This window comes from Chiloscyllium plagiosum, unplaced genomic scaffold (assembly GCF_037043375.1).
Source record: "Chiloscyllium plagiosum isolate Xiang-an unplaced genomic scaffold, Cpla_swu_hap1 HiC_scaffold_50, whole genome shotgun sequence".
NCBI classification, from domain to species: Eukaryota; Metazoa; Chordata; class Chondrichthyes; order Orectolobiformes; family Hemiscylliidae; genus Chiloscyllium; species Chiloscyllium plagiosum.
This window is the reverse complement of record NW_028270188.1, coordinates 31702989-31775077: the sequence shown is the minus strand read 5'-3', so window position 1 is coordinate 31775077 and position 72089 is coordinate 31702989.

Sequence of the window (72089 nt, the reverse complement as noted above, 5' to 3'; positions counted from 1 at the left end):
CTCCATTGAATTCAAATTCCATCATCTGATGAGGCGGGTCCAAGTCCAGGTTTGAGTCGTTAGCTGGGCCCCTGGATTAATAGTCTGGAGATAATAGCCCTAGACCATCGCATTCCCAGTATCTACACTGGTAATGGTAGTGTTGCTGTTATTGTGACTGAGGTACAGAAAGTTTTTCAGTTACATTGTCAACTACTTCCATGGAGAACAGAACCAGTAGTATTTTAGCTCACGGGGACTGTGCAGAACTGCAATGGTTTTTCAGCCAGGAATAGAAACTGAGGAGAAAAAAATCATTTCTTAACTCTGAGTGGGTGTGACGTGTATACAGAGATTTGACTTGTACCCGTCACTGGAAAGTGAGAGGAGGTTCTCTGGATTGTTTTCTTGGGTTTGTGTCATCAACTAGTACAATGACTTAGGGAAATCTGAGGGTCTGGTGTCCCCACTCTGGACAAGGTTTTGGCACTGCAGTTTGGAGAGAGTCTGGGTCTACAGAGACTGCATAGGAAGGAGCAGGACACTACACTATCCTTTCTGAGATTTCCACAAATATTTCCCAATGTTGAATGGTTTTCATGTGCAAAGTGTGAATCCAGTTAATTTCAACAATGAGGAGGTCACAGAGCTGTGAAACCTCCTCCAGCATAACCTGTAGTCTCACACCAGGGAAAGGACTGTACTCAAAATGCACATCAACTGTTTTGATTCTGAAACCTTCCATGCAGGAGTGGGTGAAGCATCCATTTGGCCAGAGTGCGATTCTCTCATGTACTCACAAGGTGACAGAGGCCATCTCCGTCCGGTGAGGTGAATATGTTGGTTCTGTCTCCACAGAGGAAGGAAGAGAAAAGCTTCCCAAAATGCCTTATCCTTTCCAGTAAATGTACAAAGTTAGTCTTGTATAACTGAACAAATACTGGGGTAATAAAAATGCCTAAATATAAGAAACCCTCGAGGGACCACCGAAAGGGAAAATGGGATCCGTCCACTAAGTGGGGTATCATAGCAAGGCCACCCATTGGCATAGCCTCCGATTTTGAGAAATTAATTTTATAGCCTAAGAATGCATAAATGTATTAATAACTTGGATTAGGCAAGGTACGGGCATCAGAGGATTACTGAGGAATAGAAGAACATCATCTGCATAAAAAGTAATTTTATGTTTACCTGTACCAATCCTCGGGGCTGTTATATTAGGATCAGCCCATATAGCTTCTGCTAGTGGCTCAATTATTAGCGTAAATAACAATGGCGAGAGAGGACATCACTGACGGCAGCCCCTACCCACACTGAAGCTATCCGAACCTAGTGCATTAGTAACCACAACTGGTTTGGGATCACTATACAATGTTGTGACCCATTTGGTTATCACCTTTCCAACGCCAAACCTCTCCAATGTGTAAAACAAATATGACCATTCAACCCTAATGAATGCCTTTTCCGCGTCTAATGAGACTACTACTCCTGGTATCTTTCCCAAATGGCAGGCTTGAATCATATTCAAAGCCCTTCAAATATTATTAGATGGTCTACAGCTCTTAATAAATCCCGTCTGATCCTCCTTTATGATATGTGGTAATACCCTTTCTAACCTCAATGCTAACGTTTTAGAAAGGATTTCAATATCTACATTTAGCAAGGATATTGGTCTGTATGACGCGCAATCTTCTGGGTCCTTTCCTTCTTTATGGATAAGAGAGATATTTGCCTCTTTCAATGAAGGCGGGAGAAAGCGCTGACTGTATGCGTAGTTATACATGTCCATAAGTGGACCAGCCAATATTCCTGTAAATTCTTTATAGAATTCAGCTTGAAAGCCATCTGGGCCAGGTGCCTTACCGCTCTGAAGTTGCCTGATTGCGGCAAGTATTTCTTGGATTGTTAGGGGAGCGTTCAAGACCGATACCTGTTCTGGAGTTAGTTCCGGAGTTAGTTCCGGAATGGTCAAATTTAAAAAAAAATGATTGTATCCTCCTAGTCCTATCCTCACAATCCTGCGATTTATACAAATCAGAATAAAATTTTCTAAAGATTGCGTTCATCCTTTTAGGATCATGAGTCAAATTACCCGTACTTTCCTTAATAGACGTGATAGTTTGAGGGCCCTTTTTATTTGCAAGAAATGTTAAATATCTACCCGGTTTATCGCCAAATTCATATAACCTTTGTTTTGCAAATACGTTTTCCCTCTTAGCCGTTTGGATAAGCGTGGTGTTTAGAGCTGTCCTAAGGGCCGTAATGCTATGCAATTTGATAATAGATGGTTTATCAAGGTATGCTGTTTCAGCCACTTTTAAGCGAACTTCAAGCAGACGCTGTTGTTCTCGATTAATTTCTTCTGGGTCGCTGAGTATGAGATGATCAAACCTCGCACGTAAGCTTTGATGGTCTCTCACATCATTGGTGGGTTGCTAGCCGTACCCAAATTAATTTCTAAAAAAGTTTTAAATTCTTCAGAGAAGTACTTTACAAATTTACTATCTTTCATCCAGAAGTGTTCCACGCGCCAATACGGAGGGAATGTCTCATTGTTCCTCGCCATCAAGAGCCATCAATTTTGAGAAGGCTTCCGTTATAAATTTAAAAGGATGTGCTGGGGGGCAATACAAATTTAAAATCCCATATTCCTCACCATTTATAAGGGCTTTAATCAGAATATATCGTCCAGATTCGTCTTTTGTCTGATTTAGGAGTTTGAAAGGGAAATTCTTCCGAATAACAATAACAACTCCCCTACTTTTTGAGTTAAAGAAGAAAAAAAGGCCTGATCAAATCCAAAACTGTTGTTATTTCAGGTGTTCTTTACCCAGTAAGTGTGTCTCCTGTAGGAGAGCTATGTCAACCCTTTCTTTCTTGAGATTTGATAATATTTTCTTCCTTTTGACTGGCGAATTACACCCCTTGACATTCCAGGTGCACCACTTAACCGACTTCTCAACCATAATCGTTCGGGTAAATCCGAGACCCCTCGGGAGGGGAAACCCTATCCAGAACATCCCGAGCAGAGAGCATATAAAATTCACAAAAATAAAGGTTTTCTAATACACTCACAACAGTATAATAAAAAACTATTTCGAGATTAAAAAAATATAAAACGTATTTAAATGGAAATTCTCCCCCTTGTTCCCAGGGGTTATCACTTCCTTTCCAAAAGTCCATAGTATCCTCTCCCAACCAGTGCCCCACCATTGATCCAGATGCTCCTCAATAGGATGAAGAACAATGGAAATATACTACAAAGCTAGAGTTAACAGTGAGCACCCTACCCCCATGCCCCCACCCACACCAACACCTGGATATATTCAGTAATGTTCATTCTATATATATATATATATAGAATAATAATTTAAAAAACCCAAGGGGGGGGGAGAAAATCGTGAAGTAGAGAACAAATAAATAAATCCCTCTCCCCACCCCCCAAGATAATATTAAACAGTAAGGTAAACAAAGGGTATGAATATATTTAAAAAGGGGGATATAAACCGGAATGGGGCGAAGGGAAATCAACATCAATTATCTGTTACAATTTATCTAAGAGAGTCCAAAAATTCCTTGGCCTTTTCCGGCGATCCGAAGTTATACACCGATCCTTCATGGTTAAAGCGTAGCATCGCTGGGTAGCATAAGGATTACTGAATATTTAAGTTCCTTAAACACTTCTTCGCCTCATCGAATGCCTTCCTCTTTCGTACCAGAGCTGGGGAAACTCCTGGAATAACATGATCTTGGATCCTTTATAGATCATGGTTTGGGGATCTTTTCCATGATTTCTAGAGGCTTCTAGGAGTATCTATCCCTCCTTATAGCTCTGCAGCCGGAACAGGACCGGGCGGGGGTGCTGATTCGAGCCAGGCCCGCATATTGCGACCCGGTAGGACCATTCTATCCTTATCCAGCGTCCAGATTTAAAAGCTGTGGCAGCCACTGTTCGAGAAACACTGTAGGCTGGCCTTCCTCTTCCCGTTCGGGAAGGCCAAGCAAACGAATATTTTTTCGACGAACTCCATTCTGGACCTGATCCACGGCCGATTGCGCTGTAGTTTCGGAGGTCGCGGCCTTTCGCTCCGCCCCTCCGACTCGACGCTCGATTTCCTTAATGTCTGGGTCGTGCTTTTGCAGCGCGGCCGAGAATGAGTCCCATCGACTTCGGGATTCTTCAATAAAAGCGTCGATCTTCGCATCCAGTTTGAAGATGATTTCCACAAGGCTCGCCACCGTAGGTAAATCCCCCCGGGCGGCTTCGGATGCCTCTACCGCAGCTGGAGAGGGAGAGGGAGGGGTTCCTGCTTGCTGAGAACTGCGGGCTCCCTTCCGTCTAGTTATTTTTACTGAAGATTAAATTGTTTAAATTCAATACTAAACAACAAAATACATTAAGTAAAAGCAATTTTGAATAATTTGGTGAGTGTGGTGGGGGTGGGTGACCCACTTTGCCCAAGTCTTGGGAGGAGCACTGTAGACTCAGACTTGCTGGGTCGCCGCCATCTTGGATCCCCGGAAATCGTTTTTGATAAGCCACTTGGAGTTTGTGGAGAATGATGATTGTGACATCGACAAATGAGAACCAATGGGAACAGTGTATTTGTATTTTCAGGAGGCTTTTGACAGGTAAGTGAAGAACATTAAAGTCCTTGTGTAAGGGGTGAATATGCTACAGGGATTGAGAATTGGATAATGGGGAGAATACAGAGAGTAAGATTCTGCTCTGGACTAAAGGTCATTGCTCATTGGGTAGCCACAGCTGCGCACAAGGCAAATAAATGAATTGAACGTGAGCAACAAATACAGTCGGTTTCATTTTGAATTTATTAGAAAATGAGAGATTGGGAACTGCAGTTATCACTTACACAATTCACATGACCCAGCAAGGAATCAGGACAGTAAATGATATGTTGTCCTTCATTAAAAAATGATTCAAGTGTTGAAGTAAATTCATCTTCCTGCAGTTGTAGCGTGTTGCTTGGACAGTATTTAGGCCACTGAGTACAGATTCTCTCTCCTTTATAAGGAATGATTTCATTGCGACTGAGACAGTGAAAAATAGTTTCACCAGACTTATTCCTGTGATGATGGTACCGTGAGGAAAATGTGAGGAACATGAGTGATTAATCCGTGGCGCTGAGAGCGAATAACACACGTTTACATTTAAACTTGAAGATTAGACACTAACATTCATATTGTCAAGACAAAAACAGTGGTCAGGTGAAATATTACATTTTTCCATGATATTTGATTCCCAATAGTTCACATACCTGCCCGGAGCCCCCATGTTGGTTGAGAGGTAGCTCCAGGCTCTGAATGAACTCTCACTGTCTCAATATGCAGTTGGTGTATGAACCTGCACTGTTCACAAATCTGCCAGCAGCCACAATACCTTACTTCTGAAAGAGTAAGCCATTCCCACCAGTTTCTAATCTTCATCGAAACACCAGTCTGTCTTCTCAGAGACAGAAGCTATTTCATTGAGACATGGCACGAACCATCCACTTTCCCTTCTCACCTTCTGTAAACCAAGTTAAAGTAACACGTGTACCGCTCACAATGGATCCAGGAGGAACAACATAGAGTAGTTTATCTGTGTAGTCTCTGCTTCACTGTTTGTCATGTTGGGGCATCAATGACATCTTACTATTTCTACATAATTGACTTTACAGGCTGATGACCTCTTCCTGGTCACATGGAAGAGACTCAAAGACCTGACTTGGCAACTCCTGTCTCCTGTTTGACACCTCGATGTGCTGACTACACTCCTTCCCTCCTCGTGTAATAGGTAGGAGGGACTGAATGGGCTATCCCTATTCTTGACCAATAGTTTCACTGGGTTGAATATATTCCGTTGCAACCAGCTTGAGGTGCTGAATGAGCTCCTCTTACTTAACTGTGGGAAAGAGAAATCTCTAGTAGGACTGTTGCATGAATGTTACCTTCACTTTAACAGCACAGTTTAGATGCGAACCAGGTCTTGCTGCACATGGATGCGGACTGCTTCAGCAGTGGACAGGTGACAAATTATTTTTAACAGTCTTCAGTGAACATCTCCCACCTCTGACCGTATGATGTGGGAAAGACGTTGAAGCAGCTGAAGAAAGCTACCTTGAAGATGCGCCTTGAGATATCCTGTGACAGAGATGATTGATCCTCACCAACCACAAATATCTTCCCTTGTCCTCTGAATGCATCTAACCACTGGGGAGTTTACGACTCATTCCTATTGCATTCAATTCTGATTGGGTTCCTTGAAATCCTGCCTTGATATCGGGGCCAGTTACTCTTACTGTGTGTTCATATCTTTTATTCATGTGTCTTTGTGAGCAACGTTTCCTTCTCACAGAGGGTAGTGACTGTTGGGACTACTGTATTCCAGAGAGATAGGGGAGCTAGATCACTAAGATGTTTAGAAGGGGGTACAATGGATATATGAGGCATCAGGATGTTGAGGGCTGCAGGGATGGAGCTTAAAAGAAGAGTTGAGGCTTTTGCAGATTAGCTCTGATCATATTGAAGGGAAAGACAGGCCAGAAGGGCTGAATGACCTATTCGTGTATCTGACGTTCTCTCATTCTGTTATTGGTAAGTTATTTTCCTGGAAGTTCTGTTATTGGATGTTGCAGTCAGAGAGACCAGATGATTTTGTCGGCCATCTCTGGGTGAGGTATGGCCGCTGTATTTACAGTGAATCTGGATCGGCAACATGACCAACAAATGAAGACAGTTCTGCAAAGACAGAGGAGTGAGATGTTTCACACCGTTGCCTACCCTTTCTTTTCCCAAGAATATTTTACAACGCCATGTCAAAATGTGTGTGACAGTCTTCATCTGCTGAATGATTTTCGCTGTTACTGTGCACCAGGTTACTGGGGTAAATGACCTCCAACTGTTCCTGTCCAGCAGGTTTGAGAAGTTCATTCGAACATAGGAACATGGGACAGAGGAGAAGGGTTGATCATTAGACACTTGGAGCCTTCTCCACCAGGCATTAAGATTGTGGCTGATCAGATTGTGGCTTCTGCCTCAGTTTCATTTCTGTAGTTCATTGTCCTTTAGCATCCAATATCGAAGTAGCATGGCTTTCAATAAATGCAAACACACAAGCACCACAAACTTCTGGGGAAGACCATTCCCACTCAAATAGCCCTTTGATAATTTCTCCTCATTCCTGTTCAGACTGGGGCTGGAAAGGTCTCTGTTTCATTTTATAGTCCCCCTCCTCCATTGGTCATGACATTTTAAATATAGCTAGGTTAGTGTTATAATCAATGATGTAGGTCTCAGACGAGGTCAGGTTCTTTGTTCGGGACAAGTCAGGTAAATAGCTTAAATTTGGAAAAGTAATTTACCAGAGTAAACTTACTCAACCTAATGGAAAGATACATGACAAGCAGTGTGGGCAAATATGTACATTAATATTTATCTTTCAATGTATACTGAGACGCAGTTTGTGTATACAGAAACACACACATACACAGGCACATACACTGAGACACTCACAGTGTCACACACACAAGTGCACGCAGACACACACATACACATGCATAAAGACAAACAAAAAAAAAGTCTCTGCAAAATATCAACTTGAAAGAGAGTTTTGTAGCAAAAGTTAAATTCAAGACAAAAGGAAATATTAAATTTATTCTGCATCTGAGGTCATTCTGTTCACGCAAGCTGCTGTCAATCGGATTCCTTACTGGAACATTTGGATTTGGATGAATTCCCTTTGCTTCTGGCAGTGTGGAGATTCCAATGAATTCTCAACAAGAATCCTTCACGAGTGCTAAAGATGCCTGATGAGTTTTCACCACTCATACGTTACTGTGAGATGGAACAAGGAAACAAAGGAAACAATAAGCCGTGACTTCTCTAGTTGCATCTTCTCCAACTTTTAAATGAAATATACAATAATGTTATCTGACCACCTAATTGGACCAAGTGAAGCCTCCTTGAATATGCTCAGGATTGTATGACTCCGTCCGTGTTCCCTGATCCATGTAGGAGCAATTTATAAGCTATAATTTGAAGATGCGTTTGAATGTGTCCTCATAATTTTGTCCAATAAATCCATGTCTTTGGACTATGTGTCAAAATGAATACATTGTTCTCTTAAATTTGAACCCTTAGTTCTAGTTTCCCACACCAGAGGAAATGTCAATCAGCCAAGCACCTGATGCACTCTCCTCAAGATCTTATATGGTTCAGTATGAAAATATCTCATTCTCAAATCTGAAGTGCTCTGGCCTTGTAGAGGTTTATAAAATTATGAGGGGCATGGAAATCAATGAATACCCAAGGACATTGTCTGAGGTTGAGGGAGTCCAAAACTAGGGCACATAGATTGAAGGTGAGGGGGAAAGATTTAAAGGAAATAAAAGTGGTAAACTTTTCACGGAGTGTATGGAATGAACTGGCAAAGGAAGTGTTGGTGGCTGGGAAAATTACAACATGTAAAAGCCAGTTGAATGGCTACTTGAATAGGAAGGGTGATGGGCCAAGTGCTGGCAAATGGGACGAAATTAATTGAGGACATCAGGTCGTCATGGACAAGGTGAATCGAAAGGTCTGTTTCTGTGCTGTATGACAGAATAAGGCCTTCTTTCCAGGAACATGTACATCTTTACAAAGCTTCAAAATCAATTTAGTATATTTATTTTTCAGTTTAGAGAATCATCACTACATGCAATACATCAGATGTGGCCTCAGGCAGCCCCTGTACAGATGCAGTAAAAAAAGGCTATTCTGATAGCCTTTGCATGGAATAGAATAATTCTATATACTTTCCTAACCACTTACCAATTTGTATAATAACTTTGTGTGATGTATGTACAAGGATGCACAAATCCCGTTGTACCACTGAGTTGTGTGATCTCTCTCCTTTGAAGTTGTTTACTGTTGTTTTACCCTTTTGTCACAACATAACTTCATTAGCCCAGGTTATACTGTTTCTGCTAAAGGTGTACACAATAACCTCCCCTGTCTCTACCCCATTACAGACTCTCTACCTCCACTTGACATCTTATTGAATGAATATCTTGGTGGCTGAGCTAATTGAGCTCCAATCCAATCAGTCCCCGCATCCAAATCATTAACAGGTTCGAAATAGTTGTTGATCTTGCACTGATCTCTTAGGAACTCCACCACGTTAAAGATTTCCAAACTGAAAACAAACATCAATCCCTACTGTCGATTTCATGATAGTTACCAATGGTTCCCAGTTCCTGTGTAGCAGCTTAGAAAGGTTGGATGGCCTCCTCGTGTGCTGTGTAATGTACTCAAATGGCTGACTGACTTTATCATCTTCCTTTGTAAATCCTCAGAGGGCAAAAAGGTCTCCTTGTGTCTCATTGCTGACGGGCTGAATTGGACCTTCCTCTCCCTCTGTGACAGAATCGAGGGTTTGAGTGAGAGAACAAGACATGGGTTAGGAACAGCCTGCAGCTCCATTCAGAATGTGCATTGTTGATGTGATTGTAACTAAACTTCAATTTCCAGTCTGTTACCAATAGACATGGGTTCTTTTGTTCATCATCGATCTATGGAACTCAATTTTGAATGTTTTTAGTAACCCAGTCTTCACTGCTGCTTGGGCGTGGGAACACTACAGATCACACAACACGAAAGAGAAAGGAACATCCCTGTCTCAGTCAGAAATGGGAATGCCCTTATTCTTAAAATGTGTTCCCCTCAAGCCAATCACCATTCTTTTGACAAAGGGACACATCAATTAGAAACAGATATAGGCCATTCAAAACTCAAACCTATCCACATTTCCTTTAACAACCGACAATCAAATACTTACCAAATTTAGCCTCAACTGAGGTTAGGTGAACTCCAGATACCATAAGCTCACAAGAGTGTAGGAAATTGGAACATAGAACAGTGCAGCACAGCACAACCCTTCAGCCTTCGATGTTGTGCCAACCTTTTATCCTCGTCTAAGACTAAACTAAACTGCATACCCTTCATTTTTTTATCATCCATGTGTCTATCCAAGAGTTGCTTGAATGTTCCGAATGTATCTGATTCTACTACTACCGCTGGCTGTGCATGCCATGCACCTACCACTATCTGTAGAAAAAAAATACTGTCTCTGACATCTCCCCTCAGCCTTCCTCCAATCACTTTAAAATTATGCTCCCTGCGTGATAGCCATTTGCACCCCGGTAAAAAGTCTCCAGTTGTCTACTCTATCAATGCCTCATCATCTTGCACCTATGTTATGTATCCCTTATCCTTCTTCACTCCAATGAGAAAGGCCTAGCTCCCTTAGAAATTCTCCATAAGACATGCCCTCCTGCACAGGCAACATCCTGGTAAATCCTGTCTGCACCCTCTGGAAAGCTTCCAATTTCTTCCCATAATGGGGTGACCAGAACACAACACAATACTTCATGTGTGGTCTAACCAGAGCTTTACAGATCTACAGCATAATCTCGCAGCACTTAAACTCAATCTCCCTGTTAATGAAAACCAACTCACCATATTCTTCTTAACACCTCTATCAACTTGAATGGCAACTTGGAGGTACCTAAGGACGTGGAACCTAAGATCCGTCTGTTCCTCCACACGGCCAAGAATGCTACCTTTGACCCAGTAATCTGCATTTGAATTCGATCTTCCAAAATGAATCACTTCAGAAAATAGGAATTTGAAGCAGAATTAAGCCCTTTAGCCAATCGGATCTGCTGTGCCGTTTGATCACGGGTGAAATGTTTCTCAGCCGCATTCTTTTGCCTTCGTCAACTGATCAAATGGTTCCCTTATTAATGAAAAACGTATTTATCTCTATCTTAAATAAACTACTTTTTCTGTGGGCAGGAGTGTGCATGTGTTAGTGTGTAAGTGTTTATACCTGTATCTATATGTGTTGTGTGTTTAATGTGTCTATACATATTTGTGTGTATCCCTGTCTGCATCTCTGTTAAACGTGGTCTTTGTAGTTTTTGGGGTAAATCCACAGAAATTGACACCAATACCCTCCCCCTTCCTCCATCTCTACTGTCTGTCAATGTTAAGTGTAGAGCCATACAATGCCACTCTCTGCTGGCTCCCCCTGCACAAATGTCAGATGTTTTTCTCTCTTAGAGGACATCAAATTCTGTGAATCTCTCAGATTGCATGGCTGCTTGGGTTTTCAAATAAAGCCTTTTTAAGCACAGAGCAGTTTCGTCTGATACCTAATGATATTGTTCTTGACATATTACCAACATCACTGGGTCAGTTTCAGGACTTTTCAATCCTTTCTCACTTATAATTTGTAAAAGTGCATTACAAAAGATTTCAAGTTAAAGAACGAGCAATAAATGCATTACATCACTTTACAAATGTTTCAGTCGACCTTCATTGGATGCAGTTGCAATGGAAATACTCTTTATTGTGTACACTCTGTGCCACGAATAATCTTCAAAGACAAATCACTTCCAAGTTGTAGAAGGAGCGCAGACATTTCTCTACACGAGCATTCTCCACTCTTCGGGTCCTCAATACAATTACGATACTCCCTATATCTGCCTATATGTGTGTGTGCGTGTGTGTGTGGTGACGGTGCTGTCAGTTTGGATGGTGCCGTGAGCTGGCTCGCTCCCAGACTGAAACTCTGATGTGAGAAAGTGAGCTCTGCAGATGCTGGAGATCAGAGTCCAGAGTGTGGTGCTGGAAAAACACAGCAGGTCAGGCAGTTTCCGAGGAATAGGAAAATTAACGTTTTGGGCCGGAGCACTTCACCAGGAATGCTGTCGATGTAGTAGAGTGTGAAGGGCAACCGAGGGGACATTGCTTCACTTTAAACCCCACAGAGGCTGACATATCCGCTATGCACATGGATACACACAGAGACACGCAGGTACACACAGAGACGAATATAGACACGCAAAGACACACATTATTGATTATAGATACACACACAGAAACTGATGCAGTAACACAGATACTAATACAGACATACAGAGACTCATACCGATACACTGATGCACATGCACACATAGATACACTGTCATCAGTACAGACATACTATACACACACTGACACGCTGATGTTTATACAGACATCGAGAATCTGCCAGTATTTACTTTTTCGCGTGGTGACATTCCCAATATTTCACTTGCTCTGTGTGGTGTGTGTCAATTTTTCCGTTGCACTGCAGGAAATTCTCTGCACCCTCTCTATAGCTTCCACATTTTTCTACGACAAGGCGACAAAAACAGAACACAAGGTGTAGTGTTACATCACGACGATGAACCCTTCCACTAATTAAACCAAACAGCCAGAAAAGCTCAACTCGCAACGTAAGCTGTTAAAGTACGAGTGACAAATCTCAAAATTCTCTCTTTAAGTATAAATAATATCAATTTATTCCTTAACTCTAAAAGTGAACATTGAACAACAACTATTCACAACTCGAAGCTCCTTTTTGTCTGAAATGGTTGGTAATTGCCTCCAAATTTATAACAACATCATGTTCCAATAAGAAAAGCCCATATTAAAATTGCATCAACTTAATTTCAAAACCACACAGCATCTGTCATCTCCAGTGTCATCTTTCTTTCAGATGACGATCTTCCTGGGTTGTCTTCTGAATTTTTGTGCAAGCATGATTCATACAAAAACGGTATCTTTGTCAAAGGGAGTTTTGCATGGCAGTTTCTCGCTAGATGGCAGTTACTCGCAGCCTAACTCGCGAACTGCCTGCTTCTTTTATGCCACTCAATATTTGATCATATCATTGGTTGGATGTTGGCAAAACAATAAATTAAAAATCGATTGACTTTTGTATCCCGGGGCCTAATTTAAACTGAATGGTTAAATTTGAATTGTTGTCAAACAGCAACCAAAACTCAAGGTATCTGTTTCACAGCCAAACGTTGCATGCTTTATATTTTCCAGTATACTTTGGGGTCTGCTAGTTAGTCATATGACAGGTGCTTGCAAGCTCTCAGTGCAGAACAACATTCACTCTCTCTTAAAAGATACTATACACACCTTCAACTTTATAACAGTGGTTTATTCTGAGCTTTATAGAGCTGTAGCATAATCTCACAACTCTGAAACTCACTTCCATAGCTTGTGAAAGCCAGCACAACATACATTTTCTTAACAGCCACTCAACTTGGGTCATGATTAGGGTGGTGTTGGAAAAGCACAGCAGGTCAGGCAGCATCCGAAGAGAGGGGAAATTGATGTTTCGGGCAGAATCCCTTCATCAGATGATGAAGAGCCCCTGCTTGAAACGTTGTTTTTTCTGCTCCTCAGATGCTGCGTGACCTGCTATGCTTTCCAGCACCATTCTAATCTTGACTCTGATCTCCAGCATCTGCAGTCCTCGCTTTTGCCGATTTGACATCAACCTGGGGTGGCAACTGTGAGGGATCTCTGAACATGGACCCCAAGATCCCTCTGTTCCTCCGCACTGCCAAGAATAATGCCTTTAGCCCAATATTCTACATTCAAATTCGATCTTCCAAAGTGACTGACTTCACACTTTTCCAGGTTTCACTTGATCTGCTTCTCATCATCTCAGTTCTAAATCTTGTCAATGTTCCATTGCAACCTACAACATACCTCAACGTTATCCAGAACTCCACCAACATTTGTGTTTTTGGCAAACGTACTAATCCACACTTCCACTTCCTCATCCAAGCCATGAATAAAAATCGCAAAGAGCAGAAGTCCTAAAACTGATTCTGCGGGACTGAATGCTTCCCATCGACTACCAACCTCTATCTTCCATGGGCCAGGAATTGTGTATCCAGACAACCAGATTTCCCTGCATCCCCTGCCTCCTTACATTCTGAATGAGCCTACTGTGGGTAACTTTATCAAACGTCTTGCTAAAATATACACCACATCCATTGATTTACCTTCATAAATGTGTGCTGTCACATCCTCAAATGATTTAAAAATATTCTTGAGGCATGACCTGCTCCTCACAAAGGCATACTGACTATCACTATCAAACGATGGTTTTTCATGTAATCATAAATCATGTCTCTCAGAATCCTCTCCAATACTTTGCCCACCACTGTCATAAGACTGATTAGTCTATAATTCCCAAGATTATCCCTATTCCATTGCTTGAACAAGGGAATAACATTTGACAACCTCTTTTCATCTGGCCTGTTTGCAGTGGGCAGTAAGGGTGCAAAGATCATTGCCAAACGCGCAGCAATCGCTTCTTTCATTTACAGTAGAATACTTGCTTATATTCTGTTTGGCCAAGGAGAATTATTTATCCTGGAGTTTCTCAAATTTTTCGTCACACCCTCTAGCATATCAGCCTGTTCCACGCTCTCCACATAATCGTCAATGCCCCTCTCAGTAGTGAATACTGAAGCAAAGCATTCATTAAGGACCTCCCCTACCTCTTCCAACTCATGACACAAATTCCCTCCACAATCTGTGATGAGCCCTACCCTCACTCTGGCCGTCCTCTTGTTCCTGACATACGTGCAGAACATCTTCGCTTTTACCCACCAAGACTTTTTCATGCTCACTTGTTGCTCTCCTGAGTTCATTCTTCAGTCCCTTCCGGGCTAACTTGTAACCCTCTAGAGCCCTGTCTGATCCTTGCCTCCTCAACCTTAAGTAAACTTCATCCTTCCTTTTGACTAGATGTGCTACATCCCTTGGCACAATGGAAGTATGACGCTGTAAATGGAGGGGAGCTGCATATCATGTCACTTCCAGCATGGGCTGCAAGTTTACCCACATTGGGCAGTGATCTAACACAATGTTACTGAACAATGTACTAGGGTGATGCACACAGCTCTACATGCTGGGAGGGTAACTGCTCCTGGTTTACAGATCATTGCACTGGGGTGGTGCACACAGTCCTGCATGCGAGGAGGGTAACTGCTCCTGATTTACAGTTCAATGCACTGGGATGGAATACACAGTTCTGCATGCTGGGAGGGTAACTGCTCCTGGTTTACAGATCAATGCACTGGGTTAGTGTACACAGCACTACATGCTGGGAGGGTAACTGCTCCTGGTTTACAGATCAATGCACTGGGTTTGTGTACACAGCACTACATGCTGGGAGGGTTACTGCTCCTGGTTTACAGATCAATGCACTGGGTTGGTGTACACAGCACTACATGCTGGGAAGGTAACAGCTCCGACTTTACAGAGCAATTCACTGTTATACACTGCACAGCTCCCCACGGACTGGTGAGGTCCGCACTGTCGGTACAGTGTACTGGGTTGTATTGAGCAGTACACTAACCTGGTCTGCACTGTGCTCCATGCTAAATGGATATCTGGATTATGATGTCTGATTCTGTGTGGCGGATTGGGCATCTGATGTAATTGACCATTTGAGCTCATGTCTCAGCATATTTATTTTATGTTCTTATTCTTGTTATTGGACGCCGCCCCCAAAGTCTGATATCTCCAGCTAGTCCTATTTGTCGGAGAAGAGCCATATTTATTCAATTTGTCAGTCAAGTAATCATCCAATTATAGCATGAATATCCGTCCTTCTGTACCTTAACCTAGCAGTTGGTGCTCATATCCCTGGATTCCCAAGGACATCATTATCAAGCTCAGAAACAATGTGCAAGATGTATGGCTTGAGCCCTCCTGTATGTTCCAGTTGTGGGTACCAATTGGCTCCTTAGTGTATCGACAGCTGGAACTGTGAAGCCGTGTTTGATCAGAATTCTTCCTCCTATGGGGCATCTGGCACACCAGACACAATGCTTATGGTTGCACAAAGGCCCTGACCAAAATAGCCAAAATGTCCGCGCCTACATGTTTCAAAAAGGGCCGCCACGTCCTATCAAAAAGTTCTATTTTCTGGTGCACGATAATTGTAAGGAAGTCCAGGGGGATGTGCTCCATAACTAACCTACACAACCCCGAGAATCCTGGGGGATTTACCGACAGCCACTTCATCAGAATGTTCTTTCTCTCACAAAATGTAAGTATATAAACAATTTCTTCCCAAAGATGGGTGATTTGGCAAACCCAAGAGGCCGGACAATCGATCTACCTTGACCTCAGTTCCCAAGACCCCTTCCAAAACACTCGCTACAGGGCCCCAATGACTACGAAGTTTGTGGCATGACCATAAGCAATGAGAATGCGTACCAACATCTGTTTTACATTTGGGCACATTGGGAACGCTCCGTTCTCAAATTTGGCACGCCACTCTGACGCCAAATAAACCCTGTGGAGTACCTTCAGTTGTATAGCTTGCGTCCGATTGCAAATCGAAATCTTCCAGACATTCTTCCAAATATCTGCCGACTCCTCTGTTGAACACCTCCACCCCCAATTGCTGAAACCAAACTCCAAACAGCTGCTCGATGTCCTTTGAGACACTACCTCCTATTAAATGTTAGAGAGTGCTGACCGAGAGAGTGCACGTGGACTGAAGCACTCTCACCTCCATATTCGACTTATGGCGACTAACCATTAATGTAGTTCTTTTTCTGTATAAAATCCCAAATCTCCGAGATAGCTCATATGTCTGTGTCAGTTGCTCGAAAGACGTCACGCCCACCCTGTTAATTAAGTCTCCCAAACAGGAAACTCCTCTGGACTCCCAGAGCCAAAAGCCAGAATCCATCAATCCTACAATGGGAGTAAAAGGGGAAGTGTTTTTTTTTGTAAATTGCCCTCACAATAATGCACCATTCTCCATGCTTTAACAGTGTTAAGGACAATTGGATTTCTGCAATGGTCCATAACAGTCCGTATCTTGTCCATGAACAACAGATTAATGAGGCGACATTTTGTCTGGGAGACATCGATGTCCAACCACATTGACCGCAGGTCTTAGCAAATCAAATCAACCAAATTGGCTAGGAGGGAACTCAATTGGTATTTGTTAAAGTATGTAAAATCCACATCACTCAACTGCAATTGGGTGAGCTCCATAAGAGGCCGCCTGTGATGTTAAATAAAACATCCAAACCGACTGTAAAGCTCCGTATAGGCTGACTGGGCAGTATCAAAAGGTGCATTTGCCTGGGATATAATAAACGGAGGAACACATTCATTTTGACCGGAGATATTCTACCCAACCAGGATATAGAAGGTGCTGAAGGTCCTGCCTTATGTTCTCGAGCAACTGCAGGAAGATAGCTTTATCTAATTGATTGAAGGCTGGGGTGATATAAATGCCTAAATACAAGAAACCTCCCTCTGACCATCTGAAAGGGAATCGGATTCCACCTCCAAGATCAGGTACTCTAATAATACCCAGACAGGCATGGTCTCCGACTTCATAAAGTTGGTTTTATACCCCAAGAAAGATCCAAATACATTAATCACTTGGGGCACAGATATCATCGAGTTAGTTAGAAAGAGAAGAACGCCATCTGCATAAAGTGTGAACTTTTGCCTTCTTGATCCTATTTCCAGGGCAGTAATATCGTGGTCCCTCCGGATGGGTTCTGCCAACGGCTCAATCACCAATGTAAATAGTAACGGTGAAAGAGAACACCCTTGACGGCTGACTCTGCCATTGCTAAAATTTTCAGACCTTATACCATGAGTGACTAGATAATACTGTCACCCACCTGGCAAAAGCCTTTCCAAGGTCAAACTATTCCAGGACATAATAGAGGTACGGCCACTCCACGCGGTCAAATATTTTCTCTGCATCCACTACCAAGCCTGGAATTGACCCTTGCTGGCACACGTGAACCATATTAGCACTCTCCTATTATTATTAGATGACCTGTGACTCCTAATAAAACCTGTCTGGTCCTATTTCACAATGAAGGGCAATAACTTCTCCAGCTTCAACGCCAGCATTTTCACCAAAATATGAAAGTCCACATTTAATAAGGATAAAGGCCTTTATGAAGTGCAATCTTCGGGAGAATAAGTCAAATATTTCCTTCTCTCGGAGAGGATGGGAGGCAGGCCTGACTGTATGAAGAATTGTACATATCCAACATTGGCGCAGTCAGCATGTCTACGAACTCCTTTTAAATCTCACTCTAAAATCCATCTAGGCCCGGTGCTTTACCACTCTCGAGCTGCCTCACCGCCTCCTGTATCTTTTGGCTTGTCAGAGGGGAATTCGAAAGAGACGCCTGCTCTGAATTTACATCTGGGAGGTCCATGGTACTAAAAAAGGGCTTCATTGTCGCCATTCTGTCCTTACAGCCCTCTGACTGGAAGAGCCCAGAAAAGAACTTCATGAATGCTGGATTAATCTTTCTGGGATCGCAGATGATTTTAACAGCACACGCGCTAATGGATGTGAGAGACTGGGGGCACTCTTCTTTCTGGCCAAGTATGCCAGATATCTACCCGGGTTATCACAATACTCGAATACCCTCTGTTTCGGAAATGAGGTCGCTCTTTTTACTGTCTGGGTGACTGAAGCGTTCAGCGCAGCCCGGAGCATTGTAATCTGCTGCAACTTAGTTACAGACGGTCTGACAAAATGCGCTCTGTCAACTGCTGCTCTCCATTCTACCGCTTCCGAGTCACCGAGTAAGAAATAATCAAACCCCTTGCATCGGCCTTGGCAGTATCCCAAAGCACCGTCGGATTACTGGCCGTCCAAATTGATGTACAAAATTTTTTAAATCCCATGAAAAATATTCAATAAGAAAGCAAATCTTCGCAGGACTTATACACTTAATGGTAAGGTGCAAGGGAGTGTTGCTGGACAAAGAGACCTCGGAGTGCAGGTTCATAGCTCCTAGAAAGTGGAGTCGCAGGTAGATACGATAGTGAGAAAGGCGCTTGGTATGCTTTCCTTTATTGGTCAGAGTATTGAGTACAGTAGTTGGGAGGTCATGTTGCGGCTGTACAGGACATTGGTTAGGCCACTGTTGGCATATTACGTGCAATTCTGGTCTCCTTCCTATCGGAAAGATGTTGTGAAACTTGAAAGGGTTCAGAAAAGATTTACAAGGATCTTTCCAAGGTTGGAGGATTTCAGCTACAGGGAGAGACTGAACAGGCTGGGGCTGTTTTCCCTGTAGCCTGAGGGTGACCTTATAGACCTTTACAAAATTATGGGGGGCATGGATAGGAGAAATAGATTAAGTCTTTTCCCTGGGGTCGGGGAGTCCAGCACTAGAGAGCATAGGTTTATGGTGAGAGTGGAAAGATATAAATGAAACCCAAGGATCAACTGTTTCACACAGAGGGTGGTACGTATATGGAATGATCTGCCAGAGGATGTGGTGGAGGCTGGTACAATTACAACATTTAAGAGGCATTTGGATGGATATATGAATAGGAAGCGTTTGGAGAGATATGTGCTGGATGCTGGGAGGTGGGACTAGATTGGGTTGGGATATCTGCTCGGCATTTATGGGTTTGACTGAAGGGTCTGTTTCCATGCTATACATCTCTACAACTCTATGACTAGCTATCCTTTAGGAGGAAGGTATCCATGCACTACTACTGCGAGCCTGTCCCATTGCCACCATCCTAAACCTCCATGTACACTGTGGCATGATCAGAAATGGCTATGTTTCTAATTCTACAGGACAGCACAGAATTCAAAAAGGCCATTGGGGCAAAAACATAGTTTGGCACTTATGTGGGTTAGGTAAAAAGGTGAAGTCCCTACCAGAAGGGTGAACAATCTCCACACATCCACCAAGCCCAGATCCCTGTTTAGATCCACCAGCTGCCTGGATTGCAGGGAAATACCGTCGAGAACCCGTAAGACACTATCCACCTTGGGATCCATATATCGGTTAAAGTCTCCCCCTAAAATTGTATGACACCCCCCAAGGGCCATCAACCTGGAGAGTGCATCCGTTAGCTTGAAGGGTGTACCAAGGGCAAGATGGAGGACGGGACAATTTTCTGGCTGTAAGAGCTGCTCCTTCTTTGAGGTATTTTAGATGCTGGAGGGGATTTCCTCGAATTCCAGGAGCAGCAATTACTGTTTTATATGCTGTTGTATTGTTTTGGAACTTTGGGGGGAAAAAACAATGTCAAAGCAACAGCAGTTTCAAAAGCGGGAAGAACAGACAGAAGAAGCACATGGTGAGGACAGTGCTGGGGGGGACGGGAGAGAGAGAGAGAGAGAGAGAGAGAGAACCTGCACAATTACTGCCTTTGCAGTTTTCGAATTAATGTATCGCTGGACATCGGAGTGCGTCTGCAAAAACTAACAAACAGTGAATTTCACAACTAATCTTGGAGAAACATGTTTGTGCGAAGTTCACAACACAGAATCAGATCAATTAATCGTTGTTTTTATTCTGTCCAATAGAAAGGCTGCAGTAGTGAGTATAGTGGATTCTTTCTGGATTATATGTTTTTGGAGATACGTCTCTTGATTAAACTTAAAATAAAAGCCATAGCTATTAATTTAACCTGGTGCAGTGTTTTGTAGAGGAATAAGACGATGTTATTTTCTGGGTCTGTAAATTGTGAAGGAGCAAAAATGGCCTTTGCAGTGATATGTACTTCTTGTCAGGTGTGGGAGTTTAAAGAGAGTTTAAGGGTTATTGCGGATTATATCTGCCATAAATGCTGTTGGATGCGAACATTATCAGATTAAATGGATCGGTTGGATAGACAATTAGAAGCGATGAAGAATTTGCAACAGCAACAGTACGTGATGGATGGCAATTACAGGAAGGGGGAAAGTCTCAGATACAGTCACATAGATGAGTTAGCTCCAAGAAGGGTAAGAGAGGTAGGCACCTAGAGCAGGAGTCTTTTGTGGATGTACCCATTTCAAACAGGTATGCTATTTTGGAAAATGTAGGGGTCATGGATTCTCAGGGGAACGTAGAACGAACAGCCAAGTTTATGGTATTGAGACTGGCTCTAATGCAATGAGGGGTACATCGGCTTCCAAGAGATCAATTGTGTGAGGGGATTCTGTAGTCCGAGGTACAGACAGACATTTCTGTGGCAAGCAGAGGTAAAACAGAATGGAGTGTTGTTTCCCTGGTGCCAGAATCAAGGATGTCTCAGAGAGGGTGCAGAATGTTCTCACCGGGGAGAGGGTTCAGCAAGAGGTCATTGTCCGCATTGGAACCAACGATATAGGAAGGGAAAAGGTTGAGATTCTGAGGGGGGATTACAGAGAGTTGGGCATAAATTTAAAAAGAAGTCCTCAAGGGTAGTAATATCTGGATTACTCCCAGTGCTACAAGCTATTGAGGGTAGGAACAGAAGGGTAGAGAAGATGAATGCATGGCTGAGGAGCTGGTGCATGGGAGAAGGACTCACATTTTTGGATCATTGGACTGTCCTTTGGGGTAGATGTGACCTTTACAAGAAGGACGGATAGCACTTAAATTGGAAGGGGTATAATTTTTCGACAGGGAAATTTGCTCGAACTGCTCGGGAGGATTTAAACTAGTAAGTTGGGGATGGGGTACCCACGGAGATAGTGAGGAAAGAGATAAATCTGATACTGGTACAGTTGAGATCAGAAGTCAGTCAAGCAGTCAAGGCAGGCAGGGACAAGATAGGACTGATAAATTAAACTGCATGTATTCAATGCAAGGAGCCTAACAGGGAAGGCAGATGAACTCAGGGCATGGTTAGGAACATGGGACTGGGATATCATAGCAATTCCAGAAACATGGCTCAGGGATGGGCAGGACTGGCAGATTGATGTTCCAGGAAGGATAGAAAGAGAGGCAAGAGAGAAGGGGGAGTGGCATTTTTGACAAGGGATAGCATTATAGCTGTGCCAAGGGACGGTATTCCTGGAAATACATCCAGGGACATTATTTGGGTGGAACTGAGAAATAAGAAAGAGATTATCAGCTTATTGGGATTGTATTATAGACCCCCCCCCCCCCCCCCCACCACCACCACCAATAGTCGGAGGGAAATTGAGAAACAAATTTGTAAGGAGATCTCAGCTATCTGTAAGAATAATAGGGGGGTATGGTATGGGATTTTTAACTTACCAAACATAGACTGGGACTTCCAATGTGTTAAAGGTTTAGATGGAGAGGAATTTCTTAAGTGCGTACGAGACAATTTTCCGATTCAATATGTGGATGTACCTACTAGATAAGGTGCAAAACTTCACCTACTCTTTGGAAATAAGGCAGAGCAGGTGACTGAGGTGTCAGTGGGAGAGAACTTTGGGGCCAGCGACCATAATTCTATTCGTTTTAAAATAGTGATGGAAAAGGATAGACCAGATCTACAAATTGAAGTTCTAAATTGGAGAAAGGCTAATTTTGACGGTATTAAGCAAGAACTTTCGAAAGCTGATTACAGGCAGATTTTCGCAGGTAAAGGGATGGCTGGAAAATGGGAAGCCTTCAGAAATGAGACAACAAGGATCCAGAGAAAGTATATTCCTGTCAAGGTGAAAGGAATGGCTGGTAGATATAGGGAATGCTGGATAACTAAAGAAATTGATGGTTTGGTTAAAACGAAGGAAGCATATGTCAGGTGTAGACAGGATAGATCGAGTGAATCCTTAGAACAGTATAAAGGGAGTAGGAGCATAATTAAGAGGGAAATCAGGAGGGCAAAAAGAGGACATGAGATAGCTTTTGCAAATATAATTAAGGAGAATGCAAAGGGGTTTTACAAATATATTGAGGACAAAAGGATAACTAGGGAGAGAATAGGGCCCCTCAAAGATCAGCAAGCGGCCTTTGTGTGGAGCTGAAGAAATTGGGGGAGATACTAAATGCATCAGTATTGACTGTGGAAAAGGATATGGAAGATATAGACTGTAGGGAAATAGATGGTGATATCTTGCAAAATGTCCAGATTACAGAGGAGGAAGTGCTGGACGTCTTGAAACGGGTAAAGTTGGAGAAATCCCCAGGACCTGATTAGGTGTACCCGAGAACTCTTTGGGAAGCTCGAGAAGTGATTGCTGGGCCTCTTGCTGAGATATATGTATCATCAATAGTCGCACGTGAGGTGCCGAAAGACTGGAGGTTGGCAAGCGTGGTGCCACTGTGTAAAAAGGGCGGTAAACACAAACCAGGGAACTATGCACTGGTGAGCCTGACCTCGGCGGTGGGAATCCTGAGGGACAGGATGTACATGTATTTGGAAAGGCAAGGACTGATTCGGGATAGTCAACATGGTTTTGTGCGTGGGAAAACATGCCTCACAAACTTGATTGAGTTTTTAGAAGAAGTAACAAAGAAGATAGATGAGGGCAGAGCAGTAGATGTGATCGATATGGACTTCATTAAGGCGCTCGACAAGGTTTCCCATGCGAGACTGATTAGCAAGGTTAGATGTCATGGAATACAGGGGGAACTAGCCATTTGGATACAGAACTGGCTCAAAGGCAGAAGAGAGAGTGTGGTGGGGGAGGGTTGTTTTTCAGAATGGAGGCCTCTGACCAGTGGAGTGCCACAAAGATCAATGCTGGGCTTTCTACTTTTTGGCATTTTCATAAATGATTTGGATGCGAGCATAAAATTAACATTTAGTAAGTTTGCAGATGACACCAAAATTGGAGGTGTAGTGGACAGCAAAGAGGGTTTCCTCAGTTTCCAACAGGATCTGGACAAATTGGGCCAATGGGCTGAGAAGTGGCAGATGGAGTTTAATTCTGATATATGCGAGGTGCTGCATTTTGGGAAAGCAAATCTTAGCAGCACGAGTACACTTAATTGTAAGGTCCTAGGAAGTGTTGCTGAACAAAGATACCTTGGACTGCAGGTTCATAGCTCCTTGAAAGTGGAGTCGCAGGTAGATAAGATAGTGAATAAGGCGTTTGGTATGCTTTTCTTTATTGGTCAGAGTACCGAGTACAGGAGTTGGGAGGTCATGTTGCGGCTGTACAGGCCAATGGTTGCGTCACTCTTGGAATATTGCGTGTAATTCTGGTCTCCTTCCTATCGAAAAGATGTTGTGAAACCTGAAAGGGTTCAGAAAATATTTACAAGGATGTTGCCAGGGTTGGAGGGTTTCAGCTATAGGGAGAGTCTGAACAGGCCGGGGCTGTTTTCTCTGGAGCATCGAAGGCTGCAAGGAGACCTTAGAGAGTTACACAAAATTATGAGGGTCATGGATAGGGTAAACAGGCAAAGTCTTTTCCCTGGGATCGGGGAGTCCAGAACTAGAGGGCATAGGTTTAGTGTGAGAGGGGAAAGATATAAAAGAGACCTGTGAGGCAACTTTTCACGGGTGGTACGTGTATGGAATGAGCTACCAAACGAAGTGATGGAGGCTGGTACAATTGCAAAATTTAAGAGACATTTGGATGGGAATATGAAAAGGAAGAGTTTGCAGGGATATGGGCTGGGTGCTGGCAGGTGGGACTAGATTGGGTTGGGATATTTGGTCGGCATGGATGGGTTGGACCGAAGAGTCTGTTTCCATGCTGAACATCTCTATGACTCTATGACTCTCTCCCATATTCCTGTCTGTATTAAAGCTTTATGGATCAGGAACAGGTGACATTCGTCATTAATTTGGCCAAAAAACTGATCTAGAAGGTTCTTCTGAATGAGAAAAGTTACTCCTCTACATTTTGAATTAAAGGATGAAAATAACACCCAGTCAAACACTCTCTTCTGTAACTTTAAATGTTCCTTATCGGTTAGGTGTCTTTTTTTTCTGGCACCAAGGCTACATCGACCCTTCCCTTTCTAAGGCCTGAAAGCCATCAATTGGTGAATGACTCCCATTTAATGTTCCAGGTACACTATTTAAACGAGCGGTGAGCCATAGCCATCCGAAACAGCCCGTGATCCCCCTGTGAGGAAGGACCCCTTTTATTGCGCACTCCGATAAAGTGGTAAACAGTTCGTATAAACTTGAAAATACAACTGCAAAAACTACCAACTCAAAACTCCTGACAACTCCTTGTACAATGAACCAACATATAACACAAATAAGAGGTGATACTCCCTCCTTCCCCACAGGGAGTGCTCATACTACCCACTAAACCCCCTTGGCTCCTACTAGCTGAAGCTGCTCGCCAACCCAGGCAAAACAAACTTTAAAAAGTTACATGTGTCTTACAACAAGAAAATTAAAAGTGGGCACTCAACCCGTCCCATCCATATCCAAGGCAGTCCTGATGAAAAAAAATGTAACCCTCCCCAACCTCCCCACCCCCTGAACACTACCCCTATTCCGTACTAAGAGAGAGAAATGAAAAGGAAATTGTAGAAAAAAAGGTTAATGGGAGGGAAGGAAGAAAGGAGAAAAGAGAGAAAAAGAAATGAATGGGACCCCCACAAATAAAAAAAAACAAAAATACGTAAACGAGGGAAACCACAGAGGAAACAAAGAGAACATGATTGTTCATATTATTTGAGCCAGCCAATCTATCTTAAAGTGTACAGGAAATCCTTTGCATTTTCTCGTGAGTCAAAATTAAACATGGACCCTCCGTAGTTGAAACGTAATACTGTTGGGTATCTTACAGTATACTGAATATTCAATTCCTTCAGCCTCCTTTTTACCTTATTAAATGCCTGCCTCTTGTGGATCATGGCCGTAGAAAGGTCCTGGAAAAACATAATGCGTGATCATTTGGATATTAAAGCCTATGGATCCTTCCCCAGTGCTGGAGAACCATTTGTTTCTCTCCATAATGCTGGAGTTGCACAAGGGCTGGGCGGGGGTGCTGGTCTCACCCGGGCTTGTGCACTGCGATCTGGTGGGCCTGCTCGACCTGCACCCGGCCCGCCTCGAATTCCAGCTTCAAAAACTACCGAAGCCATTACTCCAGAAACTGACGGGCTGCCTTCTTCTTCCCGTCCCGCCAGCCCGACAAGGCAGATATTCTTATGATGGCCTCGATTTTCAAAGTTGATCTGCTCCTCCACGCCCGGTACCCGCCATCCCAAGGCCTGGACCCGATCTGCTGAAGATTCCACTGCAGTTTCAGAGGACACAGTCCACTGCTCCACCTCCATGACATGTGTCTGAGACGCTGGATCTCCTAGTCATGCTTCTGCAGCATGGCCGAGATCGGTTCCAGCATGGTCTGGGTGTCCTCCATCTCTGAATCAACCTTATCTCGGAGGTTTACTTACTCCATGACCAAGGTCTGCTCTCATTGTAAGTCCCCTGGTGGGCTCGCAGAGGCCGACGCCATGGCCGCAGGCGTATCCGTTGCTGCAGGGCAGTGCCTGCTAGTTGCGATCCACGTGGTCCTTTACCCTTAGTCATTTTCCTTACTCACTTCAACTGACATACAGCAATACAGGGGATCAGTATTTTTACCACAATGGGTAAGAAAGAGAAGGTGAATGCACCACTTTGTCTGGGTTCTGCCGTAAAGATGAGCAGGGCAAACCTACTGGGTCGCTAATATCTTGGATCTCCCCCGAAAAGAAATCATCTTTAATGACTTTATTTTAAATGGTTTGAAGCTGATTTTTGTAGACAGAGACAATGGAAAACCAGTAGGTGTGATATAGTTAGATATTCAGGTTTAAGAGCTCAGACAGTGAGTAGTAAATAATATTAAACCAAAGCCGTTCTGGATGGACATTTGGAAATGGAAAGGTAAATGTGAAGTTGGCCTTCATTTAAAGGGAATGGGAACATAGAAGTAAAGGCGTTCTGCACAGGCTGCATGGAGTGAGGATGAGATGATACCTGTGTTCTGTACTGTTTCAAAGAATGAGAGGTGATCTCAGGGAAACTTAGAAAATTCACACACAGGAGACTTAATAATACAGGTGCTTGAAGAAGTGCAGCAGGCAAGGTTAAAGAGAATTCCAATACACTCTACAAAAAAACAGCAAGTAGAACAGAATAAGCAGGGAACAGTTAGAGCCAATTAGAATCAAAGGTGCAATCAGTATGTGAGCTGGGGAACATTGATGGATTATTACATGAGTGCTTCCTATCTGTTTTACCTGGGAGATGGAGGATACAGGTATAGAATTCGAGAAGATGCATTGAGAGCCCTCAACTAAGATGCAAATTGGGATGATGTAAATCCACATAAGTTGCATCACTGGATAATGTTTCAGAAAAGATAGGAAATGACCTGACCAAATGTTTAAGTCAAATCTGACCACAATAAATGTTGTAGATGTGACTGTGGAGGGGTCGTGTGAGGGGAGAATTGAGGCGTGTGATAGGTAAGTTTGTGTTTGACACAACTATTAGCCAGGTGGTGACAGTTTGGAGGAAGGCCTTATTTTACAGGAAGATACAAATGGAATGGTCAGATGGGCAGATCAATGGCAGATGGAATATAGCCCTGATAAATATGAGATGATGCACTTTGGAAGAAGGAGCCATACAGGGGAATATTCAATGAATGGCAGCACACTAGGAAGCTCAGAGGGTACTTCTCCACACATCTCTGACTGTGATTGGACAGGATAATAAGCTAGTTAAGAAAGCACATGGGACTGTAGGCATTTTGTTTATTCATCATGGCGTACATAATATGGTCTAAACACGCCATTGGTTAGGCCATAGATAGAATGCTGCGTGGAGTTCTGGGAGCTACATTACAGTAAGAATGTGATTGCTCTGGAGGGGGTAAAGAGGAGATTCGCCAAGACGTTTCATGGGATGGAGCTTATCAGGGATGAAGAGAGATTGGATAAGCTCGGGTTGTTTACTTTGGAATAGATAGGGCTGAAGGGGACGTGATTCAGAAGGATAAGATTACAAGAGACATGGACAAGGTGGACAGACAACAGCTGTTCCTTTTAGTCAAAAGGCCAAGAACAAGGGATAAGATGTTTAAAGTGAAGGCTTTGTGGTTTAGAGAGAATTTGAAAATTGTTTTTTTCACTCAGAGAGTGTTGTGGTCTGCAATGCACTCCCAGAGAGGGGTGTTGTCGTGGGTCACCTCACAAACGTTAAGAAGTACATGGGCCAGCATCAGAGTCTAATAATATTCCCCCTACAGGCTGCATGTAGGAATGTGGGAATAATGTATATCGTGCTGTATTTCTGATGGTGCAGAATATCTTCTTCTCTGATTGTATGATTGTGGAAGGGTAGTCATTGAGCAGCCTAAGGCAAAAATTGCTGGGTTCTGAAAACACGTATTAATAAAGGTTATACAACTCAATTGCAATAGCTTCCAAAAGTATGTTATTGTGAAAGTAATCGAAAAATAGCAGCTTATTGCAATTTGAAACCAGAGAATGGAGAATGGAAAACGGTGAAATGGTGGAACTGTGAAGCAAGTACTTCAATTCTGTCTTCACAGAAAAAAAAAACAACAAAACAATAAAAAACTCCCAGCACGGCTAGGAAACCCAAGTCAGGTGAAAAAAAAGAATAAAATTAGTAAATATATGGTTTTGTAGAAAATATTGGGATTGAAAGTAATGAACATAGACAATGTCAGCATAAATTTATGAAATGGGAATCATATTTGAGATACTGGCTGGTTCGTTAATTATGGTGAAGCAATGGATGTAATGTATTTGAAGTTTTGGAAAGTTTTTCAGTAAAGTTCCAAAACTAGTGTGCACATCACATCTTATGGAACTGGTGCTAATGTATGGACATGGCCTTAGCACGGCATAGCTGGCAGGAAACAAAGAGTGGAATATTTTGATATCGATTTTGAGTTTTCTCTCAGGTGTATTTTACAGGGTAAATACAAGACATTTCTGCATCAAACTGGCACCATTATAAATAATTTTAATACTGAAAAAAAGAAAGGTATAGCTAGAAGAAAATCCATGGGTCCTGAGTCGGCTCCTTACTATCGGTGACACCTGCATCCCCCATCACCGGACACCAGCTTCATTACCATCTACACCAGAGACCACCAACATCGAAATTGCTGATCCTCGGGTGCCATCTTTGCCGCTGGGCCAATACTCTTCCATCACTGCCTCGTTGCTCCCAGCTGGAACCGATCTCGGCCATCCCAGCATCGAGGTGAGCCTCCCGAATGTCTTATCCATGACTATCATTAATAACGACACAGACCATGTCACTCAGCTTTCACAGAATCATTTTAGGTAGAGCTTACAAATAGCAAGGAAAAACAAACATTGGTGTTTTATATATCGAAACCAAAACAGTAGCAGAAAATCTGATCATCATGTGCTCTGGAAATTACACATGCAAGTATTGTGAATGCTGCAGTCTTATTGGATGGTCTCAAGCTGTTTCTAAACTGCTTAACTAAGTGACTGCACATGCTGTGAAAAATAAATTCCGTAAGTGTATATGAGGGGGGTTGAAGTGTATGTTGTGAACCAAACTAGAGAGCAGGTTATTTTGGAGTTGGTGTTGTGTGGTAAGAAAGACTAATTACACCCTTACTCTGAAGCAGCTTTTGAGGAATAGTGACGTTAATAAGGTGCATTTTACATGGCGTCCGCATGCAATATCAAATGTGTGAACATTCTGGCCAAGCATCATGGAAGCCTGGAGGGTAGAGGATCAAGCTCGCTCCAGTAAATTGGGAAAGTACAACATAACATTCAGTGGGAGACAAGCAATGGTTATTCGACTCATAGATTCCTAGAGCACGGACACAGGTCCTTCAGCTCAAAGTGGTCCATTCTGAACAAAATGTCCATTCACACAAACCCATTTCCCTGCCATTTCCCTGTATCCTTCTAATCCTTTCCTATCCGTGTATTTGTCCAAATGCCTTTTAAATGTTGTTAATGTATCCACCTCAACCACTTCCCCTAGCAGCTCATTCCATATGCATACCAAGATGTGTGTAAAAATCATTGCTCGTCAGTTTCCATTTTATTCTTACCCCCGACCATAAAATGATGCCCTCTATTCCGTCATTGCTGTCCAATCCTGGGAAGAAAAGACTGGGTGCATTCACTCTATCCATGCCTCCTGTGACCTTTTAAGCGTCTATAAGATCTCTATCAGTCTCATATACTCTAAAGTAAAAAGTCCTATCTTGTCCAAACTCTCCCTAAAACTTAGACCATTAAGACCTTAGCAACGTCCTTGTAAATTTCTTCTGCACTCTTTCCAGTTTAATAACATCCTTCCTATAGCAAACTGAACAAAACTGACAATGACGCTTCAAATAATGCCTCACCAGCGTCCTGTATAACTGCGATGTAACTCCTCAACTTCGATACTCAGTGCTCTGACTGATGAAGGCCAGTGTGCCAAAAGCCTTCTTCACTGCCCTGCCTACCTGTGAATCAGCTTTCAGAGCACCGTGCATCTGATCTCCAAGGTCCCTCTGCTCCACTTAAGGCCCAATCATTCACCATGAAACTCCAACCTTGACTCAACTTTCTAAAATGCAAGAACTTACACTGATCTGTATTAAACTGAATTTTCCATTTCTCAGTCCACTTCTCCAGCTGATCAAGGTACTGCTGAAGTTTCTGAAATTCCTAATAACCTTCCTCACTCTTCATGATGCTGCCTATTTTAGTGTTGTCGTATATATATAACATATTACATGCATCTATGATGTGGATGAGAGTGTACACACACACACACACACACTCACACACACATATATATATAAATATATATATATATACACACACATACATATATATATATATATATACTCACACATACATATATATATATACACACACACATACATATTTCCAGTGCGAGCAGCAGCGAAGGTAAGACCGTTTGGTTTTAAAAGTGCTTACCGGTAGCGGGCAGCGGTGTTTTTTTTTCTCTCTCTTCACAGAAAGAGCGGGAGCACCAGGGGGAAGTGACGACGACCAGAGGGGCAGCCGGGAAGGAAAGCGGTGAGTATTTATACTCACCCTTCGAAGCCGTCGGTCATTTCCAGTGCGAGCAGCAGCGAAGGTAAGACCGTTTGGTTTTAAAAGTGCTTACCGGTAGCGGGCAGCGGTGTTTTTTTTCTCTCTCTTCACAGAAAGAGCGGGAGCACCAGGGGGAAGTGACGACGACCAGAGGGGCAGCCGAGACCCGGAAGAAGTTAGTGTAAGCTTACCTGGGTAGGTTTTTTCCCCCTTTAAAAGCGCGAAGGAGAGGAACCCGAGGCACTACACGGGTAGTGCCTCCCACCCGCCCTCCTCCTCTAACCTAATAATAACACCTATTGTGGTAAGTAGGTAAGTGCTGAATTTTGCTTGTTGTATTCTTTAGACCCAGTTTTTTTTTAAATAAATGTTAGCTTTAGAGGGATGGCAGTGAAGGCAGTGCAATGTTCCTCCTGCAACATGTATGAGGTGAGGGATGCCATCGACGTCCCTGCCGATTACACTTGCAGGAAGTGCACCCATCTCCAGCTCCTCCAAGACCGTGTTAGGGAACTGGAGCTGGAGTTGGATGAACTTCGGATCATTCGGGAGGCAGAGGGGGTCATAGATCAGAGTTATAGGGAAGTAGTAACTCCAAAGATGGCAGATAGATGGGTGACAGTGAGGGGGACTGGGAGGAAGCAGCCAGTGCAGGGACCCCCTGCGGCCATTCCCCTCAAGAACAAGTATACCGTTTTGGATACTTGTGGGGGGGATGACTTACCAGGGGTAAGTAACGGGGCTCAGGTCTCTGGCACGGAGCCTGTCCCCGTTACTCAGAAGGGAAGGGTGAAGAAGAGCAGAGCAGTAGTAATTGGGGACTCGATAGTTAGGGGCACAGATAGGCGGTTTTGTGGGAACGAGAGAGACTCACGATTGGTATGTTGCCTCCCAGGTGCAAGGGTACGTGATGTCTCTGATCGTGTTTTCCGGGTCCTGGAGGGGGAGGGGGAGCAGCCCGAAGTCGTGGTCCATATTGGCACCAACGACATAGGTAGGAGGAGTGCCAAGGATGTTAGACAGGCTTTCAGGGAGCTAGGTTGGAAGCTCAGAGTTAGAACGAACAGAGTTGTTGTCTCTGGTTTGTTACCCGTGCCACGTGATAGAGATTCGAGGAATAGGGAAAGAGAACACTTAAATGCGTGGCTACAGGGATGGTGCAGGAGGGAGGGATTCCGGTTTTTGGATAACTGGGGTTCTTTCTGGGGACGGTGGGACCTCTATAAACAGGATGGTCTACACCTGAACCTGAGGGGCACCAGTATCCTTGGGGGGAGGTTTGCTAGTGCTCTTGGGGGGGGTTTAAACTAACTCTGCAGGGGCATGGGAACCCAGATTGTAGCTTCAGGGTGCAGGGCCAGGAGTGTAGGGAGGTTAGGAACATGGCATCAATTTCCAAGGAGGGTGTCTGTAAACAGGAAAGTGGCTTGAAGTGTGTATACTTCAATCCAAGAAGTATACGAAATAAGGTAGGTGAACTTGCAGCGTGGGTTGGTACCTGGGACTTCGATGTTGTGGCTATTACGGAGACATGGCGAGAACAGGGACAGGATTGGCTGTTGCAGGTTCCAGGATTTAAATGTTTTAGTCGGGTCAGAGGTGGGGGTAAAAGAGGGGGAGGTGTGGCATTGCTTGTCAAAGATAGTATTACAGTGGTGGAAAGGACGATGGATGAGGACTTGCCATCTGAGGTAGTTTGGGCTGAGGTTCGGAATAGGAAAGGTGAGGTCACCCTGTTAGGAGTCTTTTACAGGCCTCCCAATCGTCCTAGAAACGTAGAAGAAAGGATAGGGAAGGTGATTCAGGAGATGAGTGACAGTAATAGGGTCGTGGTTATGGGGGACTTTAACTTTCCTGATATTGATTGGGAAAGCTATAGCTCAAGTTCGTTAGATGGGTCGGTGTTTGTTCAATGTGTGCAGGAGAGTTTCCTGACACAATATGTAGACAGGCCAACAAGAGGTGAGGCCATACTGGATTTGGTTCTGGGTAACGAACCAGGCCAGGTGTTAGAATTAGAGGTAGGTGAGCACTTTGGGGATAGTGACCATAATTCGGTGATTTTTACTCTCGTGATGGAGAGGGATAAGTATGTACTACAGGGCAAGAGTTATAGCTGGGGTCAGGGAAATTATGATGCGGTGAGGCATGACTTAGCATGTGTGGCCTGGAAAAGTAGACTCCAAGGCAAGAGTGTAAATGATATGTGGAGCTTGTTCAAGGAGCAACTATTGAGTGTCCTTGATAATTATGTACCTGTCAGGTAGGGAGGAAAGGGTCGTGCGAGGGAGCCGTGGTTTAATAAGGAATTGGAATCCCTTGTTAAATGGAAGAGGGCGGCCTATCTCAAGATGAGACGTGAAGGTTCAATTGGGGCGATTGAGAGTTATAGGGTAGCCAGGAAGGACCTGAAGAGAGAGTTAAGAGCAGCAAGGAGGGGACATGAAAGGTCACTAGTCGGTAGGATTAGGGAAAACCCTAAGGCTTTCTATAGGTATGTTCGGAATAAAAGAATGACTAGGGTAGGAATAGGTCCAGTCAAGGATAGTAGTGGGAAGTTGCGTGTGGAGGCGGAAGAGATTGGGGAGACACTGAATGAATACTTTTCTTCAGTATTTACTCAGGAACAGGGCATTGTCGTCGATGTGAATACTGAGTCACAAATAAGTAGAATGGATGGCTTTGAGGTATGTAGAGAAGAGGTGTTGGAAATCCTGGAAAAGGTGAAAATAGATAAGTCCCCTGGGCCTGATGGCATTTATCCTAGGATTCTCTGGGAAGCAAGGGAGGAGATTGCAGAGCCATTGGCCTTGATTTTTATGTCCTCTTTGTCTACAGGAGTAGTGCCAGAAGACTGGAGGACAGCAAATGTGGTTCCCTTGTTCAAAAAGGGGAGTAGGGATAACCCTAGTAACTATAGGCCGGTGAGTCTCACTTCTGTTGTGGGCAAAGTCTTAGAGAGAATTGTAAGGGATAGGATTTATGCACATCTGGATAGGAATAATGTGATCAAGGATAGTCAGCATGGTTTTGTGAAGGGCAGGTCGTGCCTCACAAACCTTATTGAATTCTTTGAAAAGGTGACGAAGGAGGTTGATGAGGGGAAAGCGGTAGATGTGGTATATATGGATTTTAGTAAGGCGTTTGATAAGGTTCCCCATGGTAGGCTACTGCAGAAAATACGGAGATATGGTATTGAGTGTGAGTTGGAGATTTGGATTAGGAATTGGCTGGATGGAAGAAGACAGAGGGTAGTAGTTGATGGCAAAGTTTCTTCATGGAGTGCCGTCACTAGCGGTGTTCCGCAAGGATCTGTTTTGGGACCATTGCTGTTTGTCATTTTTATAAATGACCTGGAAGAGGGGTTAGAAGGTTGGGTGAGCAAGTTTGCGGATGATACGAAAGTCGGAGGAGTTGTTGACAGTGAGGAAGGATGTGGCAGGTTACAGCAGGATTTAGAGAAGCTGCAGAGCTGGGCAGAAAGGTGGCAAATGGAATTCAATGTAGCTAAATGTGAGGTGATTCACTTTGGGAAGAATAACAAAAAGATGGGGTACTGGGCTAATGGTCGGATACTTGGTAGTGTGGATGAGCAGAGGGATCTTGGTGTCCATGTACACAGATCTCTGAAAGTTGCCACCCAGGTTAATAGTGCGGTGAGGAAGGCATATGGCGTACTGGCTTTTATTGGTAGAGGAATTGAGTTCCGGAGTCCTGAGGTCATGATGCAGTTGTATAAAACTCTGGTGCGACCGCATCTGGAATATTGTGTGCAGTTTTGGTCGCCATACTATAGGAAGGATGTGGAGGCACTGGAACGGGTGCAGAGGAGGTTTACCAGGATGTTGCCTGGTATGGAAGGAAGATCGTATGAGGATAGACTGAGACACTTGGGACTGTTTTCATTAGAGAAAAGAAGGTTTAGGGGTGACTTGTTTGAGGTGTACAAGATGATTAGGGGGTTAGATAGGGTTGACAGTGTGAACCTTTTCCCGCGTATGGAGTCGGGTATTACAAGGGGGCATAGCTTTAAATTAAGGGGGGGTAGATGTAGGACTGAAGTTAGGGTTAGGTTCTTCACTCAGCGAGTCGTAAGTTCATGGAATGCCCTGCCAGCAGCAGTGGTGGACTCTCCCTCTTTATGGGCATTTAAGCGGGCATTGGATAGGTATATGGAGGATAGTGGGTTAGTATAGGTTAGGTGGGCTTGGATCGGCGCAACATCGAGGGCCAAATGCCTGTACTGCGCTGTATTCTTCTATGTTCTATGTTCTATATATATACACACACACATACATACATACATATACACACACACATACATACATACATATATATATATATATATATAAGAAACAATGTTCCCAGCACCAACCCCTGAGGTACTTCACTATTCACAGGTCTCCAGTCTGACAAGCATTCTTCCTACATTACCCTCTGCTTCCTACCACCAAGCCAATTGTGTATCTAATTTACCAGCTCCCCCTGCATTCCAGGCGACCAAACATTCCAGAGTAGCTGATCTTCTGTAACCTTATCAAAGGCCTTACTGAAATCCATATCGGCTATGTTTACCATTCTGCCCTCATCACTGTTCCTCGTTACTTCATCAAAGTACTGTAACAAGGTTGAGAGCCATGATCTCTCTTGCACAAAATCATGATGACTGCTGCTAATCAAACCCTGTCTTTCAAGTGCATGTGCAGAGGAACCACGATTATCCAAATATCAATTATCCGAAATTTGGATTATCCGAAGGGGACCTCAAGGTCCCGATAGAAACATTATGCCTTTCAACCCTAATTGCGTCTTTTGTTTGTAGGTACAATGATTAAAAAAAAACTTGTCTTACTAAAATGCTGTCAAGAACCGTCCAGGCACCGTCTCCAAAAGACTGAGCTCCCGCCTTCTCTCTCTCTCACCCCACACTTTCCCTGGAGTTCTACACAGGGGTTTACCCTAAACCCCTCTCCCCAGATAATTGCGCCGACATTGTCCTGCACACAGCAAACGTGGAACTTGTCAAAACGTGTGTGTGTATGTGTGTGTGTATGTGTGTGTGTATGTGTGTGTGTATGTGTGTGTATGTGTGTGTGTGTGTGTATGTGTGTGTGTGTGTGTGTGTGTATATGTGTGTATGTGTGTATGTGTGTATGTGTGTATGTGTGTATGTGTGTATGTGTGCTTTTTGAAGACTTACCCCACAAAGACAGCAGCAGCTGTCCTGTTGGTGTACAGTCTGGCTGGCCCAGGGAAGCTGGTTGGGGATACCGGTTTGGGGGTACAGGGCTAGGGGCGGATGGTGGCAAGGACGGGAGTCCGAAGATGGGTGGGGATGGTTGGGGATGCGGGGTTGGGGGCGCAGGGTTAGAGGCGTGCGGGTGTGTGGATGGGATTTGGACGATGGGTGGGGATGGTTGGGCGTGCAGGGTTAGGGGACCGAAGTTCGTGTTGCAGGGTTAAGAACGGGCAGAGGCAGACGGGTGTGGCATTGAACAGGGTTGTGGGCTGGTGTGGACGGGGTTCGGGTGGGAGCGGAAAGGGGTGGGGCGGGCGGTGGCAGGCAGTGGCACGGGGTGGGAGCGGATGAGGATTTGGGCGGGCGGCTAGGGACGTGGGAGCAGGCGGTTTGGGGTTGCGTGGGGGCAGACAGGGACGTAGGGTGGGAGTGGATGGGGTTGTGGGCGGGTTGGGGGCGGGGTGGGAGTGGACTGGGATCGGGTTGGGCGGAGCATAGATGGGGCGGGGTGCGAGCGGACGCGGGTTGGGGTCTCGCACGCAGTGGACTTTTGCCTTGTTTCCTGAATGGAGAGCAGCCTTCACATAAAAATACAAGCCCCAGAGTAGATCAATTAACTGAATAATCAATTATCTGAATGAATTAGTGTTCCGTCCATCTCAATCAGATAATCGAGTTTCCTCTGCATATCTTATCTCTCAGAATCTTCTTAAGTAACTATCTGTACAGATGTTAGTTCTACTCGTCTATAGCTCCCAGGTTTAACTTTGTAGCCCTCCTTGAATAAAGGCACAGTATTCATTATCCTCCAGTCCTCCTGGACCTCACCCGTTGGCTACTGATGATACAAAAGTACCAACCAGGGCTCCCATAATTTCTTCTCTAGCCACCTGCAGAGTTCCTGAATAGATCTGGTCCGGATCAGGAGATTTATAGAAGTACTGCAAAGTCGCAAAAATACGTCTCTTTCTTGAATTTAAAAACACCACAGAGTGAGCAAGTGACTTAATGGTGGTTAACGTAACAAATTAAAGATAATATTAATCATAGGAAGTGACTTCAGAAGAATTCCAGAAATTGTGGAAACCTGAGAATTCTCAGAAATTGATGATCCAGAAAAGGAGGGCCATGAAGCTGATAAGGAAATCACAATGCGAGCATACATGCTAACAAACAGGAACACAAAGACTGCAACAATCTACTATCTATAATTCAAAGGGAACAAAAGAAAAGCAATGTCAAATGTGGAAATTTGCAATCGGGAGAGGAGAGTTTATTGTGGAGAACAAGGAAATGGCCAAGAAAATAACCAGCTATTTTGTATCTGTCTTCATGTAGGAAGATCCAGAAAATCACCTCGAAAACCAAGTGATCAGATGGAGCTTATGGAACTAAAGACATAAAGCCAATTGATATCAGTAACAGGGTAGTGCTTGAAAATGTAGCTAGCTTGAGCATCGCTATGTCTGACAAAACAGATTTACTTCGTATCAAAATGTCAGAAATAGGGCACCAATGGACGTATTATTTGCACAGTCGATGACTGTGTTTTAATTTCCTGTACATCCTGCAGAGACCGGAAGCTATTGTAGATAAATGGAAGGTAGTAAATGTGTTCCAAGCATTTTAGCTGAATGGAAGGGATCCAAGCAAATATTTGTGATTCGGAGGAGCTGGTGTTGGATTGGTGTCGACAACGTTAAAAATCACACAACACTAGGATTATAGTTCAATAGGTTTAATTGGAGGCACAAGCTTTCAAAGTGCACAACCACCTGATGAAGAAGCAGTGCTTCGAATGCGAGGACTAGTGAATCAACCTTTTGGACTGTAAGCTGGTTTTGTGTGATTTTTAATCTTATCATTTATGGTTATCATAAATTTTGGAGATGAGCATGGGGAGGGGAGAGTAGGGGATAGTGTGATAAATCAGTTTGAGTTGGACACAAAGATTGGCCGGGTGGTTGGCAGCGAGGGGGAAGGCCGTATGTTGCAGGAAGATACAGACGGAATGGTCAGAAGTGCAGATCGATGGCAGATGGAATATAACGCTGATAAATATGAGTTGATGCACTTTGGGAGAAGGAACCAGGCAGGGGAGGACTCAATGAATGGCAGCACACTAGGAATCTCAGAGGGTGCTTTTCCACACATCCCTGAATGTGGCTGAACAGGTTAATAGTCGAGCTAAAAAGGCTTAGGTGTCGTAGACATTGAATATAAGAGTTATACAGGAGTTTGTTTCGGGCAAGTTGGTATGCAGTGTGCAGTTCAGGATACCACATTATGAAAGGATGTCATTACAATGAGGGGGATGGGGTTTGGTGGGGATTCACCAGGATGTTCCCTGGGATGGAGCGAATCAGCTATGGAGAGAGGCTGGATAAGCTTGGTTGTTTACTTTGGAGCAGAGGAGGCTGAGGGGACGTGATTCAGGACAAGATTACGAGGGGCATGGACAGAGAGGATAGACAGCAGCTGTTCCTTTTAGTCAAGAACAAGGGAACAAGTGAAGTGCTTGAGGTTTAGAGAGAACTTAAAGATATTTTGTCACCCAGATGTTGGGGTCCGGAAGAGAGAGAATGGTTGTTACCGGTAACTCCACAACAATGCAATGTACTTGGACGAGTTTTTGCAGTTTCATAACATGCTTGGTTCTGGGGCCTCATGTCAGAAAGTGGGACTAATGTAGATCGTGCTGTATTTCGAACGATATGGAGTCTGTGTTTCTGTGATTGTACGATTATGGAATGCTCATCATTAAAATGTTTAAGACAGAAATTGATGCTTTTCCGAAGAATATCAGTTATACGAGTGAACTGTAATAGCTTCTAAAGATATGCCAATGTGAAAGGTAAGATAAAGCAATTGCAGCTCAGTACAGCCTGAAACCAGAGAATAGAGAATGGAGAACAGGGAAATGGCAGAACTATGAAGCAACTACTTCATTCTGTCTTCGCAGAAAATACTAAAGCAAAAAAAAGCTTCCCAGCAATACCATGAAAATCTAGTCTGGTGAGAAAAAGAGAATAGAATGAAATTAGCAACTAAACAGTTCGAGAGAAAGTATTGCAACAGAACATAATGGGAATAGACAAAGTCAACATAGATTTATGAAATGGGAATCATATTTGAGAAAGTGAATTTTAGCAAAATTATGGAGAAGCTATCAATGCATTACGATTGGATTTTCAGAAAGATTTTTGCTAAAACCCCAAGCCTGTTTTGCAAATTTGAATCCTATGGGACTGGGGCTAATATATGGTCATGGTTTTAGAATGGGAGAGCTGGCAGGAAACAGTGAGTAGGAATAAAACTATTTTTTAGAATGGAAGGCTTGGAGGATATAGCAAGGATCGGGGTTTGTGACCAGCTATTCCCAATACACATCATATCTTTGGTTGAGGGGCTCAAATGCAATATTTCCAAGTCTACTGATGGCATTAAATGATGTTGGATTGTGAGTGGGTGAGCGGAATGTCAAAAAGCTCCAAGGTGATTGAGACAACTGGAGTGACTGGGCAACTACGTGGCAGATGGAGAGCAATGGGGGGAGATGTGACGTTGTGCACTTTGTTGGGAACAATAGAATGCCAGCCGATCAATTGAAAATGGATTGATTGAAAAATGTTGATCTATAAAGGAACTAAAGCTGCATTTTTGGTTCCATCTGCGCCGACCTGTGAAGGCCATGCACGACTGTGAGTTCTGAAACCAGAAGTCAATACTGGGAATGGCACTGACACACTGACCAGTGTGCACAGTCCCACAAGTGGGTAGCTGTAATATTGAAAAGGATTTGGATCTCTTTGTACACCAGTCACTGCAAGCAATGTTGCAGGAACAGAAAGCAGTTTGGAAGATAAATAGCCCATTGACCTTCATTTCAGGAGTATTTGAGTATAGGAGTAAGGATGTCTTTCTGAAGCTGTACAGGCCCTTGGTGGGACCCCATCTCGAACATTGTGCAGTATTTTGTGCGGTTTTGCTCTCCTTACCAATAAAGGACAAATCTGACATTGAGGGAGAGCAGTGAAGGGTGACCAGGCTGATCTCTGGGAAGACTGGCTTGTTGTGCGAACAGAGTTTGAGGCGACTGGGCCTGTATTCCATGGAGTTTAGGAAAATGAGTGGTTATCTCAGTGAAATATCTAAACTTCTGACAGGGTGAGACAGATCAGAAGCAGGGATGATAATTCCCCTGACTGGGACGTCAAAGAACAAGGGGCCACAACATGAGGTACATTCAGGCCACTCTGCATTCAGATGAGAATAAATATCTTCACTCAGAGTCTGCTGAACTTGGTCAATTTTCTGACACATAAGGCTGTGGAAGCCAAGACACTGAATATAAATGAAGATTTCTGGAAATTAAAGGGATAGACAGAGAGCAGGAGTATCGTGTGAAGATAGAGGATCAGATATCATTCCATGTTTTTCTCAAGAACACGGTAGTTGTATTCCTGTGGAACACCATGTTGTAGAAAATCATGCAATATTAATAATGCGGTCTATGGGAAAAAGTGGGGAACAGGCAAACCCTCCCCCCCAAAAAAAATATAAATCAGTAAAAACCAAAAATTTAAGTTAATCTAACACACACGAGCATAGTTTAAGAAAATCTTTAAATCATATATTGTAATGAAACAATACTGTAAATGTTGCACTTTCACCCTAAAGTCACGGACTACACCACGTACCTTTCACCAAGCTCTTCGCCAGAAAGCGCGTGAGCAGACTGACCACATGATGCTGAAATGGAATTCCGGTTTGAAATAAAGGTCCGTCTAAATGTAGACTACAATTCCTAGTTTCAGTCTCAGTTTCAAGGTTTGCAGAGCAGATTGCATTCCTGCTTTAGTGAACACACTGAGTGTGCATTTTGCAGACAGAGGATCCTGAGGCTGGGTTTTGCTGATCAGCTGGTGCTGGGGATGGAATTGCGTTACAATGAATGGGAGCTCGCTTTCTTAAGAGGATGCACAATTCACGAATTGTGATGCAAACAAGTTGTGTTTAATAAACATGCGTTATCGGAGAACTGCCTGTATATTGAAGGGAGGATCAAAATTGATGGACCAAAGCAACTACAGCAGTTTCCATTTTATATATCCCGACGTTTAAACATGTTAAATGATATGAACACTGTGTGGGGCAAATCGCACTGAGGAGATTTTCTCCACTATCTAGAATGGGGGATGCTCAATGGATTGAATGACCTCCTCCCTTCCCGATGTTTCTGTGCAGTCTGTGGGATAGCTCTGCAAGTCGTGTCACAAGCTCTCAGACGTTCGAAAGGAGGACTCTGCGGGGACGTCAGGACTGTGTTTCCCATTCCCATTTCCAACAACAAGGCTGAGACTGGGTGTTCTGTCCCGGTTTATCCTTTAAGAACGATGAGCAGTTTGATACAATTGAGTGCCTTGCCTGGAAGTTTCAGAGACCATTGAAGGGTTTATCACATGTCTGTGTATCTGGAGTCACGTTTAGGCAGACCAGGAAAGCACGGGAGACTCACTTCCTGAAACTACACTTGGGAAGGAAAATGGTAATCACAATTGACATTGGCTTCAAAGTCACTATTCCTGACACCAGATTTTAGATCTCGATATTTTATTAATTGTTTTTAACTTCCATCAGCTGCCAGAGCATTAGCCTGTTCTGGATTAGTAATCCAGTGACATTTCCACAACCGCACCATCGCCACATGGGGTTCTATCAGAAACCACACTGAGCTGGTTATTCCTGTGCTGCTTGACAGCTCTGTCAAAAACTACTCCCACTAATGTGACTATCGTGATCGGACTGAAGGGATGGTAATTGGACAGATTGTAGTTATTCCCTTTTAGCGGACTGGATATAGTTGAGTAATTTTTCACATTGCCAGGGAGATGTCAGAGTTGTAGCTGGAATGAAACAGCTTCCTGAGGGACACGGACTGTTGCACAGCCCAAGTCTTCAGTCCTATTGCAGGAATGGGTCAGGGCCCATTGCCATTGGATTATCACTCAACACTCCTGGCTGAGGACAGTGCAGACACTATATCCTTATCTTTTACACTGATGTATAGATCAGTCCATTATTTAGGATGGAGATACTTGTGGAGTACTCCCCTCCAGTGAGTTATTTAGTAGTCCATTGACATTTATAATTGGATGTGACAGGACTGCAACGCTTAGATCTGATCTGTTGGTCTTTAGATAATTTCGTCCTCTCTATCAGATGTTAATTCTGCTATTTGGAATGTAACTGGTCATTTACCATAGCTTTAATGGTTTGTCATCAGGGTTAGGTACACATGGTTCTGACTCTGGTATGTTGACCCACGCTCCTTACTGAACCATGGATCAGTTTGATGTTAATGGTAGATTTAGAGATTATCCCAGGGAAAAAAGTTACAGATTGTGATTGAACAGAATTCTGCTGCTGCTGCTGTGATCTACATCATCACATGAATGGCCAGTTTGACCTGCAATATTTGTAATTCAATTCTACCGACTGTCCCCCAATTCACACCGAGACCCATTCACCCATCAGCACTGTACTCAGTGATCTAACCTGGTTTCTGTTGTGGTGGCATTTCCATTTTCGTATTCTCATTCTGTTAGGATCTCTCCATGGTGTCACGCTTCCAATTTGTCACATTGCTTAAATTCTTTAACATATTCATGTGAATCTTTTCCATTCCTGTAATGACATCTTCTATATTTAAAGTGAATGTGTTTCCCTCTGATTCTCTCCCTGACCATGATTAAGAGCTCTGCAGTGCCCGTGATGCAGCCTTATGCACGTTCAGAGCCAAGGAATCTGTGCACCTGGTGTTACTGTTCACTTCCCTGGTACCCAGTGCTCAGTATTGGACAGAGCTTTTGAGCAACTTTGACAGACATTTGACAGACATCCAAGGCAGCATCTTGTGGAATGAAAGCAGAGTTCATCTTTCAGGTCCAGTTTCTCCAGAAATGTTTGTATTTTTATTTCCAGTATCCATAATTATTTGTTTATTTGAAAATTTGTGCTGTGCCTATTCAACCCTGGAAAAACTCAGCAGGTCTGGCAGAATCTGCAGAGACAGAGAAACCGAGTTAGCGTTTCAAGTCCAGTGTGACACTTCTTCAGAACTGAAATTTATTGGAAAATGGGATTTCTAATCCCTTGACAGAGGTGGGGGAGTGGGTGACGCGTAAAAGAGCGTGTGGCAAAAGATAAATAGGCTTTTAACAGTGGTGAACGAGAGGCTCATGTGATAGATGCGAATTGGGGGAAAGGGGTTCTCTCTATTGAGTGCAAGATAAAGGAGCTACAACCACACAAGGTCATAGCCAGACTAGGAGAGAGAATGTATGAAAATGGAGAACAGTCATAATGGGTTCAGGCTGTGACATTATCGAATTGAATATTAACTCCTAAAGGCTGTAATGTACCAAAGTGTAAAGTTAGATGTTATTGGAGCTTGGGTTGTGCTTCACTGGAACATTGAAGCAGCTCAGGACCGAAATGTCAGCATGAGAGCAAGGTAGGTTATTGAAATGGGAAGCAATGAGAGGGTCAGGGTTATTCCTACAGACAGAATCGGAGTGTTCTTCAAAGCAGTTTCTGTTTTGTCTCCCTGGTGTGAAGGATACTGCATTGTGAGCAGCAATGACAGGATTTTTTAGATTAGATTAGATTCAGCCCAACAAGTCCATACTGATCCTCTGAAGAGTGGCCCGCCCAGACCCATTTCTCTCTAATGGATCTAACACTATGGGCAATTTAGCGTGGCCAATTCACCTGCCGTGCACATCTTTGGACTGTGTGAGGAAAATGGAGCACCCGGAGGAAACCCACGCAGACACAGGGAGAACGTGCAAACTCCACACAGTCGCCCGAGGCTCTAAATGAACCCGGATACCTGGTGCTCTGAGGCAGCAGTGCTAACCACTGAGCCACCGTGCCGGCCTCCAACTGTGTGGAGACTGATTTGAAACAGTACAAGTGAATGAGAGTGCAGTGGGGGCGGCAATGTGGGAGATAGGTCAGTCACAGCATAACGCCCTTTCCACTGTAGTTAGGGGATTCCTGGTTTGAAGGAAAAGCGCTCGCGTCAGAGGCAGCTCACTTGAATGTGGCATCATCAAACAGAATCGTCAGAGACGGAGAAAGGAGTCACCATCTGCTGATCATGTGTTCAGCCACATTCAGAAGTTCCCTCTGAATGATTGCAAAGAACCAGACATTAAATGGAGGAGTTCTGACTCACATCTGGTCAGAAGCGTGATGTGGATAGAAACCCAGAGGAAGGTCAGTGGGCATACATGCGCAGACGTTCATTATGGGATATAATGCTCAGCAATTATTTGTTTCTGCTCAAAAAGAAGGACTTGATGAAGAGATGAACCACCCATGGTTAACTAAAGCTCTTAAGGTTGCAATTCAATCACAAATTGATGAGCATTGATATCGGGCCAGATTTAGGATGTTTATTTCAGGGACTACTGGCAGATGCTAGGCATGAATTTCAGCTGTGCTTCCTGAATTATCCCAGAAACCCCTGCCATTGCTGTTCCATCCTCTTCCCTGCTTATCTCCCCTTCCTGATTCCAGGTTCTCCCTCTCCAATTATAAAGCATATTCTCTCACATTCTGGTCCCTCTCCACATCACCTTAAGCTCTTTGATCCAGTCTACCTTCCCTGCACTAGCATCAGGCTGCATTTAGTGCTGCCACTTTTCCTCTGGTCTCAGTGTGGCTCGGCCTCTCCATTCACGCTGTTTTACAACTTCCATTCACATCTCATTCTGGAAAGTTTCCTTCTTGGAGTAAACCTTATTGAAAACACCTCTCCTCCTTTGCCCTGAATTCACACAGTGATCCAAATTTCAAAAAGTATACTCAGTCTACATTTCACTCTGCTAAAGGTAACTGCATTCTTACCGTGTGGTATAAGAATTCCCTTCATTACATAGATCTGGCCAGAGATACGTTTTCACTGTAGAGATCATCACCCCCTTTAGATAAAGGAATTCAGGTGTTTGATGCCTTTTTGGCACTAGTAAGAGTTTCCTGCTGCCTTGGTATTGTAACATGGAGAAAAACAAATCATAGTATGAGGTTTGGGCTGGGTGTTGTTTACCTGTCATTTTTAATCTGTATAGGTTAGATGGATTTTTGAAGTTGGCTCTGTGGGTCGGCACATCATCGAAGGCCGAAGGGCCTATACTGTACTGTCATGTTCTAGGTAATATTGATGAAAAGGAGGTCATCTGGAAAGTAATTGTACAGGAATATGCATAGAAACTAGAAGCTGATGTAGGCTATTTGGCGCCTCGCGTTCTGACATTCAACAAGATCATGACTGACACCTTTCCGATTTGTATCCAACATTCTCCTCTCCCCTCAAAAATGCTTGATACCCTTCTTAACGGGAATATGAATACATGCACCCCCATCCTTAAATTTATACAAATAATCCATCTCCATCACATTTTTATGGTTTGACAAAAGTAATGAGGAGGTCAGAAGAACAAGATGAAGCAAATGTCTGAGATGAGGAATTTCGAAATCGTCCAATAGAAGAAAGAAAATAAGATGAGCGATGACAGAGTTATATAAAGCAATGCAATCTGCTGCGTGCACTTCTGCTTTATTTGCAAAACGTTTTATGCAGGTACAATAAGTAACGAGGCAACGTCACAGAATTGTATCAGTTATTGTGAGCAACATTGAATATAAATGTAGATGTTAATGTTTCAGTTGTATCAGCCACTGGGTGTTGGCAAGTTCAGTTGCCGAGATAGCTAGTCTATCAAACAGAACGATACTAATAGAATGGGTTTAATTCCTGCTCTCACTTGATAGTTTAATTGAGTATAACATGTCTGCAGAGCGGATCCGCTGAAAGAGAAGCATCTCGGAACTATTTTTGGGATAATGGGCTTTAACCAGTGCAGTGCCACAGGGATCAGTGCTGGAGCCGGAATTATTAACCGCACAATGAATTGGGTGCTAGAAATGAAAGTACTACCTCCATATCTGTGAGTAACACAAACAGAAGTGGGAAGGCAAGTGGTGAGGATGATGCCAGCAGTTTATCATGAGATAGAAAAAAATAAGGTGAGTGCACAAAAAGTTGGCATCTGACATATAGCGTTGGAAAGTTTGTACTGATTAACTTTTTCAGGTAAAATAGAAGAGTGAATCTAATTTAAAAGAGAAAAGACTCAGGAAGTTCAGGCCCTCGGCTTGACAGTTAAAAAGTTGGCATGCAATTCAGCAATTACAGGAAATTCGAAAGTACTATTAGCAATTATTTCAAACGTGGTGGTGCATAAATATCATTCTAAACATGTACACGTTTCTATGCAGACTGAACGTGCAAAAATGTGAACGGTTCTGGTCTAATTTTCTAAGGAAATATGTAGAGGAGATAACAGACATATTGGTAGCAGATGGGAGAAGCTCCACAGAATTAATCCTGAGAATTGAGGTATTTTCTTATGGAGTGAGCTTGAGTAGCTTAGAGAAAAACTCATTGGAGGTTGAAAGAATGATAGGATATCTCAATGAAAACAAAAACAGATTGTCAGTAGGCTTGACAGGCTCATTCCCAACAAGGTCGTCTCAATTTGTGGGAGAGTCCAGGACCAGAGGGTACAGCCTCAGTCAAAGAGAGCATATCTTTATGAGGGAGGTGAGGAGTGCCTTCTCTCTCAGAGGGTTACTGAATGATAGGCCTGTTGAAACCCTACCGCTAAGTCTAATCAAAGCAGGTGGTGGACAGATTTCTAAGCAGTGAGGGAATCAAGAGCTATGGGGATAAGGCAAGAAGGCGGATTTGATGATCATTAATCAGCCATGATGGTAATGAATTGTGGAGCAGACTTGGTTTGTTGAATAGACTATGTTAGCTTAAGGTCTGATAAACATTCTATTCGATCCTGACAGATTAGCTTTGGATAGAATGCTTCGACTTACGTATAGCATGTAAACGTATAGTTCATTTGTTAAACATGAGGGCTCACCCATTCCAAACAGCAATTAACTTTCCTTTCTGCAGGTGGTTTTATTTTGGATTTCTCTAGCTGAAAACTTAGTGGAAGCAGAGACCCTAAACACCTTTTAAGGCAGAAGTAGATAGGTTCTAGGTCAGGAAAGGGTTGAACAGATTTGCAGATTAGTTGGGAATGCAGGTTCAATGCTATAATCAGCTCAGCGTGACCTTATTCAATCAGGGTAAGCACAAGGAGCTGAATGGCATGTTCCCAGTTCGGCTGCCTCCGTTTGTACATTCTTTGACATAGTGTTTAAAACGTCGTACACAACTCATCTATGATATCAAAAGATAAATAGCAATGTTAAAACTGTAGGTGGAGCCACCAATAATTTACATCCTCATTTTCATATGCACATTGTGAATATCATACAGTACTTTATAAATTCATTCCACTCTCCTGAGCACACTCATGCAAACTAGGCTAGCTTATCACCTTTTCACAAAAGATAGCCTGAATATCAAAAGTTTCAATTGAGTAAACTTCGTCTGGCAGCATACAAGGTATTTGCATAATTACAAAAACGACTGACCAAATCTGCAAATAGGATTCAAGAGGTAAACTCACGAATTCCTGCATAACTGTGGTCCAGCAGCCTTACTGAAATGTTCAATACCACTCACCCCCACCCCCATCTCTGTACACAGACAATGAGGGAGCTGTGCTCTGTATCTTACACAGGCCATGCCTTTGTTTTGGTGATCAATCTTTTGGAGGCTGTAACAGTGTTTAATTTGTGAAGTATTTATTCTAAGTACCATATCAATGATAGAATTAGTGACATGCTCTTTTTTTTATAAATTCATTTCTATTTCTGCCTTCTGCTCCATGGATCATTCCTGCATTAATCAATACTGACTGTTCTGTTATAACACAGGAGCCCATATCATCACACTCTGCTGTGATCTCCCGCATGTACTGACTTTATTATTCTCCCAGCTTTTACCTGAGCCTGAACATGTTTGTGTACAATCTCAGCATTCTATTTTAAAGTGAATTGAGTTTCTTCCTAATTTTCCTATCTGTCACCAAAACTTTCCCCGTTTCCCAGCTCTATTGCAGCCTCGATATGCATCCCTGCCTTAGGCACTTTGCTTCTGAAAACTTCATCCATGTCTCGGTCTGCTCCAGTCTCAACCATTTTAATAATCGTCTCATTGGCGTCTCACTTCATACTCTTTATGAACCTCAGTTTATCCTCAACTCTGCTGCTTGTCCATCAACTCACACGAAGTATAATTCACTTATCACCCCTATAATCGTTGAACTACAGTGGCTTCTGATATGGTAATATCTCATTTTAAAGTTCTCATTCTTATCACTGTCTCTCTCTGGCATCACATCTCCAATTAGTACCATTCCTCAAGTCATTTCTCATAGATCCCTCAATTTTGTTTTCCCTTCCAGAATTGTGCTTAAAATGAATGTTTTTCTCTCTGTTTCCCTCCTTGACCATGATTTGAGCCCCTGTACAGTTGATGGTACTGTGTCATTGCTTGTATTTTCATTCACTTCCCAATGCGTCACACGTGAAGCTCCCTGTTAGACAGGGATATAAGCAACTTTGACTCATTACTTTCACAATTATTCTCTGTCAATCCATTGAAACTCCATGTTAGTCATCGTCAGCTGATCATACTTGAACCAAATGGGAAAACCCCTCGGAGGTTTGAGAAGAATCAGGCATGAATTACAGACTTTTGGTCTGCAGGTACAAGAAGTGGTTAGGAAGGCAAATGTAATTTTCTCCTTCATTGCTGAAGAAGTTGAATTTAAAAGCAGAGAGGTAATGTTGCAGCTGTACAAGGTGCTGGTGAGATCACATCTGCAGTACTGTGTGCAGATTTTGTCTCCAGACTTGAGAAAGGATGTACAGGCACTGGAGGAGGTGCAGAGGAGGGTGTGTCCAGCGTTGAGGAGGATTAATTTATGAGGAGAGACTGAGTAGATTGGGATTATATTAGTTCGAATTCAGAACAATGAGGGGGGAATCTTATAGAAACATATAAAATAATGAAGGGAATGGATCAGATAGAAATAGACAGTATGTTTTCACAGACATGTGAAGCTAGGATAAGAGGGCACAGCTACAAGACTAGAGGAAGCAGATTTAGGTCTGAATTGAGAAAGAATGTCTTCATCCAGAGGGTTGTTAATCTGTGGAATTCTTTGCCCAGTGAAGTAATTGACGCTATTCAGGAAACTGTTTTAAAGTAAGGTATATTTGTTTCTAAAAATGGAAGAAAATAACGGATACAGTGAGAGGTTGAGTAAGTGGAGCTGAGTCCACAAAAAGGTCAGCTATAATCTTATTGAATGATGGAACAGGGTTGAAGGGCTGGACGGCCTACTCCTGCTTCTAGTTCTTATGTTATAATCAACAGCTTAAGCACTTGTTGCTAACAATGAGCTGGAAAACAGACCGAAAGGAATTTCAGTTGATAACGTTGACAGATATTTAAATTAACATTTCACAATGATCAAACATGCTGGGGAGACGATAGCCTTGTAAGTGTTATCTCTAGATTGTTAATCCATAGACCCCGATAACATTCTGGGACCCGAGTTCAAATCCTACCACGGCAGATGCTGAAAGTTTATTTCAGTAAAAACAATCTCGAATTAAGAATCTCATGATGACCATAAATCCATTGTCAATTGTTGGGCAAACCTCTCTGGATCACTGAAGTCCTTTAGGGAAGGAATCTGCCATCCTTACCTGCTCTGACCTACATGTGACTCCAGTTCCATAGCAATGTGGTTGACTCATAAATGCCCTCTGTGCAATTAGGGATCGGCAACTAATGCTGACCTAGCCAATGATTCCCTAATTTCGTGAACAAATTAAAAAAAAAACATCAAAAAGGAATTGATGAAATGGTAAACTTTGCATGATTAGCAAATATAGTCAGGGTGTGTACCCAATGAAAACAAAGGCGCACAAATGATGAAAACTGCTGGTAGACCAGAGGTGTGGGACTACATTTTTAGAGCCCACAAGCTGAAAGACGTAAAGCGAATAATTGATTTAGGAAGGTCAATTGTTGCAAAGTATAAACAAAAACAGCACGAGGCTGCATGTGGAAATAAAAATAATAATAATAAAAAAGCTAAAACCTTTTTTGGAACAATTGGAAGTTGACATCGGGAGATTCCACACAGGAAAAACGGAAACTCTCAAATAACTCAAACAGTTATTTTATATTAGTTGTGACACTTTTTCGACAGAGAATATCCCAAAGGATCGCAGGCCTTATCTTCAGGACAACCCCTTTGATAAAGGAAATGGTTGTGGATGAACTATCCACCAAAACCGAGTGGTCTGTTTCCTGGATTTCGAAACAATGTGCTCCAGACATATTCCTGGCATTTGTTGAAATATCACTAAAGTCCAAGGGGATTTCAGTGGATTCAAAGATCTTACTGTGATGCCTGTCTTCAAGGAGGTAGGAATGCAGAAAGCAGGAAAATAAAGGCCAGGTCGCCTTATGTCTATTATTAGGAAACTGCTCGTGTCCATTATAGTGTGATTTACAATAATTTAATGGAATCAAAGAGGCTCAATAGAGTTATCTGAAAATGAGAAGCAGTGATAATAAAAGAGAACCCTTAGATTGTGTAATTAGATTTGGTAAGCATTTTGTAAAGTACTATCTTATAAATATATTGCACAAAGTAGGAACTTGTGGGTTATTGTTCAGAGATTGAACATTTGTGAAGACACAAAGGAGTGAGTCTTGATGAACATGTCTGTGTGAGTTCAGAGAGACATAATAAGTGGAGTGCCACAAATGTCAGCCCTTGGACTCCCAGTTGCTTACTGTCTGTATTAAAGTTGTTTTTGTTGGGGCGCGGGAGGTGCAGAATACAATCAATGCATATTTGATGATGGTAAAGATAGGTTGGAATGCATGGTGTGATCAGGATGAAAGAAATCTGCACTGTGTAATTGGAAGATAGAGTTCATTTTAATAAAGTGTGTGGTCAAGCACTTCAGAAGGTATAATAAAAAAGCTAACGATTATTTGTATGGAGAAAGATTGTGAAAACAAAAGACCAGCGCAGAGAGATTTGGGTGTTGTTGTGCGTGCAAGGTCTGAGAAACCAGAAGGATTGATCAATTTCCGGGACCGGATAATGTGTATGCCAGGGCGTTGTGGAAGGAAAGATATGTAGGTTCGAGAGTTGGGCTGAGAAGTTGCAAATGGAGTTCAATCCTGTCAAATGCGAGGTCATGCTTTTTGGAAGATCCAATTCAAGAGCGAATTATACAGTAAGTTGAAATGTCCAGAGGAAAATTAATGTACAGAGAGATCTCTGGGTGTTCAAGTCCTATGATCCCTGAAAGTGGCAATGCAGGTTAATAGATTTGTCAGGAAAACATATGAAATGATTTCCTTCATCGAACTAGGTATTGAGTACAGGATTTGGCAGGTCCTGTTACAGTTCAATAAGACTATGGTTCAGCATTATATCTGGTACATTTCTGGTCGCCCACATTACCAAAACGATGTGGATGATTTGGAGAGAGTACAGAAGAGGTTTACTAGGATATTACCTGATATGGAGGGTGCAAGCTATGAAGAGAAGTTGAGTAGATTAGGATTATTTTCATTAGAAAGACAGAGGCTGGGGAGGGGGAATCTGAATGAGGTCTACAAAATCATGAGAAGTATAGATAGGGTGGATAGCAAGAAGATTTTTTCCCCCAGAGTGGCGTACTGAATTTCTAGAGGCCACGAGTTCAACGTGAGATTGGATATGTTGATGGGAGATATATGTGGTAAATTCATTATGCAGAGGGTGGGAGTGCCTGGAACGCGTTGCCAGTAGTGGTGTTAGTGGTGGACACTATAACATCATTTAAGATCTATCTAGACAAATATATGAACTGGCAGGGAGCAAAGGAATACAGATCCTTAGAAAATATGCTTTGATAGAAGAATTGGATCGGCACAGGCTTGGAGGGATGAAGGGCCTGCTCCTGTGCTGAAATATTCTTCGTTATTTTTCTTTGCTCTTTGTTCTTTCAAACTATGGGAACCCAGCAGATATAGTTGAATCATTTATACACACGTGAAGTACTGGAGGACTGGAGGATGGCTAATGATGCGCCTTTAGAAAGGGCGGAAGGAAAAGCATGGAAACGATAGACCGTGTGCCTGACATTGGTGATGAGTAAGTTGTTGGAAGAGATTCTGAAAGATAAGATTTACATGCATGGAGAGAGAAGGGCTGATTTGTGTTGGTCAGAAAGATTTTGTATGAGAGGAATCATGTCTTATAAACATGATTTTAATTTGTTTTAAATGAAGTAAACAGAAAGATTGTAGTAGAATGGTAGATGTTGTTTAAATGAACATTAGCAAAGCCTTTGATAAGGTTCTGCATGGTAGACCAATTAATAAAGTTAGAGCACATGGGATTGCGGGTAAGCTTGACAACTGGATGTAAATTCGGTTTTACAGAAGGAGACAGAATAGAGGATTTTGCTTTCGCCTGGAAGCTTATAACAAGCAATGTTCCACCGGGATCAGTACTGGATGGACTTTTGTTTGTCATTGATGTAAAAGGTAAGGATGATAATATCAATGGCATGATTGGTACATTTACAGATAACACTAAAATTGCTGTAATATTGGGCAGTGAGACAGTTATCTCCGATTGCAAAGAGACATTGTGCAATTAGGTCAATGGATTGAGGAGTGACAGATGGAGATTAGATAAACTAAATGGGAGGAACTGCATTTTGGTAAAATAAACAAGTACATGACGTAAAACAAATAATTATACGGTCCAAGGTAGTACTTCAGGCCATAGAGATCGAGGGATTTTGGTACATAATTCTTTGAACTTTGTGTCACACGTGGAAAAAGTATCTTAGAAGGCATTTAGCACGTTTACCTTCGTCACTCAGACGTTTCACTATAGGTGTCGGTATTTCATATTGAGTTTGTACAGGGCATTGATAAGGCCTCTTTTGGAGTCTTGGGTCCAGTTCTGATCACACAGTCAGGGGAAGGGCATTATTAAACTTGTTAGAGTTAAAATATATTTACCGGAATGTTACTAAGAACGGAGGGATTGGGGTATAAGGAGAGATTGGATTGGATCTTATTTCCTTGGAGGGCAGAAAATCCAAGGGTTACATTATAAAATCATAAGGGATATTGATAAGGTGAATGGCATGTTTCTGTTCCTTCGGACGGAGGAATTCAAAACCAGCGAGAAAAAAGTGAGAAGAGAAGGATTTCAAATGTACATGCAGGCAATTTGTTCTTAAATAGAGATATTAGTGTGTGTAATGCACTTTCAAAGGAAGTGGCAGGTGCAGGTACAGTTACAACATTTAAAAGATGTTTGGGTTGGTACAAACATAGGAAAGGTTTGGATGGATATGGGCCAAACTCAGGCTGGTAGTATTAGTTGAACAAAAGGTGTGGTTCCATGATGTTCGATTCTGTGACTATGATTCTTTTACCTTTTATAAAAAAAGGTTAATGACTTTCCAATATCTGTGTCAAAGTGAATACTTATTCTTAAAATGAATTCCCTAGTTTTAGATTAGATTAGATTAGATTACATTACATTACAGTGTGGAAACAGGCCCTTCGGCCCAGCAGGACCACACCGACCCGCCGAAGCGTAACCCACCCGTACACCTACATTTACCCCTTACCTAACACTACGGGCAATTTAGCATGGCCAATTCACCAGACCTGCACATCTTTGGATTGTGGGAGGAAACCGGAGCACCCGGAGGAAACCCATGCAGACACGGGGAGAACGTGCAAACTCCACACAGACAGTCGCCTGAGGCAGGATTGAACCCGGGTCTCTGGCGCTGTGATAGTCTCCCAAACAAGAGGAAATGTCCATCAGGTATTTCCCTGATCCACGGTTTTTAAGATCTTGTTTAGTACAGTAGCAAGAGCATTGACACTGAGATCTAAAAAGCATACCTTTCATAAAAAAAGACTTCAACTCAGAAACAATAAAGTGAAGTATCTTTGGAAGTTTCTAAATGTAATGAATCTTTTTTTTTCCAGAAACCAAAAGCACGTTGGATAACAGATATAAACCGATCCCTGGAGCATTCCACTGGTTTCAGTTTTTCAACCTTAAAATCAATATAAAATTCTACACACAACTTCCTGTTGTAAATCAGGAACAAAAACAGAATTTCCTGGAAAATCTCAGCAGATATGGGAACTTCTGTGAAGAGAAATCAAAGTTAACATTTTGGGTCTGAATGGTGTCCTTCCTCAGTTTGAATCTTTCATTATGTCAGTTTAGGATTCAAAACAATTTACATTGCATCAGGCGTGATCTCAACGATGCCCGATACGAATGCAGTAAAACATTCCTACGATGAAACCCGATACTCTTAGCAGCATCATTCCATTTACTATCCTAATCATTTGCTACACATGGTGACTAACTTTACATGATTCATACAAAAGTACTCACAAATCCTTGTGTGTCACTGAGTTCTGAAATCTCGCACCATTTAAATAGTTACTGATTTTATATCCTTCTTCTAAAACACCCACTCTCATAATCCACATTAAACAGTTTCTGCTGAAGATTTTCGCACTAAACCACCCCTGTCTGTATCCCATTGCTGACTCCCAGCGTCCAGTTGACAAAGCATTGAATGACTATCTTGATAAATTAGTTCACATAGCTTCAATCCATCGGGTCATCCAAATAACTAACTAATGGAGTACCTCAGAGCTTAATATAAATCTGTTTAACAACCTGCAAACCAATATTAATCTTGAAGCACAACTTCCTGTTATATTCAGGAGCCTGCTGTGATTGCTCAGCACCGAAGGCAGTTTGAATTGCCTCGTCCTGTGCTGTGTAGTGTGTACTGGAGGGCTGAATACCATCACCTCGTTTCTGTCTAACTCCTTAGAGGGTCAGAATGGTCTCCCGCTGTCTTATTGCCTTACTGGTTGAATGTGGTCTTTCTCTCCCTCTGTAAAAGCATTGAGGAGTGGATTGAGAGAACAACACAGGAGGTAGGATCATCAGTTGGCCAATCGCCCCCTCAGGCCTGCTGCAACATTGAGAATGCTCTTGGCTGATATGATTGTGTCTGAGCATCCTTTTCCTGTCTCTTCCCAATAAACACTGACTCTGTTGTCCAGCAATGGTCAGTACAGCTCAGCCTTGAATACCTTCAATAACCCAGTCTTCACTGTTCCCTGGGAATGTGAAAATCGGCAAGGAGAAAAAATTATCCTTAACTCAGTCTTAATTAGAAGGCGCTTATTTTATAATATATTTGATCAGATCTTTGAGTGCGAGCAGAAGCTAAGGTAAGACAGTTTGTTTTAAAATTACTTACCGGTAGCGGGCAGCGGTGTTTTTTTCTCTCTTTACAGAAAGAGCGGGAGCAGCAGGGGGAAGTGACGAAGACCGGAGGGGCAGCCGGGTATGTTTTTTTCCCTTTAAAAGCGCGCAGGAGAAGAGCAGGAGGGTTTCCTGACACAATATGTAGATAGGCCAACAAGAGGTGAGGCCATACTGGATTTGGTTCTGGGTAATGAACCAGGCCAGGTGTTAGAATTAGAGGTAGGTGAGCACTTTGGGGACAGTGGCCACAATTCGGTGACCTTTACTCTCGTGATGGAGAGGGATAAGTATGCACTACAGGGCAAGAGTTATAGATGGGGGCAGGGAAATTATGATGCTGCGAGGCATGACTTAGGATGTGTGGCCTGGAAAAGTAAGCTTCAAGACAATCGTTCATCAGCAGAGGGATTGAATTCAAGAGTCGTGAAGTGATGTTGCAGCTGTACAGGACTTTGGTTAGGCCACAGTTGGAGTACTGTGTGCAGTTCTGGTCGCCTCACTTTAGGAAAGATGTGGAAGCTTTGGAGAGGGTGCAGAGAAGATTTACCAGGATGTTGCCTGGAATGGAGAGGAAGTCGTACGAGGATAGGTTGAGAGTTCTCGGCCTTTTCTCGTTGGAACGGCGAAGGATGAGGGGTGACTTGATAGAGGTTTATAAGATGATCAGAGGAATAGATAGAGTAGACAGTCAGAAACTTTTTCCCCGGGTACAACAGAGTGTTACAAGGGGACATAAATTTAAGGTGAAGGGTGGAAGGTATAGGGGAGATGTCAGGGGTGGGTTCTTTACCCAGAGAGTGGTGGGGGCATGGAATGCGCTGCCCGTGGGAGTGGTAGAGTCGGAATCATTGGCGACCTTTAAGCGGCATTTGGAAAGGTACATGGATGGGTACTTAATCTAGGTTAGAAGTTCGGCCGAAGGGCCTGTTCTGTGCTGTATTGTTCTATGTTCTATGTTCTATGTTCTAAGGGTGTAATTGATATGTGGAGCTTGTTCAAGGAGCAACTATTGAGTGTCCTTGATAAGTATGTGCCCGTCAGGCAGGGAGGAAAGGGTCGTGTGAGGGAGCCGTGGTTTAATAAGGAATTGGAATCCCTTGTGAAATGGAAGAGGGCGGCCTATGTAAAGATGAGGCGTGAAGGTTCAATTGGGGCGATTGAGAGTTATAAGGTAGCCAGGAAGGACCTGAAGAGAGAGCTAAGAGCAGCAAGGAGGGGTCATCAAAGGTCCTTAGTTTGTAGGATTAGGGAAAACCCTAAGGCTTTCTATAGGTATGTCAGGAATAAAAGAATGACTAGGGTAGGAATAGGTCCAGTCAAAGATAGTAGTGGGAGGTTGCGTGTGGAGGCTGAAGAGATTGGGGAGACACTGAATGAATACTTTTCGTCAGTATTCAATCAGGAACAGGACATTGTTGTCAATGTGAGTACTGAGTCACAATTAAGTAGAATGGATGGCTTTGAGGTATGTAGAGAAGAGGTGGTGGAAATTCTGGAAAAGGTGAAAATAGATAAGTCTCCTGTGCCTGATGGCATTTATCCTAGGATTCTCTGGGAAGCAAGGGAGGAGATTGCAGAGCCATTGGCCTTGATTTTTATGTCCTCGTTGTCGACAGGAGTAGTGCCAGAAGATTGGAGGCTAGCAAATGTGGTTCCCTTGTTCAAAAAGGGGAGTAGGGATAACCCTAGTAACTATAGGCCGGTGAGTCTCACTTCTGTTGTGGGCAAAGTCTTAGAGAGAATTGTAAGGGATAGGATTTATGAACATCTGGATAGGAATAATGTGATCAAGGATAGTCAGCATGGTTTTGTGAAGGGCAGGTCGTGCCTCACAAACCTTATTGAATTCTTTGAGAAGGTGACTAAGGAGGTGGACGAGGGGAAAGCAGTAGATGTGGAGTATATGGATTTTAGTAAGGCGTTTGATAAGGTTCCCCATGGTAGACTACTGCAAAAAATACAGAGGTATGGCATTGAGGGTGAGTTGGAGGTTTGGATTAGGAGTTGGCTGGCTGGAAGAAGACAGAGGGTAGTAGTTGATGGCAAAGGTTCATCTTGGAGTGCCATCACTAGCGGTGTTCCGCAAGGATCTGTTTTGGGACCATTGTTTTTTGACATTTTTATAAATGACCTGGAGGAGGGGTTAGAAGGTTGGGTGAGTAAGTTTGCGGATGATACGAAAGTCGGAGGAGTTGTAGACAGTGAGGAAGGATGTGGCAGGTTACAGCGGGATATAGATAAGCTGCAGAACTGGGCAGAAAGGTGGCAAATGGAGTTCAAAGTAGCTCAGTGTGAGGTGATTCACTTTGGTAAGGGTAATAAAAAGATGGGGTACTGGGCTAACGGTCGGATACTTGGTAGTGTGGATGAGCAGAGGGATCTTGGTGTCCATGTACACAAATCTTTGAAAGTTGCCACCCAGGTAAATAGTGCGGTGAAGAAGGCATATGGCGTACTGGCTTTTATTGGTAGAGGAATTGAGTTCCGGAGTACTGAGGTCATGTTGCAGTTGTATAAGACTCTGGTGCGGCCACATCTGTAGTATTGTGTGCAGTTTTGGTCGCCATACTATAGGAAGGATGTGGAGGCACTGGAACGGGTGCAGAGGAGGTTTACCAGGATGTTGCCTGGTATGGTAGAAAGATCGTATGAGGAAAGACTGAGGCACTTGGGGCTGTTTTCATTGGAGAAAAGAAGGTTTAGGGGTGACTTGATAGAGGTGTATAAGATGATTAGGGGTTTAGATAGGGTCGACAGTGAGAATCGTTTTCCACGTATGGAGTCAGCTATTACAAGGGGGCATAGCTTTAAATTAAGGGGGGATAGGTATAGGACAGATGTTAGGGGTAGGTTCTTTACTCAGCGAGTCGTGAGTTCATGGAATGCCCTGCCAGTAGCAGTGGTGCACTCTCCCTCATTATGGGCATTTAAGCGGGCATTGGATAGGCATATGGAGGATAGTGGGCTAGTGTAGGTTAGGTGGGCTTGGATCGGCGCAACATCGAGGGCCGAAGGGCCTGTACTGCGCTGTATTCTTCTATGTTCTATGTTCTATGTTCTATTAGATTAAATTAGAGTAAATTAGACTCCCTACAGTGTGGAAACATGCACTTTGGACCAACCAGTCCATACTGACCTTCTGAAGAGTACCCTACCCAGACCCATTTCCCTCTGACTAATGCACCTAAAACTATGGGCAATTTAACAGGGCCAATTTACCTGACCTGCACATCTTTGGACTGTGGGAGAAACCGGAGCACCCCGAGGAAACCCACGCAGACACGGGGAGAATGTGCAAAATGTGCCAACCTCAAAAAAAAAATCACCACTGCTTTTGAGGAACAGGAAGTGACAATAATTAGGAATAGACAAAAAACATTCAGCCTTCCAAACATGTCTCACGTTACCACTGACTATATTTTGGTTAAATATCAATCAAAGCCAGCCTGCACAGCACCCTCACAAAGCCATTTCAAGATATCAAAGGGTCATAAGAAACGAGAACAGAATTAGCTCCATCGAATCTGCTCTGCTGCTTGGTCATGGCCGGTTTGTTTCTCAACCACAAACTCCTCACTCCTCCCAATTACCCTTGATTCACTTATTCATCAAAAGTTTACCAAACTCTATCTCAAAGACGCTACTGTGTTACTGTGTTTGCATTTTTGTTCATATATGAGTGTCTGTATGTGTGTTAATGCATGTGTCTGTTGTAGATTTAAGGGATTATTTTACCCTGGACTCTTTTAAATTTAAGTTTTCAGGCAGAGTTACCGAGCAATCTTCCAGAGCAACTACAGTGAATAGTTTGTGAGACCTGAGTTTTTTTAAAAGTTGGAACAATAGAAGCAGCCTCAATGAGTACAGTCAAGGTCTCAAAGAAGCAGTGCGTATAGTCGGCAGTTTGCAGCAGTTGTAGCCGGGATCTCACCAGGGTTGAACACTGTACTACATGTCGCTGGCTGCTACTCTCTCTGAATTTTCCTTTCTGGGTTGCAGGAGTTGCATTTCCTGCAGTTTGTTTTTCTGAATTTTGTACCCAGGGTGTGTTTATGAGCTGTTCCCACATTGGAACAGTTACTGTTTAGTAGTAAAATAATTTACTGAGTTTTGTTAAGATTTCCAATAGAGTTAAGTTATTCCATTTTCATCTTTCTTTGATTATATTTTTACTATAGTGTTCAAATAAACTGTGATTTGCATAACTTCTATTAGTTTGATCAATTGAATTGGACCTGGAACACGGCACCTTATGTTTAAAATAAGAAAATGTTAGGGTCCAGGCGAACTTCTTAACTTATTTTGAGAGTTCTGCTCCGTCCTGAAACACTGTGTAATGGGATCTCTCTTATTTTGGGGACAGGCGATTAATTGAAATGGGGAATAACACCTTGTTTCCTCGTATGTTTAAAATGATGTAATATAATCCTCTGCTGGTTCACCAACTCCACTGTGCAAACAGTAGGCTTCATAGAATCCATTCAGTTTGGAATTCATTCCATCTAGTTCACCGTGACCAGCCATAGAGTGTCCCACAATCATTCCCATCCCTTTAACCCTGCGTTTCACATGGCTAATCCATCTAAGCTGCACATCCGTAAGCATTATGGACCACTTAGCACTGCCAATCTATCTGACCTGCACATCTTTGAACTACAGGGGGAAAGTAGAGAACTCATCGTTTGCTTGAGAATACATTATTGACTGTGAATCACCCACATTCATGCTTCAAAGAATAGCCTTGGCAACAGAGAGGAGTTTGTCTGATCCCTTGCAATGCTGTCTCTGAGATATTAGAGAAGGAGGTCGGACATGTCTAACATTGACCTGCTGGCACCATTGGGTCATTGAGAATGCTTTCGCACTTATCATTTGTCAGAGTTTAGAGCAAATAAAATGCAAGTAGCAAAACGTGCAGAACGTGCAATCAAATTATCTCATCTTCGTCCACAATAGTTCACTTATAGACGTCTGAAGACAAATGTTGTGGAGCACAGACATTTCTCCATATGATCCTCAGTACAATTGCAATCTCTCCGCACCAGTCTGGAGAGAGAGAGTCTGTGTCTGTGTCTGTGTGACTGAGTCTGTCTGTCTGTCTGTGTACTGTTGATGTTGGTGTCAGTTTGTGTGATGCTGTGACCTGCTGCCCTCCCTCCTTCCAGATGGTTTTCACCCTCCGCCACTGTGCAATGGAGTGGAAAGGCCAGCAGAGTGTGGAATTCCATCACTTTAACCAACACAGGGACCACCAAACCATTCCCACACAGAGGTACACGCACACACACACTAATACACACAGTTACATGCACTATTACATACACGAAGATGCAGACACACGAATAAATACACACAGATACACTGACATGCGACAAACATGGGAGTCAAGCGTTGTTTCTCTTTCTCTGTGGCAAATTCTCACTATTTCACCCACTCTGTAAGGTGTACAATATTATTTCTATTTCTCTGTTTGCAGGATGTGTGTCGTTATTTCTGACGCTCCTTTAGTATCAGTGTACACCTTGATCACATCAATGAGTCTGTCAGTATTTCGATTGTTCTGTAGGGGAAAGTAAGCACTGCAGATGCTGGAGATCAAAACTGAGAGTGTGGTGCTGGAAAAGCACAGCAGATCAGGCACCATCCGAAGACAAGGAGAATTGGCATTGTAGGCATAAGCCCTTCGTCAGTCCTGTCTATAATCCGGATTCTGGCCTGGCTAACTGTGCTTTTCCAGCACCAACTCTCCGCTTTGATCTCCAGCATCTGCAGTCCATACTTTCTGACTTGCTGTGCATTTCCCGCACCAAATTCTCTTTCAGTTATTTTGACTGGCGTGTGACACTATGACAACTTTGATGCTTGTTGATGTCTGGAAACCTTGAAGAATTGTGAAGTGTGTGGAGGATGGAGTGCAACAGCAACAGGACAACGCCAACTTGATGTAGAGTTCAGGTATATTTCCTACGACGATCAATGCAAGACAGTGTGAGGTGGTGCGGTTTGGAAGGAAAACCGGCTGTGCTGTTTTAAAGTGGGTGCAGGAGCAGAGGGACCTCGGTGTGTATGAGCACAGATTGTTGAAAATGTCAGGACGAGTGGGGAGAGCAGTAACTATCAAAGATTAGTTTCAGTATCTGAGCTGTTTACAGGGGGAGGTGCAGGAGGGAGCCTCCGTGCTCCCTTCCTGGGAGATGGTGGTGACGATGTGTTGTGAGCCCACCCTTCTGCCCACCGAGACTATGGGGATACCATTTGTACCAGCTCGACACAAAAGGGAAATGGCATCAGGGCCACGGCTTCTAAGTTGTGCCGGGGGGATACGGAGCAGCCAATGGATTTAACATGAGAATTTCCCTTCACTGAACATTGCTCCTTACTCGGTCCGTGGGACGTGGATGCTTCAGAAACTCCACACGAGGTGTTCCGGTCCTCTCCGGCTCATACCAGGGTCCTTCCCACATGGCAGGGGGAGGGAACGGAAATCGGGCACTCCATCACCCGGCGTGGCCCTTTCTGTCCTATTCCAGGCTGTTTCTTCTGGAATGGGAGGGTGGGTGGTCATGCTGTTCGTGCTGGTGTCGGTGTGAGGGGGGAATGAAGAGGTTTTCGGAGGGGCGTCTGTCCACAGTGTTGTATCCATGCAGTGTTGTTAGTGTGGGTGGTATAGTGGAGGTGAGAGAAGCAAAGAGAGAGGGGAAAGATGCTACATGCAGCAGTGAGAATGTTGGAGCATGAGCCTTGTTCGGCGATAGGTGCTATAACAGATATATAGTGAAAGTGAGGGAGCAGAGCGAATACGGTGACCCTTATCCTGACAGAACGGGGAAGGTTATTGATGCTTGTCCTGTATTGCTGAACATTTCTTCAGACCGCAGATACTGCACTCACCTGGGTGGTGAGCTCAGACCATGCTCATTGGGTCTGGTGGTATGGCCCCCTCTGGGAAGAGAATGTTCCCCCTCTGTACTAGCCCATCCACCAGGACCTCCGCGCCCCTGTCGACAAACTGTGGTGGGTAATTGCCCCTTATCTGCCATGCTCGGGGTAAACCTTGCAGGGCAGTTCCTAATAGAGAAAGCTCAAACATGTGCCAGTTGGCCTTTTAAAGCTGGCCAAAGTGCCAGGGATCACAGAATATCCAGGGTATCCAAGCGATGGTGAGTACCTCCAGGCATGATGGGTGTTAGAATCAGTCTGGCATTGAATGAGAGGGACACAATGGCGAGGGGTGGGTAGTTAATGAGGTGAGTTCGATACGATAGCACCAGGAAACTAGCTCAGCCTCGTGTTGACGATCCCTCTATCACATTCAACAAACATGGCACTGAGACAAATTATTGTTAGATTCAGCCGAATGGGTCGAAGTCTGTTCTGATCCTATTCCCAGTTACAATGCTGCAGAACAAATGTTAATCCAAAATTCTCCTGAACTCACACCAATATCCCATTCACCAATCATTCCTGGAAGCACTGGCTAAGGTTACAGGATACTGTACGCTGGACAGTGATCTCATGCAGTGTTACTGAGAAACGTACTGGGGTGGTGGACACAGTTCCACACCCTGGTCGCATGTCTCATCTGGGTTTATAGATCAATACACTGCTGTGGTCTGCATACCTTTCCACTCTGTGTAGATTGGGGATTTTATTGTACAGTACACCAGTCCGGTCTGCACAGTGTATCATACTGAACACATATCTCACCTGGGTTTATAGATCAATCACTACAGAGGTCTGCACAGTGTTCTACTCTGGACCGATTGCAGGGTTGTGTTCAGCAATACACGAGCATGGTCTGCACAGTGCTCCATGCTGAACAGATATCTCCCCTGGGTTTCTGGTGTCTGGGCTAGTTCTCTGAGGTGGATTGAGAATGTGATAGAACTAATGACTTCAATTGATATGGCAATGCTTTTACTTTTTTTCTCATTCTTGTGGTTGGACCCTCCAAATTCTGACTCCATCGGCCAGTCCCATTCTTCAATCTATCTCCATTGTTCAGTAACGTGTTGTCCCATGTGTTATTGTCCATTTCAAATGTGAGTAAAACTGTTCTATTTCCTTGGCCTTTGACGTTGCTCACCCTGGAGAATTGGGATTCACTGCGATAAACCTCAGTAAGGTCACTCAGACTCAACACTCCAGGGAGTATAGCCCCAGTCTATTCGTACTCTCCGTGTAGCTAAACATCACCCTAACACCAGCAACATACTTGTAAATGTTTTCTGCACTCTTTCATATTTAACAACATCTTTTCTAAAGCAGAGCGAACTGAATTTGAGGCAGTATTATGGAAGTTGCTGAACCTAGTGTGTTGGCGAAAGTGAGTATTGCAGGAACTGAAGATGAGTGTCGATAATGTGGTCCTGGAAAAGCACATAAGGTCAGGCAGTATCCGAGGAGCAGGAAAATCGATGTTTCAGGCAAAAGCGATTTCGGAGGCTGCCAGCCTTGCTGGCCGTTTCCAGTACCACAGTCTGAACCCAGTGTATATCCCAAATGGTATCCTTCTACAAAGACCGTAATTTTTCCTCCCACGTGGTCGACGATGCCCTTCAGCGCATCTTATCCACTTACTGCACCTCCGCCCTTGAATCCCACCCTTCCAAACGCAACAGGGAAAGAACACCCTGGTCCTCATCTTCCTCCCTATCAAACCTCTAGATACAATGCATCATCGTCCCCCATCTGGGCCACCTACAAACAGACCCCACCACCCTACCTGTGCTCCATAAAGAACATTCCCGGCGCGACGACCTTGTCAGGTCCATGCCACCCACCAACCCACCCTCCCATCTTGGCACCTTACCCTGCCACTGCAGGAGTTGTAAAACCTGCACCTTCACCTCCCCCTCACCTCCGTCCAATACCCCAAAGGAACCTTCCACGTCAATTGGATTGTTACCTGCACTTCCACACATGGCACCTACTGTATCAGTTGCTCCTGATGTTAACTCGTCTACATTGGGGAGACAGGACACCAACTTACGGAACACTCCAGAGAACATCTGTGGAACACCCGCACCAACTAATCACACCGCACCGTAGCTGAACACTTTAACTCCCCCTCCCACTCCGCCATGGACATGCACGTCCTGGGCTTCCTCCACCTCCACTCCTTAACCACCCGACGCCGGGAGGAAGAAAGCTTCATCTTCCGCCCTGGGACCCTGAAACCACATGGGATCAATGATGATTTCACCAGTTTTCTCATTTCCCGACCCCCACCTTATCCCAAATCTAACCTTCCAACTCAGCGCGGCCCTGTTGATGTCTCCTACCCGTCCATTATCCTTCCCACCCTCCTCTCCGACATACCACCTTCATCTACCTATCGCATTCTCAGCTACCTTCCCACCAACCCCACCCCATCCCATTTATCTCTTAACAACCTTGGGCCTCAAGCCTCTTTCCTAATGAAGGGTTTACATACAAAATGTTGACTCTCCTGCTCCTCGGATGCTGCCTGACTGGCTGTGCTTTTCCAGCACCACATTCCCGACTCTGATCTTCAGCATCTGCAATCCTCACTTTCTCCCTTGAGTTAGTGTATCCTGGAATTTCCTCACCAGACATCTTATGCAGCAAGTCTGACATTTAAACCCTGTCTCCTTTTATAGACAGAGTGGGACATGAACAATCCTGCAGTGCTCTTACAGTACCCGTACATTCAAGGAAAAATATTTTAAAAATGTACGATTCATAGTCCATCCAGTAACCCTCATCCATTCCATCCAGACTGAGTAAATATTCCCTTTTATTGTGATATGAGATGTGATTAAGGAAGGGGTGAACTGAGCCTGTTTGTTCAGTGATTGTGATTAATGTCAGTCTCCATTGGTTCTAAATACCCCAGTAGAGAGTTCCCATCTTTTAATCATAAATGGGTCCCGTTCAATGTGTTATGCCATAGTATGACCGGGAGAATTACCAACAGCACTAACAGGGATCAGCAGCTCCAGACAGAAGCGGGGAGAGATGAGAATCTGAGAATATTAGATTGGAATGTTCCAACAATGCATCAGAATAGAAGAACAATAGACCGGAATGTCCCAACAATGGATCAGAATCTGAGAACATTAGACTGGAATGTTCCAACAATGGACAGGAGTTTATCCTATATAATTTGGCATCTTTCTATGTATTATGGTCGGTTGTCATTATCATGGCGGATCTATTATGCATTTTGCATTATTCAATATTTTTATTATCCTCTCCTGTCTATCGTTGGTGTACCTGGTAAGTCTCACGATCCAGATATTTTTTCTATAAACCAGTTACGTCTGCATTTGTGTTCTTTCGTGTAGTCTACGCTTCTTGTCCCCAATAGTATTCCTGTTGAGACTTTGAATCCAGTTCAATTCCTGTCTCCCTCTTTGCATCTGGCAGTATTACTCATGGGTCGCCATGTTGACCTACTCAGTTGCAGATATGAACCATTGTCTCTCTGCCCTTGTTATGTAAATATTGGGAGTGTGGAGGTCATTGTCATCTATTATGTTTACAAACTCCATTTTCTTCCTGGGGCTCCATCCCATCCCTGGCCAATATGTTTTTTCATTCATTTCCGGGTCTTGGGCACCGCTGGCTGTCCAGCATTAATAACCCATTCCTATTTGCCCTTGAAAAGGTGGTGAACTGCCTTCTTGAGTTGCTGCAGTCCACTTGCTGTGGGTTTACCCACAATGCCAGTAGGAAGGGAATTCCAGAAATTTGACCCAACGATTCTGAAGCAACAGCAGTATAATTCCAAATCATGGTGGTGAGAGGCTTGGAGTCGGGGGGGGGGGGGGGGGGGGGGGGGGGGGGGGGATGTTGGTGCGTGCAGGTGAAATATGAAGGTTGTGTTTGAAACGGACGAATCACAACTTTGGTGATCCCTTTGGCCATGAGCTGATTCCAGACACCATGCCATGACCATTACTAACTTTAACTACACACTGCTCCAGAAAGTACTTCACTGTCTTAACCCATCTGCTGTTTGAATCTTGAGCTGTGAAATACAGACTGAATGATGACAACAATCTGCTGCTGACACTCTCAGGTTGAAACCTGCAGAAATAAATCTGATTCGAACTCAAACCAAAATCCCATCCATCTGACATTGCTGTCCACGCTGATCTATATCGCTATTGTGTCTGGCAATGTCCTTATTTTACTATTCCTAAGCACTTTAACTCATCTGTTCATGAAACTTCCCTCAGTCTCTCTGTGTCGTTTATCCAAATCCCTGTCAGTGGTTCATATTTAATCTGTTTTCCTTCATGTGTATTTTCTCTCATGCAATGATTTTTGCATTCAACACCCAAATGCATCACACGCACGCACGCACCCACACACACACACACACACACACACACGTGCATGACACACGCAGACACAAACACATGCATGCTCGCGCACATGCACATGCACACATACACTTTCACTTATACTGGTCCAATGGAGATGGAAATCCTCCCCATTTTTACAGTAATCTGTTGTGTGTATCATTCCCATATGGTAATAAAGTTTTGCAATACTCCCCATGCTGGGCAGATAGTGCAGTTTACTAAGCTATACACGAGCATAGTGTGCACAGCTCTCCCTGCTGGGCTGTCATCTTGTCCCAGCGTACGTTGTTGAAGTGTTCTGTGAAGCAGATTCAGAATTTGATTGAAAAAAATATTTCAATTCACCTGAAAATACCTTTATTCAATGTTTTCATTCTTATAATTTTGCTCTCGAAGGATTCACTCCTCCAGTTAGTCCCACTGCTCTGTCTTTTTCCCCAAATTTCCACAACAGGTTCTCAGGTAATTAACTATCTGTTTCTGTCTTTAATGTAGATATCTCTGTCCCTCTGTTCCTTTCCGTGACCTTGATTTCTGCCTCCCTAGTGTATCGACTGCTGGCATGGTGAAGCTCAGAGACAATGAAATGGTGTGTGTCAGGCTGTTGTTCACTTCCCGGCGTGTCCCATGTGGTGGTCCATGGACAATGGGGCGTATGTCAGGCTGTTTGTATACCTATCAGAGGAGGTATCTGGGAAGTATAAGGTGAAGAAAGCATATGAGCTTGTGCCAGAAGCCTTCAGACAGTGTTTCAGGAATCTAAAAAAGGGTCCCTGATTTAAACGCAAATTGAGATTGAAAGAATCAAAGTAATTTTGAAAGGTGGGTAATGGTATAAAAAGCTGAGCAAACCTATGACACTCTTAGAAAGGTTATTTTTTCGAACGAGTTCAAAAATTCACTTCCTGCAATAGTGAGAACTCGTGCAGAAGAGCAGAGAGTTACAATGGCAGGATTAGAAGCAGAAATGGCTGATGATTATGAGTTAGTTCATAAATCAAAGTTTGGATACCATGATGGATTGAGAAGAATGTATGAGAACTTCTTAAAATATACACCTGTGAGAGTAAGGTTGACTAGCATAGGCCAGGAGTAGCAGGAAAAGACGTTACAACATTAAGAGGTACAGAGGCATGTAATTTCTTGATGCTGAGAAATGAGGAGACATGTCATTTAGAAGAACTATTGGAGAGATGCAAATTGCTCCATTATGTAACGTGTGGTTGGTGTGTCCGGTGAAACCATCAACAGAAGTATTTCACAACTGGGAAGGAGACTTTGAGCTTGGTGTTGGTGTCACAACATTTCAGCATTTAACTAGCAAATAACGTGCCCAAGACAAATCTCTATTCGATCATAACGCCTAAACGTATTTGGAGAAATTTAGGGAGAAAACATTTGGTCTGTTCAGACATAGGTTTTTATTGCTGCCATTCTATTTGGAAGTTATACAGGTGACAGGACAAGAAACTTACTTGCTGACAAATTGTCGAGACTTGAATGAAGAAAGACAGAGGCGTTCTGCGGCAGGAGTATACAGACTGAAATAGAATGGAGTTGTGAATGTTTGCATACTTACTGTCAATGTCGTATATATGTATTGTAGTCCACTAATAGAGTAAGAATAATGGGTTTAAAAAGAAGCTGCTGTTGTGTATTAATGGTTCATTTTGTCAAAGGAGCAGATGTGACAACGCTGTCATTTTGAAAATGTTACTTTCTCTTCTTTTTTGAAGAGACATCTTAAAGGCAGAGATGCCGAACTGCCTCCTGAAAACGGCTGAAGTAACTAACTTACGAGGCCTTCAGGTTTTATTAAAACAGTGGTAACAATTGAAGGGCAGTGTCCAGCTCTCCCAGACCTGATCTTCTCATTTTGATTTTAGCTGCAGCATTCAGAAGCTGCTCGGTGTCCCAGGCGGGTTGGAAGCTTCAATACATGATCCCGAGCTGCTCCTCTCTCTGAAAACTCTCTTGAAGATGCTTCTTCCTGGATTGGAGAACTGCACCTAAGATTCTGTGTTTGAATGTACCTTTGTGTCAAGGAACATGTTTATGGGATGTTCCTGTATTAGCGCAGTTAATTAGTAGAAGGCACTGTATCTATTGTTTGCGTAAGTGTTCCACTTGTGAAGCTATCTCAAATTGTTCATCTGTTTGATTGTGTTTTAATTGGAGTGTTTGAATGGATTACGTATTACTTAACGTTGTGTGAGTTGACCAGTTGCAACATTTATGGAACGCATAGTTCACATCTACAGTTAAAATAAGGAAAAGTTAGGGTCTCAGCTGCCTTTTTAAAATATTTTGAGGGGTCTGGTCTGTCCATAAGGCTTGTAGCTGAGGGGCTTCTGACTGACTCCTGTTATTGAAAAATAAGTGGAGGTGCTGGCGATGGTTTGATGGAGGTTGCGCTGTGAGCTGCCTCAGACATTCAGGGAGACCTGAGGATTTGGTGACCCAACTCGGGATGGAGCATGGGGACTGTAGTTACAGCATATGGGTCTGTAACATGCACAACAAATGGAGCAGAGGCTGCAGAGAGGGGAAGCTGTGAAACCATGGAGTGAGTGCCTGTGGGGAAAGGGATCTGCGGTATCTGTTTGCTTTTTGGCCTGGACAAACACAAACTCTCACTCTCCCCGTTACATGAACTTATGCACCCACTCCCTATCCGCTCCACACACACACATACACACATACACACACTCACACTCCCCCTGTCTCACATGAGCACATGCACACTCTGCTCTGTCACACGCAGGCACACCCATACCCACTATATATTCATCCCGCACTCACACACACACTCCTCCTCAGTCTCTCTCACTTGCACACATTCTCTCTCTCCCCCTCACACAAGCACACTCCCTCACACACACGTACACGCACACACACGTATGCACGTACAAATCTGCGGCGTGAATTTGCATTTGGATTTGCAGATACGCTTTATTTTGTTCCACAAACATACAATTTGGAGACAGTCAGTCAATGTGGCATTTTATAAACTCCTGAACTCGGAACAAACCCAGTCTGACTCCAGATGAAGACACAGATAAACTCCAAACAAGACCTCACCACTGAAATACATTGCCTGATCGGAGGCGTCACCTCCTTTACATCGATAATGTCTGCGATTTGCATATCCATCAATCAAAACCTACACCTCGATTCTAAGTGATTAAGGATTTAAGAGCCATCTTGGGTATGTACCATTCATGTGCATACGTTGTGCAATCCTTTGATCATTTCCTTATAACTTCTGGGTCTAAGGTCTTTCTCTCTCTCTAACACGTAACAAAGAAGCAGCGCTATGGAAGCTTGTGTTTTCAAGTAAACCCGTTGGACTCGAACTGACTGTCGTGTGAATTTTGACATTGTCCGACCCAAAACCAGCGGCTCCATAGTTTACTTATTTATTGCTTATCCCATTATCTCTCTTAGTAAATAAATCTTTCCTTTCCCCATGTAGTCTTGTCTTGCATATTAATCTATTGTGAGGTACATTACGCACTGCTTTCTGGAAATCGAGATATAATACATCTAGATGAGCCCCATTACCCATCTCTTAAATGAGAAATCCAGCGGGCTAAAAGTTGTCATGACATAGCTTTAACGAACAGAATTAAGGAGAATCCCAAAGCATCTTATTCTTATATACGAAGCAAGCGGGTAACTAGAGAAAGGATTGGTCTACTAAAAGATAATGAAGGAAGGCTGTGTGTCGAACCTGAAAGAATTGGTGACATTCTGAATGATTACTTTGCATCAGTGCTCACTTGGGAGAGGAACATGACGAATGTTGAGATTAGAGATAGAAATTTGATTAGTCTGCATCATGTTGACATAAGTAAGGAAGATGTGTTGGGTACGCAAGAGGTTATTAAGGTGGACAAATCACCAGGACCGGATGGGATCTATTCCATGTTGCTGAGGGAGGTGAGACAGGAAATAGCTGAGGCCATGATAGATATCTTTACGGCATCCTTAAATACATGCCGGAGGACTGGAGGGTTGCTCATGTTGTCCCCCTATACAAGAAGGGTACTAGGGATAATCCGGGTAACTACAGACCATTGAAGTTGATATCAGTGGTGAGAAAGTTGGTGGAGAAGGTACTGAGGAATAGGATCCATTCATATTTAGAAAAGAATGGGCTTATCAGTGATAGGCAACATGATTTTGTGCAGGAGAGATCGTGTCTTACCAACTTAATAGAGTTCTTCGAGGAAGTGACCATGTTGATAGAGGAAGGAAGGGTTGTTGATGCCATACACAGGGACTTTAGTTACGCGTTTGATAAGGTTCCCCGTGGTAGACTAATGGAGAAATTGTAGTCATATGGTGTGCAGGGTGTTCTAGCCAGGTGGATAAAGAACTGGTTGAGAAACAAGAGTCAGAGTAGTAGTGGAAGTGAGTTTCTCGAAATGGAGAAAGGTGACCAGTGGTGTACCACTTAGTATTGGTGCTACTGTTGTTTGTAATATATATAAATGGTCTGGAAGAGGGCACTGTTTGTATGATCAGCAAGTTTGCAGATGATACGAAGATTGGTGGATAGCAGAAAGCATAAGGGACTGTCAGAGATTATAGGAGGATATAGATAGACTGGAGAGTTGGGTGGAAAATTGGCAGATGTCGTTCAATTCAGACAAATGTGAGGTGATGCATGTAGGCAAGGCCAATTTCTTGAGCGAATTATACAATGAACAGAGAAGCCTTGAGAAACGTTGATGGGCAGAGAGATCTGGGAGAGCAGGTCATTGTACCCTGACGTTTGCTACACAGGTGGATAGAGTGTTCAAGAAGGCATATAGTACACTGGCATTCATTGGACGGGGTATTGAGTATAAGAGCTGACAAGTCATGTTAACATTGTACAAGATATTGGTTCGGCCACATTTAGAATACTGTGTACAGTTCTGGTCGACACATTACCAAAAGGATGTGGACGCTTTGGAGAGGGTGTAGCGAAGGTATTGGAGGATGTTGCCTGCTATGGAAGGTGCTAGCTATGAAGAAAGGTTGAGTAGGTTAGGTCTATTTTCATTAGCAAAAAGGAGATTGTGGGGACCTGATTGAGGTTTACAAAATCAGGAAGGGTATAGACTGGGTGGATAGAGACAAGCTCTTTTTCCCAGGGCGAAGGATTCAATAACGACAGGTCAAGCTTTCGTGGTGAGAGGTGGAAAGTTTAAGGGGGATGCACGCAGCAAGTACTTCATACACCGGTGGTGGGCGTTGCCAGCAGAGGTGGTAGAGGCAGGCACGGTAGATTCACTTAAGATGCGTCTGGACAGATGCATGAGTAGGTGGGGAGCAGAGGGATACAGAAGCTTAGGAATTGACCAATAGGTTTAGACAGTACATTTGGATCGGCACAGGCTTTAAAGGCCGAAGGGCCTGTTCCTGGGTTGTAAATTTTCTTTGCTCTTTGTTTGTCACATTTTTAAGAAAGCTAGTCAAATCATTCAAACATGATTTATTCTTCATAAAACTATGTTGACTGCTGGATTCTGGC